This window comes from Benincasa hispida, chromosome 1 (genome assembly GCF_009727055.1).
Source record: "Benincasa hispida cultivar B227 chromosome 1, ASM972705v1, whole genome shotgun sequence".
Taxonomy (NCBI): Eukaryota; Viridiplantae; Streptophyta; class Magnoliopsida; order Cucurbitales; family Cucurbitaceae; genus Benincasa; species Benincasa hispida.
In genome coordinates, this window is record NC_052349.1 from 30,798,696 (window position 1) to 30,868,131 (window position 69,436).

General features: G+C 32.8%; 9 protein-coding genes and 1 non-coding gene across 14 annotated transcripts; 5 read left to right on the forward strand and 5 right to left on the reverse strand.

Moving 5' to 3' along the window:
- Positions 1–5,482: 5,482 nt before the first annotated feature.
- LOC120083738 (protein ABIL2-like) lies at positions 5,483–9,495 on the forward strand. Of its 4 annotated transcripts, none has more exons than XM_039039608.1 (10): positions 5,483–5,955; positions 6,728–6,861; positions 6,946–7,028; positions 7,135–7,285; positions 8,018–8,117; positions 8,218–8,310; positions 8,404–8,446; positions 8,562–8,656; positions 8,781–8,926; positions 9,066–9,495. In XM_039039608.1, exons 2-10 carry the CDS (start codon positions 6,784–6,786, stop codon positions 9,234–9,236), a joined length of 960 nt encoding a protein of 319 aa, XP_038895536.1. In that variant the 5' UTR covers positions 5,483–5,955; positions 6,728–6,783; the 3' UTR covers positions 9,237–9,495. The 4 variants fall into 4 exon arrangements, with proteins under 4 accessions (XP_038895536.1, XP_038895521.1, XP_038895542.1 ...); XM_039039593.1 differs by having other exon boundaries at positions 5,484–5,961; XM_039039614.1 differs by lacking the exon at positions 5,483–5,955 and adding an exon at positions 5,982–6,097.
- Positions 9,496–9,699: 204 nt separating this feature from the next.
- LOC120083771 lies at positions 9,700–11,401 on the reverse strand. Its single transcript, XM_039039636.1, has 4 exons — positions 11,248–11,401; positions 10,316–10,388; positions 10,180–10,235; positions 9,700–10,060 (listed from the first exon to the last, which is right to left on the reverse strand). Exons 1-4 carry the CDS (start codon positions 11,301–11,303, stop codon positions 9,946–9,948), a joined length of 300 nt encoding a protein of 99 aa, XP_038895564.1. The 5' UTR covers positions 11,304–11,401; the 3' UTR covers positions 9,700–9,945.
- A 97-nt stretch (positions 11,402–11,498) lies between these two features.
- Positions 11,499–14,662, forward strand: LOC120083761 (50S ribosomal protein L9). The gene is made up of 6 exons (XM_039039624.1): positions 11,499–11,651; positions 12,307–12,468; positions 12,579–12,713; positions 13,106–13,213; positions 13,344–13,448; positions 14,303–14,662. The coding sequence occupies exons 2-6, from the start codon at positions 12,325–12,327 to the stop codon at positions 14,465–14,467; spliced, it is 657 nt and encodes a 218-aa protein (XP_038895552.1). The 5' UTR covers positions 11,499–11,651; positions 12,307–12,324; the 3' UTR covers positions 14,468–14,662.
- Positions 14,663–25,443: 10,781 nt separating this feature from the next.
- On the forward strand, positions 25,444–30,952 carry LOC120080835 (RNA-binding KH domain-containing protein RCF3). The gene is made up of 8 exons (XM_039035490.1): positions 25,444–26,546; positions 27,583–28,053; positions 28,262–28,510; positions 28,726–28,971; positions 29,535–29,614; positions 29,801–29,909; positions 29,993–30,119; positions 30,511–30,952. Exons 1-8 carry the CDS (start codon positions 25,860–25,862, stop codon positions 30,528–30,530), a joined length of 1,989 nt encoding a protein of 662 aa, XP_038891418.1. The 5' UTR covers positions 25,444–25,859; the 3' UTR covers positions 30,531–30,952.
- Positions 30,953–32,397: 1,445 nt separating this feature from the next.
- LOC120080846 (protein PLASTID TRANSCRIPTIONALLY ACTIVE 7) lies at positions 32,398–35,185 on the forward strand. Its single transcript, XM_039035499.1, has 4 exons — positions 32,398–32,541; positions 32,704–32,772; positions 32,862–32,927; positions 34,556–35,185. The coding sequence occupies exons 1-4, from the start codon at positions 32,503–32,505 to the stop codon at positions 34,889–34,891; spliced, it is 510 nt and encodes a 169-aa protein (XP_038891427.1). The 5' UTR covers positions 32,398–32,502; the 3' UTR covers positions 34,892–35,185.
- A 1,076-nt stretch (positions 35,186–36,261) lies between these two features.
- On the forward strand, positions 36,262–40,201 carry LOC120069251 (protein phosphatase 2C 57). Of its 2 annotated transcripts, none has more exons than XM_039020977.1 (11): positions 36,262–36,722; positions 37,280–37,408; positions 37,511–37,613; positions 38,178–38,288; positions 38,692–38,771; positions 38,896–38,949; positions 39,103–39,219; positions 39,320–39,374; positions 39,498–39,526; positions 39,625–39,671; positions 39,892–40,201. In XM_039020977.1, exons 1-10 carry the CDS (start codon positions 36,415–36,417, stop codon positions 39,668–39,670), a joined length of 1,032 nt encoding a protein of 343 aa, XP_038876905.1. In that variant the 5' UTR covers positions 36,262–36,414; the 3' UTR covers position 39,671; positions 39,892–40,201. The 2 variants fall into 2 exon arrangements, with proteins under 2 accessions (XP_038876905.1, XP_038876898.1); XM_039020970.1 differs by having other exon boundaries at positions 36,269–36,722; positions 39,494–39,526; positions 39,892–40,147.
- Positions 40,202–43,051: 2,850 nt separating this feature from the next.
- Positions 43,052–48,103, reverse strand: LOC120071993 (calumenin-B). Its single transcript, XM_039024423.1, has 6 exons — positions 47,274–48,103; positions 44,970–45,072; positions 43,904–43,969; positions 43,648–43,803; positions 43,474–43,570; positions 43,052–43,374 (listed from the first exon to the last, which is right to left on the reverse strand). The coding sequence occupies exons 1-6, from the start codon at positions 47,752–47,754 to the stop codon at positions 43,249–43,251; spliced, it is 1,029 nt and encodes a 342-aa protein (XP_038880351.1). The 5' UTR covers positions 47,755–48,103; the 3' UTR covers positions 43,052–43,248.
- Positions 48,104–50,183: 2,080 nt separating this feature from the next.
- Positions 50,184–50,254, reverse strand: TRNAG-CCC. The gene has a single exon. It is a non-coding gene; the product is annotated as a tRNA-Gly (tRNA).
- A 1,352-nt stretch (positions 50,255–51,606) lies between these two features.
- LOC120075826 (thylakoid lumenal 17.4 kDa protein, chloroplastic) lies at positions 51,607–55,741 on the reverse strand. The gene is made up of 4 exons (XM_039029555.1): positions 55,585–55,741; positions 54,848–54,972; positions 53,936–54,182; positions 51,607–52,040 (listed from the first exon to the last, which is right to left on the reverse strand). Exons 1-4 carry the CDS (start codon positions 55,700–55,702, stop codon positions 51,817–51,819), a joined length of 714 nt encoding a protein of 237 aa, XP_038885483.1. The 5' UTR covers positions 55,703–55,741; the 3' UTR covers positions 51,607–51,816.
- Positions 55,742–61,656: 5,915 nt separating this feature from the next.
- Positions 61,657–62,303, reverse strand: LOC120076816 (putative nuclease HARBI1). The gene is made up of 2 exons (XM_039030746.1): positions 62,186–62,303; positions 61,657–62,063 (listed from the first exon to the last, which is right to left on the reverse strand). The coding sequence occupies exons 1-2, from the start codon at positions 62,301–62,303 to the stop codon at positions 61,657–61,659; spliced, it is 525 nt and encodes a 174-aa protein (XP_038886674.1).
- Positions 62,304–69,436: the final 7,133 nt, after the last annotated feature.

The window sequence follows — 69,436 nt, forward strand, 5'->3', positions numbered from 1 at the left end:
TCCAGATCTTAAAAACATTTTGTTTTCTTTCTTCCTCTTCTTAAAAAGAGATTTTTGAGCCGCTTGTGTATACATAGAAAAATCCTTGCTTCTCATCTTTGTACATCTTCTCTGTTTTCTGCCACTTTTGAGCTAATTTTTCAATTGATTCCAATTCATTCTCTGATTAGTACACGTCAGAGTCCAAGTGTTGTGTGAACCTTGGGGAGCAACTGGATTCTTGCGATATAGCACGAGTGTTGTGTGAACTTTGGAGAGCAATCGACTCTTGTGATATAGCATTGAGGTTGCGTCGTTCTTGCTTTCAAGACAGTGAGTTTATCCACACACAATAATCTACATCTGGCATAACATATATAATTAACTATCTCATTTTCGTGGAGTTTGGAGATGTATTTGACACATTGGATTAATATATATTATATATATATATATATATATATATATATATATATATATATATATATATATATATATATATATATTAATACTATTCCTTTTTTTTATCTTCTTGTACTAAATGAATTTCATTGTGAAAGTGTAACTTAACTAATCATTAGCATTCATAGTTTCTAAAGAAAATAAAAGAAGAAGAAGAAAGAATCTCGTAGTTGAAATGCCCTATAAACTCATTGCTTAGTGCCCCACATTTCCAAGCAAATTTAAATGACAATAACCATGACGGTAATTTTTTGTTTGACACAAGAAAAGAAACGTTCATTAAAGATGTAAAAGACAATTTGTAGAGGCTACCAACATCAAGACCTCCATCAACCATCAAGCTCCCAAGGCACGATGGAAAACAATAAGTCCACAATGTCGCATTATCACATCTACCTCTAACCGCAAGAGCATCAGGATATGATTGTACAATCTAGGGACATGACTAAACAACAAACTATGAAATTTAGAACAAGAAAACCTAATGTCTCTAACGATTGAAGCCACTTTAGAGATGACATCAATTTGGCCATTCAACATCTGAACCATCAATTAGGAGTTAAACAGAAGAAAAACATCTTAGATCTCCATTTGCTTATCAACTTAATCCCACCTAAAATAACATAAGCCTCCACCAAAAGGATCGATAGAAGCCTTTGTTTAGAGTCTTACACAGTGTCAACCGCACAACCATTAGATTTTTTTAACAATAACCCCACTATAAATAAATATATCTTTTTATATGTTTTGGTAATGAGATAGTAGTACAAACAAAGGGATAGCTAAGGAAATTTCTCAATTTATAGGCCACGATCAATTAATCTTGTAAATGTGATTGGGCCTTTAAAAAGCCCACGTTGACTATTATATCAGCTAGAGACATCAATCAATCCCGGCCCAGATCAGGTACCTACCAGTGTACGAGAATCGGAATAATCAATCTTCCACGTGGGACCCATCTTCACCGCTCATTCCCAGTTGTCGATCCTGGGCCCACCCACTACCCAACAATCACGGCGCTGATTTTAAAATTTAAACTAATTTTCTCAGTCAAACAATTTCAAGAACTTCTTTTTTCTTTTTTCTTTTTCTTTTTCTTTTTTTTGTTTTCCCTTTCAGACAGAAATTTCAAAAACTTCAATCTCCAAAGCTCATATCAAAATGAGCTTACTTTAATAATAATTGATATAATATTTTCTCTCTAAGGATCAGATTTTTCATTTCTCATCTTTGCAACGGTTGCAATTAAAAGATTATCTATTTTTTTAGAATTCAATATTGATTTTTTAGAATAATGATCGATGAACATTTTTATTATATATTTTAAAAACGTACGTTCTTATATGAAAATTATTATTATTATTTAATCAATTTTGATCAAAATTAAATTTGTGGAATAATTGAAAATACATGAATCGAAATTAGACAATCGATAGTTTTGATGGCAAAATAGCATAAAAGTTAGAGCAAACGATTTTAGGGAAGAGATGAACTTGCCTTTTGTAGGGTTGTGATGCTCTATTTATCCTTTTAGAATTTGAAATCTACTTCATTTACCTACTTGAAAACCGAACAGTCAAGGCTAAATTTAAGTTGTTCCATAATACATTCGGATCGATCACTCACGAGAGATTATTGGAGGCCGAAGTAGTCCAATTGGATCTTGTCACAATTGTCTTTTCTCCCTATTTGTTAGAAACTCTCCCGAGTCCACTTCTTGGTGATCTTGGGTTCATTTTTACTTTCTTTCTCTTTTTAATTAGATAATTCTCTTGGTTTTATCTTTATCTTCATCTTTTATGGGTCTAGCTAATACTACTGTAGTACCAGATTATTCCATTAATTATTTGACACACGTCATAGAATGGTCTATTAATTTATTATTTATTTATTTTATGGACCCCACATAATTCTTAAATACTATTATTATGGTAAACAATGAATGGAAGTAGTATGAAAATTTTCTATACTATCATAATACTATGAATTTTCTCATATGTTAACTAAAATTGAACCAAAACTAAAATGAGAAAATAAGATAATAATAACATATTGGGTGATCATTTTTATTACAAGATCTACACCGTTCATTTTTCACTAGTTTCCTAAAATCATATTTCGATAACGACTATCATAATTTATTTGATTAACAGATCCGACATTGTACTGTTGTTAGGCAGGTTTGCAAAGTTGTGGGATTCATTTTCGGTTTCTAATGAGGGGAAAGTGTGATATTCTCTTTCCAAAAAAACAAGAAAAAGAAAATGTGATATTCCAACCTACTCGACCAAATTTCTTTTCTTCAATTTCCCCTTCCATATATATGTGTGTGAGATTGAGATGAGGGATTATTGGGACCGATTTATGCATATCTGAACTAATTTTACTGAACAATTTATCTAACTTTACAATGATAAAATGTCAAGAGTTCATAGTTTATGTGTACACCATAAATTAAATTCATTTTATCTAGACTTTTTAATACGTCCATGACTCTTTAGGTGTCATTCGTTTTTTAACCTCCAAAATTTTATGTAGTGAGCATCTGAATTACCGTATTTGTTTTATAATAATGTAAAATATTCTAGCATTTTGAGATTTCCGAGCATCTTACAATATCCTTATGAAAGATATTTCAAGAGTTTTTATGTCCTCTTGAAGTACCAGTTTTTCATATTCCCATGGTGAGGACATTTTTTTTTAAACTTTTTTATTCTTTTCTCTCTCTATATTGTAACTAAAATAAATATTTATTTATTTATTATTATTATTATTTTGTTATACTTATAGTTGTTTTTGTTCTTTTACTAAGATACTAGTTTGATTTTAAAGAGCACCCGACTATTTAGATTTAAATCAAAGTTCATTTGATAAAAAAAAATCTTAAACTAATATGTATTATTTTGGTGAGAAAAATCACATACAAAATCACATAGACTATATTAAGCATAAATTCAAATTATTAAAAACAAATATGTTAAATAAATTCAAATTATATTAAATTAATTATAAGTTAATGAATATCCGTAAAATTATTCTCCAAACATTATATAAAATAAAGGCATTTTCTAATGAAAATTTTATAAAACAAACTCATTTATCCAAATATTCTCATATATCTTAAAAAATATTCATACAAAAATATGATTATCTAAATACATTGTACATCTATAATTTTGAACATCTAAATATTCATGTGATCTCATTTTCGAAAACAAAAGACCCTTTATTAACCAGTTACAAGACATGAAATTTAATAGATGAGGTATTTATGATTAATTTTAGTGATGATTCGAATATGTAACATCTTAGTCGATGATAAATGTATTTATTATTTTTTTAAAAGAAATAAATTAGCAAATATGTTTTACATAAATTGAACATTAATATTCGAAATTTAAAGAAATCAATATTGTTAAATTATACGTACTAAAATTACAATAGTTTAATACATTGACCAAAAGTGGATAAAATATATAACAAATAAAGTACAACAGGAAAAAAAAAAAAAAAACTTAAATCAAAATGATGAACCGAAAAAAATCTAGGATCTATGACTCTGGCCATTTTGAAGGAGTTAAAATACGAGAAAACAAAACTCACGCAAAGACAAATAATCAATACCAAAAATGAAATTAATCAATTGATTAATTAGATAAAGTAGTATTTTGAAAAGTTAATGTGTTAAATTACTTCTAATTAAAATAAATAAATAAAATCTGGATTAATTTCTCGCGTGGAGATTTGAGACTGACAAGGGACCCACAAAGCAGGTGCCATTATTTTATTTTTATTTATTATATTGTATTGCTAATTAATGCAATAAATCTAATACTAATATCATTCATATAAACCATGGCTATCTCTCGATTCGAGTGGAGAAAAATAAAGGCTACTTTCAATAATTATTAATAATAGCAAATTGTCTTAAATCCTCATACTTTTTAAGTACAAATTTTTAAGAGAGACATTTATAATAATTAATAACCACTCCATACCTCTTTTAAATGATTTTCATATTCATTTAACCTTCCACCCATGTCATATGGAGAAAAAACACTATAACTATGAAACGGAATTTTTTCTTTTCTCTAATCATAAATTAATTTTTTTTTTTAAAAAAACTATGTATTTATGTATATTGTTACGGGGGATATTAGCTTATAAATTCTTTTATAATACCAAAATGAACTAAGTAAATGAGATGATGTATATATTATCAACTTTCGAAATCAAATGTTTGATTTTCCACTTCACATATTAAACAAAAATTTCGGTTATATAAAAAAAAAATTGTTTAGTTATATTCCACTATTAAGTTATAGTTTTAGATAAGACCGTAGAGTATTAGAATTTTGAACCTCTCCTCTTGATAGTCATGGTTAAAAGAGACTTTTCATCTTTGAACTTTGGTAGCATTTTAGTCCATATACTTACAAATTTGTAACAATATAGTTTCTGAATTCTAATAAATAACGATTTAGTTCATGTACTTTATAATTTGTAACAATTTAGTGTTTATCGTGAAAATTTTCATCAAAAGTAAGTGTCTATTTTTATTACGTAAGAACTCCAAGGCTTTCGTACCATTTTCACTATCTAGATTATGCAATTGATTGAGCAATGTATTGACATTATATCAAGTCACTACATCTCTGGAGCTGACCCTTTAAGCAAGATTTTGTGTTGCGTCTAATTTTTTTTTATTAAATCTGACTACCATTTATTTTTCAATAAAAAATAAAAATCGTTACAAATTGTAAAATACATCAAAATAAAATTTATGGACTAATATGTTACCCATTTGAAAATATGATAACCAAAGAGGACTCATTTAATTACAAGGTGATGTTACGAAGCCCCACAATCAACCAAGTGGGATTTCATATCAAGAGAAAAAAAAAGACAATATTTAGATTCAAAGAAAGAGAAAAGGCAAAAAAGCTCAGGAGCGCCTTGCACATATTAGGATTTTAAGGAGGAAAAAAAAATGGTGGAAGGAAGGGTTTTGGGGACCCATCATTCCACACACACACACAAAAAAAAGTGGCAACCATAACAGGCAATGATGGGGAGGAAGAAGTAAATTAAAGCAATTTTCACATATAATACAAAATCCCCACTTTTGCTTCAAAAAGAGAGGAACTTCTCTGCTTCCATTTCCAATTTTCTCTCTTTAAAACCAAAAAAACCACAATGCTCCTGATTTTCTGCCTTAATAATCGACGTGCTCGCCTTGATGTTTGTCTCTCCCATTTCCCTTCAAACGCCGGCGACCCTCTTTTCCCTCTTCAAAACTTTCCCTTGTTCTTGGTTTCCTTCAAACATTTTACAGGGGTTCTCTAAATTGTCGTTTTCTCTTTTTCAGTCAAAATCTTTTACCAAACCCACTTGGTTTTCTGCCTTGTTTTGGTTCTATTCACTGTGTTTTCACATTTTGAGGCTGAAAAATCAGATGGGATTTCGCCTACTCTCCCGTTTATAGCTTCAACCTATTCAGTTTCAGAACAACAGGTACAAGTAAGTATTTTCCCTTAACTTTCTTTCTTTCAGTTTTCTAGCTTTTCCCTCTATAACCCTTTATTTGGTTGCTGAGAAGAGTGGAAAAGGGAAAACAATTAGGCTTCTGGGCATGAATTTGTCCATGCTATTTGGGGTTTTGTTCTTCTGGAACTCTTAACTTCTATATTGAAAAAATTTCTCTGCAACTACTTTGAAGGGTGCTGGATTTTTGTAGTCTTTTCGACGTTGTTAAGGAGTGTGTGGATGGCTTATAAGTTTCTAGTGGGTTGCTTTAAGTTTTAATTATTCAGTATAGGTTGAGTCCTGGTGAAGATTCAGACAGAATGAGCTTTTTCAATACATGAATTCTAACATTTGCTTATCTGTTTAGGGAGTTTTTAATTTTTATTTTTCTCTGTGCTTGGATTATGGCAAAGCACTTCCTGTTTTATGTCGTTGATTGGTTCGAATTTGTTATATGTTTAACGTATGAGACAGCAAGTCAACTATTCTTTAATTTATTAAATTGAATTGAGGACTCTCATTACTTCTAACCTGTCAAAGGGAATGCTGTCCCTCTCCTGCTAAATAAATACTTTTGTTGTCTGTTCTACTTTTCCTAACGGGCTTTTAGGATTCTAAGTTTTTTTAAGTTAGTTTTGAAATTTTTATGAATGTTTTCACCTGCAAGTGGGAAAATTACTCGATTCAATGATTTTCATCTCTTCTCAATGGCTTCCTTTGATTGCTGAAATTTTGGATTTTTGATGTTTGATGGTTGCAGGTCTAGTAGTTTGAGTTCAATTCTCATTTTCTGGGACTGGAACCTAATCTTGTACAATGCCCATATCACAAGAAACATCCAATTTTGATGAGATTTCTATGAAGCAGAGTTTGATTTTCTCTGATTGTCTCAAGGTACTCATTCGTCTTTCGCAAAGGTTTTCGAGAAATGACAAGTCTTCATCGATTCTTTACTCTCTTTCTGGATTTGATTTTCAGGATTTAAAGAACCTGAGGGCACAGTTATACTCAGCAGCAGAATATTTTGAACTCTCTTACACGAATGACGACCAAAAACAGATGTGAGTCAGTTGAAGGGCCTTTCAGAAAGAAGTAATCAGAGCTTTCCTTCTATTAGTATTAGTTTATTAGAGATTGAACTGGAAACTCTCATTTTTTTTTTTGCAGAGTGGTAGAAACGTTGAAAGATTATGCTGTTAAAGCTCTTGTGAATACTGTGGATCACTTAGGTTCTGTTACTTTTAAGGTTAATGATCTTTTGGATGAAAAGGTGGATGAAGTATCTGGAACAGAGTTTAGGGTGTCATGCATTGAACAGGTAAGATCAAGCTTCATTACTGTTGCAAGTTAGATTATTTTTTTCTTGCAAGTTATTGGCAGAAAAAGAAAAATGAACAAGCCATGAACCCACATCCACTGAATGTAGATCCTCTAAAATCTATAATTCTTAGCTGTAAAGATTGAGAGGAAGGTGATTAATTCTCATTTTCACAGAGCTAAGTACTCTATGAATTGGTACTTTTATGGCCTTTGGCCTGGTTCAACAAGTGCTCCATTGCTCTCTAGAAACTAGCTTTTGTTGTTTTGTCCATCTTGTCTTTAAACACCATAGTCCCAAAGGACACCTTTAGCTGTTTTATTATTGAGACGTGTTTCTATGAGAGTCCGAGTTAGAGATATAGTAGGATTATTAGTAGAATATTAGTATGGTTATTAGAAAATGCTTATTAGTAAATAGCTAGTAAGTTTTTAGTTATAAATAGTGGGAGTTGGTTGGGAGCAAGATGTGAAGAACTCTGTGGGATTTCCTTGGGGAAATTTGGGAAAGACTAGCCATCTTGAAAGGTTATGTTATATCATATTGTAGTTTCTTCATTGATATTTGCAATTTAAATCTATCTCTTAGTGTTCTTGAGTATTCTTGTTAGGTGGTATCCTAACAGTTTCTTGTTCGAACGTTGTTTTTTCCCTGCATCGATACATATGATTATTTGCATATAGATTTACAAATTTATTGACATTGTTGTTATTTCTTTGATGGGGCTCTTAGAGGCTAAGAACGTGCCAAGATTATATCGATCATGAAGGGCATTCCCAACAATCCCTGGTGATAAATACACCAAAGTATCACAAGCGCTACATATTACCAGGCAAGTTTACCATCTTTTCCCCAAGACTTCAGTTTGTTTCTCTTGGATTCCGAGATTAAAAAAAATTCTCGAGTTCTTATATTTCATAAAATTTGTCCAGTTGGGGAGACCATGCATGGGGGTACCCAAACTAAATCCAAGTACCAAGGATGCAACCTAGATGATGAAGATGAGTGGCACCAATTTAGAAATGGTAAGCTGCTAAATCAACTATTTATTCTGATTTCACTTTGGAAATTTTTGAAATGGAGCTTCACCATCTATTAATGCGATCGATTTCCTCTAGCTGTCCGAGCAACTATTAGGGAAACACCACCATCAATTATCAGGTAAACACATTTTCTATTGATCTGCACTGAAATTGCTTGCTTACATTTACATCTTCTACTTCTAGTGACATGGGTTTAATGAAATCTGTCTCAACTTCGAATTTATATTGTGCAGTAAAGAAAATTCTCCCGTGCCTTCTCAACGACCATCCCCATCCCCGCAACCTAGAACGTTCTCGTTCACGTCTACCATGCCCAAGAAGGAATTAGGTTCATATGCTCTTTCCCCTTCCCTTTAGATGCCAGTTTGTGTGTTTTGTGAAGTTATAATATTGGTTTTTGAAGTGCCTTATGTCTGCTACCATAAAATCCAATCATGTTTGTTTCCAAGCAGATAAGCGGTCGGTTTCACCACACCGGTTTCCACTTTTGCGTTCTGGTTCACTCTCGAGTAGGCCAAAGACACAAAGCTCAAGCCGATCAACTACTCCCCACTCAAGTAGGCCAACCACTCCAAGTAATTCCAATGGCCAACGACGGGTGTGTTCATTATACTCTCCCTTCTTTTACCATATTAAGAGAAAACAACATCACTTCCTGGAATTGCATTTATGTTTTGCAAAAAAGACAGTTTATGAGTAACTGAGACTGTGCAACATGCATTTTTCTTTCCTCCCAGTATCCTTCAGAACCTCGGAAATCAGCATCGATGCGAATACCAGCAGAAAGGGATAACAGCAAGGATGTTGAACAATATCCTAGCAAAAGCAAGCGCCTTTTAAAGGCCCTGCTTAGCCGACGCAAGTCGAAGAAAGACGATATGTTGTACACTTACTTGGATGAATACTAGTACAAGAGTTTCAGGAAAGCAATGAACAACGGAGGAATCAGCTGGTGATTGAGGGCTTCACTCAAATTCAATTCTTTAGAGATACCACTTTGTACTGAAACCATTTCTTTGTTATTATTATTATAAATTCCATATAGCAGTTTTCCTTCATCCCATGCTGAAACCACTTTGTTATTATTATTATAATTTTTTACATCAAATTATAGTTACATAAGCGATATCATCATGTGGGCATGAAACATCGCTGATTTTTAAAGTAGTCCTACATTCTCAAGGCCAAAATAGCAGAACTCGACATAAATTTTGTACTGTCCAACTTCTATAGAGTAGAATTAATTCTTCCACTCCACACACACATATAGAGATTTTCCAGTATTAAGGTAGAGGAACAAAACAATTCATACTAATTTCTTATACATTTAATCATATTGGTAATGCTTATAACTAAATTTGGAATTCGACATAAAAATAACACATCAAGTAGTCAATAAGCTGAATATGAGAATTATAGGACAATGTGTATTGAAAATGCTATCTTGTTAGATCTCAATGGTCAAATGATGGGTGCAAAAAGACCATCACACTCGATCAAACAACAACAAAACATTGTGATAAAATTACAGGTCAGATGCAAATTAAAATCACAGCTACTGGAAGCAAAAAATGACACTTGATACTTGAGAGGCATGTAAATAGATCAGCAAGGCTATCAGAAATCCACTTCTTGTCCAAAATCTTCGACTGTTTTTGTGGCAAGAGTAAGCACATCTACAAATGCACTGAATGATGCACGCAAAAACCTTGCTTCCACTGCCTCAAAGTGTCTACAAAAATATGATCGCAGAGAATTAAGAATGCAACAACATTACTAATGCTCTAAAGAATCCTGTATTCAGCTAAAGTACATTAAAAACTAGGAATGCAAGGAGCAAAAGAGGCTCACATTGAAAGTTTTCCATCAGAAACTGACATCACCCTTTTGACCTTGTCTGGTTGCAACTGTACTTAGCACAGAAATCAAATGAGAAACAGGTTAACTTTGGAGGCACAATGTGAAGATTGATATCATTGAGAAGCACCTCTTTATCGACGATTAAAGCATTATAGACAATTGAAGCTTTCTTCTCAGACTCATAATCGACTTCAAAGTCACTGCAGAGAGCAAACGAGATTCAACACTTGGAAAACGAAGCAAATTACTTGTCCTGTCTCTACGAAGGTAATCTAGAAGAGATGAAAGATCGCTAACAATGAGTTGAACTGCATGTTTCCGATGTATGATTCAACACAGCTGTTGCTCATTTAAAGAAAGAAGCAACTACAATGACCATTTTAGAAACATATAGCAATTGTTAAACGCTGACAATACTCAAAAAAATAACTTTGGCTTCCAAAAACCACAGCAAAAGAACAAAGCTTTGGCTAATTAAAAAAGTCCATTCCATTCCAACAGTTAAGAATTCAACGACATAAGTGAGTGTTATGAAATTCACAATCAAAGAAAACAGAAAACATAAACCGTAGAGAAATCGGAGATTCACTTGGTTGACTAACCATTTGTTAACTATGTTTGTAGACAAAGAGAGAACAATTTTAATATTTTATTAAATTCCAAAGGCACCTTTAGGAGAGTTTATGTATAGCACACTGATCTAAGTGGAGGCCAATCGTAAATAACATAACTCACGACCTGTTTTTGATCATTCAAAGCATTAAATAATAGATTCAAGGCATTTCAACGATAAGCTTTTGTGACACTAGTCTAGTCACAAACTCTGGATGATTCAGCAACAAAAAATTGAACTTTCAGGGTAAAAGAAAGGATTGTTGTGGAAATTGCAGTGAACCAGAGAAAGAACAAAACGGATTAATCACAAAGAGAATTGCGATAAAGTTGAAGAGGCAAAGCTCACCCAAGTGCTACGAATAAATCGATTTAAATTATATGCCATTAAAATCAAAGAAAAACTTGTAATTATACATTTATGGACTTAGAGATAGAGAGAACAACCAGCTGAATTCCCATTTGGCCTCACCATCAGAAGCGACGGAAGCTGTTGGAGCCATCGCTTCAATTCAACTGAAAAACCTAATAGGAAAGCCACGGCTTTTTCGTAATCGTAAATAATATAAAGAAGAAAAAAACTATCTTATACAACATATATGTATATATATAAGGCCGGTTCTAATAGCCCATCAGACATCAGCCCTTAGCCCAATTCTAAAAAGTAAAAAAAGCCCTAAAACTAAGGAGTAAAGAAGACCCACGGCCGCCGATTCTTCTTCCTCACATTCTCGGCTTCTCCTCTCCAGTCGCACGTCTGGCCTGCCATCTCCACTCTCCGACCAGACCTCCACGATTTACTCAGCGGCTCAGCCGTCCGAAGCTCGACCGCCAGTCCCCACCAGAAAAAGGTATTTTAAGACTGATTTGGTGTTTAAAGTATACTTCACTTCGTTTCGTTTATACTCTTGCTTTAAAATCCTGATTTCGTGTTTAAAGTTCAAGATTGATTTGGATTCCTTTATTTATTTATTCATTTTTGTTTATACTCACTGCATTTCTGTTCAGGTGAATTGAAACGATGGCTTCGACAGCTATTTTCTTACTCACTGGATTACTTTTATACTCCACGATTTCTTTTTAGTTCAAGACTGCTGAAGTTACTCTATTTTCTTGCTCTTTTTAATATGCATTCGTTTGGCATTTGCACAAATATGCATAAAAAGATGTTAAGAATTTTCTAGTAGTTTGGTTCAAGAGAAATTATGTGATTAGGAGCTCGAACAAATGTGACACGAATTTGTACATTCATATGGGAGAAAGAAACAAAAAAGTTTTGATATATATGACCAAACATCCAAAACTTGGAGGGGACATCAGGAAGCTAGACCATATGGGCAAGGTCATATTGCTCATATGGTCTATAGGACATATTTGAAGTATAATGGAAAATTCTTGTTTGAAATGAAGTTGGAGTCAATCAAGGATGAAAAGAAAAGAAAAAGATTCTAGAATTGGGAACTTGTAAAAGATCTGTGGCTCTAAATTTTCCATTTCCTTTTACAGACTCGTTGTAAGATTCGAATGGCTTGTATACAGTATGGTAGAAATGCACTCCGGCAAATTATTAAAGATACTAGACTTCATCCTTCTGATCGAATGATGCAGCCACTGTTATTCTCGAGTCAGGGAGTTAGACATAGGAAGTTGGAAGTTATTCTGACAACAGTGAGTATGTGACTTCACTTTTTTTTTTTTTTTTTTTTTTAAGCTTTTATGCCTGACTGTATGTTTTTATGGACAATGAATTGAATATTTCTTCTTTGATGTTTAAAAAGAGCATTGAAAAGCTTGGTAAAGCCGGAGAGACAGTTAAGGTTGCCCCTGGATTCTTTCGGAACCATCTCATGCCCAAGTTGCTGGCTGTTCCAAATATTGACAAGTATGCTTATCTGATCAAGGAGCAACGCAGGGTACGCCTCTGCAATATAGAGCTTACCAGTTACTTTTGATTGTTTTTACCTACGTGTTCATTGATAAGTTTTAGTTTGTAGTTCTTTCCCAATTGCAAAGAGAGGGGCTGGGGAGAAGACAAATGAATTTACATTATAGTAAATCGTGCTTCTTTACTTGTATCAAATGCATGATATACTTTTTTTTGTATGATTTTAAATATGACAACACATTTGAGAGGTACGAAAATGCATAATCTTTTATCCATTGTTTGGGGACTTAGTGGAGGATAGGCTGATTAGTTTTTCTCTGGAATAGCTTGGTTTTCCCACGTTGGGTGTATCTCCATAGTAGATTTAGGATTCAAATGTTTATCTTTGGTTTTTGATAATTTGGATTTGTTTGAATGTAGATTTACCAACCAGTTGATGAAGAGGTCGTGAAAGTTGTGACAGTGACGAAGGAGGATAAGATGAAAGAATATGAAAAGGCAGCAAAACGTCTGGATAGTACTCAGCTGGTTTGTAACTCTATTTTTTCATCCTTGCGTCTGAAGTTGTCTTCTTAGGATTGGAAAATTTTGGATACTTTGATGTTCCTCCAAATTGGTACACTTAATTAGTTATATTTGATGTGTGGTACTTTTTTAGGTGTTGAGGAGATTAATTGACAAGGAAAAGTTTCGTACTCGTGCTACAAAAGATGAGCCCTTAGCTTTGCAATCTTCTGTGACAGTAGACGACATTGTTGCTGAGGTAGGCATTGATCGATACTTGTATACTTATTGAAATGAGAATTTCTATGGTTGGTTACTTATTATTCCTCGAGAATGAGACTAGAGTTGATATTGTTGGTGACGTGAGGTAGGCTTTTACATTAATTGAATTGATGCTTCTCTCCTCTCCCCTTTATTTATTTATTTATTTTTGGATAAGTCCCTCCCCTCCCCTCTATAGAATAGCCTAATGTGAAAGTGAGGGTGGGCTTGAGAGTATCATAATGTGAGTTCGTGAATAGAATGGAGATGATTTGCAAGGTACAACTCTTGTTTGCGAATTGTTTGCTAGAAAATAAGGTTGAAGGACTTCGAATAAACATTTCTTTCTCTCTCTCCTTTTCAGTCTGTTCGCCAACCTAATTGAATAGGAGTCTTGACTCGTTATGAGACACTCATACAAAGGGTGTTTGGTCCTAGGAGTTGGAGTTGGAGTTGGGATTTTAGGGTTGGGGTTGGCACAAGGGTTTGTGGGTCCCACAATTAAAAAATTAATTTTATACCTAGGAAATTTTCTAGTACTACTGGAGTATGAGTATCATACTCTCTTCATTCACATTTAAATTTGACTTCATAAATATTAGTGAAACCCTAAAGTAATGTTAGTGAGTCTCATTCAATTTTAAAAAGTATGTTGATGTGACACACAATAATGGGAGTATGGAAAATTTTTTCCTTGAAAATTTCCCTTAACTCCTTACATTGTAGATCTCATGACTAAACAACTCCAACCCTTTTTGCCTCAAACACTCCTTTATTGTCTTTTAGTGATAGAGACCTCTTTTTTCTTTCCTAATGTGGATCTAAGCATTTCTTTTTTCTTTTCTGGTTCAGGTGGCACGACAATTTTCTGTTCAAATTGCGCCCGAGAATCTGAATTTACCATCCCCCCTGTCCACATGTGGTGAATATGAAATACCACTCCGATTTCCAAAGTCGATCCCCTTGCCTGAAGGAAAGATCTACTGGACCCTCAAAGTGAAAGTCCGTAGTAAATAAAAGTGGGAAACACTTGCTCTCGCTTTATATGGTGCCTCTGGTATGGGTTTCTTTAGATCGCTAGGCCTTTAGTTATCAAGTTGACTGTTTGTTGATTCTTCAATGATTGAATTTAAGCTCTATGCTTAACTTTATAATGAATTCACACTCTGAGACAGATGAATCAACGTGAGATTTTGTGCGTTCTTGAATTAATTTTCTCTCCTCTGTGTGCATAAATGTTTAAGAAGTTTTTTGCTCTCATGCATACCTCATACTTGTGTTTAAACTGCACTATTTTTACTCTTCATACTTGTGTTGAATCCCTAATACTCGTACTTGGTAAGCTGACACTTTTTCTTTTTTTTTTTTAAAGATTTCGCCCATTCCAAGGCCAACAAAGTATATTAATTATTAACTTCTGTCACCTGAAAGCTTGAACTTGGGATCTTGGAGGGTTTTAAACTATTGATCAAGTGATTTTACTTCGTGGTTAGATTAAAAAATGTGCATTCTTTGTTGGGCATTTGATTATTAATTCTAGTTGGAGTTTATAATCCTATGAACTAAGTTACTATAACTTGACTTTATTCTCTTTCCCCTCCTTTTTTATTTATTTATTACATTTGTCCTAATTAAGTTTTAACTACGTGGCTAATAGTTACTAGAAATTTTATAATCAATTTAAAAATCCTTTAATTGTGTTTTTAGAGAGAATGGATTTAAAAAACCCTTTGAATTGTTTTTTTTAGAGAGAATGGATTTAAAAAACATTTTGAATTGTTTTTTTAGTAATATCTATTTTACCTTCATATTTGCTTACATGCTATTGTGTAGGTGTGATCTACCGAAAAAAATTAATAAATTGATAATATCATTCTAAATTAATATCAAACTGACTTGTAATTGGTTCAAAGTTTTATAGCAAATTTTACTTGAAATGATGAACAAAATTTGAGAGCAAAATCGATTTGACTTGGTGATGATTTTAAAATTCAATCGTGTTTATATGTTTATTTTGTTTTGTTGGAATATGTTCTCAAATGGCTTAATCTTTTTAAATTTGAATTTCATTCTTAATTTGAAAATTACAAAATTACAACCAGCTATTATTTCCCCCTTTTTTTTTTCATAATCTCATTTTATTATAATCTTTTGATAAATGTATAATTTATTTAATACTTTTATAAAAATGTCAACCTCTATAATTCTTATATATACTTATCACGAATGTAAAATATCTTATTATATTACTTTTATTTTTACAAGTTAATATATAACTTTTAGTTTAATTAAATCATATATAAATATTTTCATTCAATTCATCTGTCATTTTATTTTTACTTTCATTTCCATCTCTTCTCTTCAAAATTTAAGGTTAAACATTTACGATTTAAATTTAGAGAAATATATATTCATTCAAAATTTATATTTTTCAACTACGTCCAAGATATTTCATATTCGTTTTTTAACCACTTGTTATCTTTTTATTTGGTTTTATATTTTATTTTTTTTAATTGTCTCATGAGTCATGTGTTCCTTCCCGACCATTATTTTTCCTATTCCCACTTTAATTAACACTATTAAGATAAATAAATAATGACACAGAGAAGGATAACATAATTATAAATACTTAAGAGAAAGAGAATTAATCAATCGGCCTGTGATTGGTGCAAATTTTTGTGATAAATTTTATTTGAAATGATAATTGAAAATTGAGAGCAACATCGATTTTGACTTTATAGTTCAATTGCATTTTTATGTTTTGTTTTGTTGGAAGATGTTTATGTAAAAGATTTTTTTTTAGAGGTTAGGGAGATATTGAGAGAGGAGTTGAAGATTTTAGGGAAATCTTGTTAAAAAATAGTTTAATCTTTTTCTTTTCTTTTCTTTTTTTCTTTTTAATTTTAATCTCATTCTAAATTTAAAAATCCCAATAAACTATCATTTTTCCTCTTTTTTCATTATTTTATTTTATTATATTTATTCTTCTTTTATTCTTTTTTTTTTTTTTATAAATGTTTGATTTATTTAATACTTCATTAATTCCTTAAAAAATGTCAACATCTATAATTCTTATATAAAATACTTATTGTTTTTTTTTCCTTTTTCTCCCTCATAATCCAATTCATTGGAAGAAGCACGACAATTACTCATGAGATAAATATCTTATTAGGTTACTTTTATTTATACAAGTTGATATGTAATATTTAGTTTAATCATCCCACATATATGTATTTTCATTTAATTCTTCTTATCTTTTTATTTTTATTTTCATTTCGATCTCTCTTTCCTTTAAAATTTAATATCAAATATTTACGATTTAAATTTAATAAAACTTGTACTCGTTCAAATCTATATTTAACTATACAATTTGTGTTATAGAGATTTTCAACTACGTCCAAAGCATTTCATATTCAATTTTTAACCATTTGTGATTTTTTTTAACCATTTGTCAGGTGTGAGAATGGATCCTCTAACCTTGAGATGGATAATAAAAAGTTTAAGACGGTTGAATGATGCTCATTTTTTGTCGCTTTTCATATAAGTGGTAAATTAATTTATAAAAAAAATATACAATCCCATCTATTATTTGTTTCATTATTTTGTAAAATAATGTTAAATATCTACGATTTAAAATAAATGAAAAATATTTTATTTAGTATTCAAATTTCACCTTCAAAATTCATGTTCTAAAAAAGTTTAGCCACGTGCTTTTTAACTAGTATCTATCTATCTATATATTGCTATGTTTGGCTTGTAGAATCTTATTCAAGTCAATTAATGGAGACGAGATGTTTTTCAACTAGATAATTTAATTCACACCATTTATTTCTCCATGATAATAATTTTTTTTTAGAATAGATGATATTATTATACAACAACAAGGGGATCCCACAGCCCGGGATCAAGGCATCAAAACATTAAGCACAACCAAAGACAGGGTAACAAAACCTAAAACAAAGCCTACAAGATAAGATCGGAACAAAACCAACACAAAAAACAAACTCGCAGACCACTAGAGAGAAAGCCAGAGAAAAAAAACAAAAATCCCACAAATAAGGGACAACAGCAAAACAAAGAACAACGGGAAGTACAACAAGAAAAACATCCGTAAACACACTATATAAGTCCAAGAAGATCAACCCGCCAGGAAGAAGCACGAGCACGAACCGTAGAGACCATAAGGTGAACCATAGCTGACACCGACCTCGGTTTACTTCCATGCAATTGCCGATTACGTTCTTGCCAGATATAATATATGAAAATACACCAAAAAACACAGAATAACTTACTATGCACCCCTTTACCCGACCTCATTCGACATAACCAACTCAACTCCACATCCCAACTCGCCGCTCAATACGACGAGCCCAAATGATGCAACACACCAGACCACACCTCTCTCCTAAACCCACACTCAAAAAATAAATGATCTCGCGACTTCATACCTCCCCACACAAAAGGCACCCCCCTCTGACAATACACCCCAACTCTTCAACCAATCACGCGTACCCAACCTGTCCCTTACAGCTAACCACGCACAGAATGAGTGATACGGAATACCACCCCCTGCCCATAAAATACCAGCCCAAGATACCCTAGGACGACGAGGACGCAAACTCTCGCAACGCACTAGCGATAGAAAACCGACCACTCGCATCCGCACCTAACACAATAATATTCCCCCTCACCCTAGGCCCCCACTGCCTGAATAAGACCCAAAATTCTCAATAAGCTCCCAAGACACTATAGGTCAACTCAACCTCCCTCACCATCCATGAAATTGACAACCGCGCCTCCAAACTACTCCCTGCATCATAAACCACTGTAGACCCATATGAATCCAAAATTGCACCCCCCGACAACCGAGGATCCCACCAAATAAAAACAAGACAACCATCACCAACCATCAAACGAACCAAATGCTTGGATCTATCTCTATTTCGCAAGATAGCCCTCAAGCACCAAAGACTTCCCAACATCACACTCGAATAACCCACAAAGACCACCCACGCAAAACATAAGCCTCCACCCACGCGCCACCATAATAAACATGATTTAATTAAGAGAGCCAGAGCAGCTTCATAATAGCAGCCTGGTTCCAAGATGCCACATGCTTCACACACCCAATCCCTCTCTGCCTAACGGTAAGCACACCCATCCCACGTCACCCGTCGCACCACCACCGACCTCACCGCACTACTCTTCCATAAATAATTACGTAATAAACGATTTAAAGATATATAAATGAAAGAAAAATGAAAAAACATTGAGATCGATAGTATCCATGACAATAATTTCCTTCTTTCTAGTTTAACTGATATTAACTTGTTATATATTTATATAATATATATATATATATATATATATATATATATATATATATATATAAATATAAATATAAAAGTACGAATGTGGAAAGAAACTTTTTAAAACCATTTTACCTTTGTATATTTTTATAATACCTAAATTGACCTTAAAAAGTAATTCTTCTCTCTTTTCCAATGCCTTTCCCCCTCTCTCTTTATCTTGAAATGCCCACCCATCTACCCTTCCTAAGTCCAACTCTCTAAATTAATTTTCAAATTGCTTCTCTCACTCAACCTTCCTTCTTCATAATTAATTCTTTCCATTACTTTTCTTTCTTTCTCTCACCCATCCATTCACATTTCTCTCTCTTAATCTTCCATCTTCTATCTATTATCTCTCTCAACCATTCAAATTTCTCTCCTATCTTTTGATTCGTACATCATTCACCCCTTTCATTCATGTTCACAAGGTCCCAACAAAAGGTTGGAAGATGATAAAACACATCACTTTCTTCTAATATTTCATTTATTGCATCTAACTTTTTTTTTTATAGGGTATATGTTTTGCATATTTTTTTTTCTCTTCTTTTTTTTTCATTTAGTAGAGACGTAGGAAAGAGAAATGCAATATTCAAACCCCTCAAGCATTTATAGTAATTTCGTTATTTTCCTTTCTCTTTGTCGTTCTACCTATATATGTTTGTCTTATAGATAATGTTTGTGTATGTTTTTTCTTATTTCATTTTTAAATAGGGATACGAAAATTGGAACCACCAACAATGTGCCTCAATACTTCTTCAACCACAACAATAACAAATGTTCAAGGGATTCATTGTATTTTTTAAAAATAATTATTGGTTTGTAATTTTTCATATAATTTATTTTATATATTTAATTAAAATATACTTTGTATCCATATATATATATATATATTTATGATATGCATTCTTATATTTGTTGTTTAAGAAATTAGTAATTGCATAAATGTAATACAACTGTAATAATAAAATAATATTAAAAAAAGAACGATATCATTGGAATAAGAAATAATACAAAGAAGTTATAACTTTTCAAATTGAATAATTTTATTCAGTGTCCTCCATAAATCTTACATTAATATAGGAGAAGACTATGTTTTATAAGTAAGAAGATGAATATATAAAACGTTGGATTAAGAAGTTGAATATAATTATAATAAATTTTTAATATATGAATAACTATAATGTTTAATACCTACTCAACTTTTTTAAATGATTTTTTTTTTCATTTAATTATTTATCTCTATTGTTCTAATATTTCTTATTCTCCACCCATTCAACGTAATTCCACAATTTTCTCTCTCCCAACCTATCTCTACAATTTTACCCTCTCTCACCACATTTTTCTCTCCCGCTCTTCCACCCATCCATATATTCTTCATCTTACATGTTAACTTTTAATTTTTTCTTAACTTAACCAAATAGGGTTTTTTTTCCCCTTTTAAACATTGGTGGGGAATGTTGGTGGTGGAGGTTGAGGGAGGGGATCGAGGAGAGAGAGAGGCGAGAGAAAGACTTTTATTTTTTTTTCAATTTTTTTCTAACTTCTAAATGTTTTAACAATAATATTATACTTAATTATTATAATAATGACCTTTTAAACCTATTTTTCAAAATTGAATGACTAAATTGGCTAAATTCAAATTCTAGAGACTAATCATACAAATTTTTAAAAACTTAAGGACTAAAAAGATATTTTTCCTAACTTATATTATGAAATGTTAACAATTACAAGAGTTTTGGTAACATTTCTCCACTCATAAAACTATATAATAAAAAGTTCATCTAATTGTTTTTTTAGAAAAGAAAATTTTGTATTTGTCAATATATCTCATTTGGTGCTCATTTCTAAAAATGTTTTTGAATTGAGTGTATCATTGCTTATTAAGCTTTTTACTTGGGTACATTTTTTTTTTTCTTATTCTTATTCCTTCCTTTTTCTTTGTTTAGATAAATGCAAAATATAAATGCTTGAGTACTTTGCCAACCATATTAACATTAAATTTATGATTGGAATGTATACATGTCAAATGAGAAATTTCAACGACTCACGAGTTGCCACATCATCGACAAAAGTCTGAGCCTATTGGAAAATTTATAAGTTGGATCGGACCGAGTAATTAAAGTCCCTCAGGCCCAACCCAATACAAGCCCATGGTGAAATTTTAGGTCAAATTAAAGATTAAACCCAAGCCCATGAGAAACCTCTATAAATGGAGACCTTATCTCTTCATTTGTGGGAGGTTAGAAGAATTGAAATCTGAAGCTCCAAGGATTTGAAGAACATAACTCCTCCTAAAGCTCTGAAGATCAGAAGACATATTAAAACTTTGAAGATTTAAGCTCTCAAGATCCAAAACTCAAGCTCTCAAGTGCTGAAAACCGAAGCTTCTCAAGCTTCGAAGACTGAAGTTCTCAAAATTTGAAGAACTGGAGATATGAACTATTTGAAGCTTTGAAGATTAGAAGATTTCAACAAACTAACCGTATCTTCATAACCTACAAGCTGAAGATTCAATCTCCACAAACCCAAAGGCCAAGTCCAAACCCACATGTTTACTCTATAAATAGAGAAGCTCTGACCACACTTGAAGACTGAAGTCCTTCGGAGATACAAACATTCTTCCAAGACTTCAATTCCAAGATCATCACGTGTTTCACTTCCTCAAATTAAGCGTACGCATTCGACTGAGAGATAATCAGAGGATCAAGTACTAAAGATCGAACCACATAGCATCAAATCAACATCAACATTAATACCAACTCAAGTTCAATTCCATGAAACAAGTTTCTCCGAAAGTCTTGTGCGAACACTAATCCTCCAAAAAGATCAACAAGCCCAAAGACCAATCGTCCAAGAAGATCATCAAGCCCAAATGTCGATCATCTAAGAAGATCAACAAGCCCAAAGGCCGATCATCTAAGAAGATCAACAAACCCAAAGGTCGATTGTCCAAGAAGATCAAGAAGCCCAAAGGCCAATCGTCTAAGAAGATCATCAAGCTCAAAGACTGATCATCCAAGAAGATCAACAAGTCCAAAGGCCGATCATCCAAGAAGATCAATGAGCCCAAAGGCCAACCATTCAAGAAGATCAACCAGCTTAAAGACTAGCTTATTTTGAAAGCATCAAAATATTATGTATTTGAGATTGTACTCACTTTTCACAAAAGTAATACAAATACAAATTTCAAGTTCTACGAAATAAATTTATCTTGAAATCTCGTGAACACTTGCACCTCGATGCTTATTGAATTATAGAAGTCAAATACTATTTTGTAATAATTTATATTATTGCAAATGTAAAATTAAATAGTATTGACTTGATAAAATAAAATGAAACGGAACACACATGTTAAAATTAATATATGTATATATAGCTTGGCCTAGAAGATGAGGTGTTATATATAGCTTGGCCTAAAAGATTAGGTGTTAAATGGATTTATCCAATACTTTAGTTGTTGTTTTATTAAAGAATTGTTTCATTTGTCTTTTTTTAATTACTTTTTAAGAGTTAATCAAATTTTGAATGGTCGAAAAGTATGACTAACATCGTCACGAAAATAGTACTAAATTTAATCTTTATCGTCAATTCATGATTGTGTTAGATGAGAGATCCTTAATTTTATGTTGTAGTTAATTACACTTAATAATCATAAAACATGTTTATTGCCATTAATAATATACAAAAATATGCTTATTTATAAGATAGCTCTAAATCATGATGGGTTCATCATCCTACTTTATTACCCCGCAATTTATTATTCGACATGTTTAGAAGTAATTTTAAAATGATTAAAATAAAGTTGACATTTTCAAAATCATTCAAAAATACTTTTAATCATTCAAAATCAATTTTTTTGTTATGAAACCCGCATTCAAACGTGTAAAATTAAACATTAGAATAATTTTAAAATTAATTTTAAGTGATTAAAAATATATTATATATTTTTTTAACAGTTACTCCCATACATGCCAAGTAATAGACTCATTTACTCTCATACATGCCAAGTAATAGAGTCAGACTTGTGTGAGATTATTTCTTTACTTTTTTTTTTTTTAGAAAAAAAACTATTTATAGAAGATTATTTATAATGGGCAATTGTAAGGGACGACAAAATTGGTTGTCATTTTTGTAAATATATCGTGTAAATAAAAAAATTACAAATATGTTTTTTTTTTTTTAAAAAAATAAGTCTATTGGGATGTACTATTTAATAATCTATCACGAAAGATTCCCATTACTAATAGACTTTTTTAACAACATATCATTAATAAACCATTTTAAAGTTTATCACTAATAGATCACTATTATTGACAAACTATTTTTATGTCTTTCATTGGTAGAACATTTCTACTAGGTTTGCAAGAAAAAAATCAAAAAACCGCTTAAATCAAATGAAACAGGTCATCGATTTGACAATTTCGAGTTGAAAATATATAAAATAAAAAATATTTGGTCGGATTTGAGTTAAGCAAAAAAAAAAAAAAAATGAAAATGAAAATCCTAATTGACCGATAGAATATATATAATAAGTATTGACATTTATGTCGAAAAGGTCATTTGGTTATATCGGTTAGGAGGTGCACCTAAAACCTTAAGGTTGTGGGTTTGGGATTAAGGGTGGTGCAGTTTCTCGTTAGACCGTTTAATTCACAATTTTCTATATTTCCTTAGTTGAACAATTGATTTGGTTTTGATTTTCTATAAAAACTGAGCCGAATTGAACCGCTTATGGTCTATCACTAGTATAACTTTATGTTTATCATTGATAGATTTCAGTTATATATAAGTCTGTCGAATATCAACAGATATATCAATAGGTATGATAAAAGTTAAAATTTTATCATATTTAAAAATATTTTTAGGTTGGACTATATTCTGTGTGAGATTATCATATATATATATATATATATATATACACATTTGCCCCTTTATAAATGTAAAAAAAAAAAATAATAAATAAAAAAAATTACTATTGAGTTGAAATGGCTAATAACTTCAATTATTATAAACCTAGTCAATACATAAAAACTAATAACAACGTACAAGAAACGATAGATGAATTATTCTTTTCTTAGATATATTTTTTCAATAAAGAAATGTATAAATTGGAAGCATAAATTGATGACACATTTGAAAATGGCTAAAGTGAGCTAGGGAAGGAGAAAATACATAATATCCTTAATACTTTTTTTTTAGAAAACAATAATCTTATACTTTCTTGTTCGAAATACAACGTACGAATGATTTCCTTTTGGAATGAAAATTCAAAGTTATTCCGAATTTTAATTCATATTAAATGATTAAAGGAATATTATGATTTAGTAACAAAAGTTAGTTTAATAAGCAATAATTATGGTCCTTCGAAAATTGCAACCAAACAAAAGTAAAAATTAGGGACAACCCCTTTTTAAGCCCTCTAGTTTTGAAGGATAGGTAGTTTGATCGCTTAATTTTTAAAATGTACATTTTCCATCTTTGAATTTTTTAATTAATTATTTGGTCTATAAATTTTAGAAATATAACTATTTAGTTCCTAAAATTTTTAAGAATGAGTTTAAAAGATCACTTAAATATTTTTTTAAAAAATAATTTTAGAGAATAGGTAAAATTTTCTAATACTTATTTTCTGATTTAAAATAATAAAAATTTAACGTAGTGATCTTTTTAAACCTATTTTTAGAAACTCATGGACTAAAAAATAGAAAGTTATTTTAAATGAAAAAACTGTTAAAAATATTTATAAATAATAACAAAATATCACATTGTAATAAATCGCGATAAACTACTATCTGTGTTTATGCATGATAGACACAGATAGTAGTCTATTGCTATCTATCGCGGTCTATCACAGATATAGTGTGATATTTTGCTATTATTTCTAAATATTTTGGTTTATTTTTCAATATTTGAAAACTACATACTAAAAAAAATATTTTGAAAACTTAGAAATCAAATGCACCTATTCTAAAAAACGTGGAACTAAAAGTACATATTCTTTTTTCAAATTAAAAATTCATAGATCAAACGCATATATTATTTAAAATTCATGGATTGAAACAAAAAAGAAAAGTAAATTGAGTTTTTTATACAGATGATCCTTTCATAAGAGCCTCTATAATTGATAATTTGCTTTCACAAATTTATGAAATTTAACTTTCAACTTACGTCAATATGCACTACTACATATATAATGTATCACATTAGGAATTACCATTTTTATCGTAGCCATGAATATTAAGTAAGAAAAAGTGAAGAATATGATAAAGATAATTATTATATTAGACTATGATTGAAATGACCATCTGTGACTCATTATGTTATAAAATGTATTATACTATGATATAAATGGAAAGTTAATTTTTATATGTTTGTGAGGTGGGTCATTAATCATAAAAATATTTATGAAAGGATTATCCGAAAAGAATGAAAAAACTCGTAAATTTTACTAAAAACCAAAAAGTAGTTTGATTTAACGGAACGGTAAGATTAAGTTTGATTTAATGGAACGGTAAAATTAAGTTTGATTTAACGGAACGGTAAGATTAAAAGAAAAAGGACGAGGGGGAAAAAAAAGGTTGACACAAACGGCGCCGTTTAGGAGCAGTGGAGTATTACATCACAGACAAAAGAGAAGTAAAGCAAGTAAACTGTGGAAGGAAGTGGTGAAGCCGATGGATTCCTATTTGCATCATAACTTCCCTTCTTCTTCTTCTTCTTCTTCTTCCTTCTCTTCCTTGTCTTCCTCTTCTTCTTCTTCTAGGGTTTGTAATTTCAACAGTCTTATCGGACTTTCATTTGGAAACAAGCAGAAACACGGAATTGAAGGAACGGAGTGAGTTCTGAGGTCATTTTAATTTTATTTTTTTGGTTAGAACACAGGAACCTAACCTACTTACGACTTAGAGATATTGAAACCCTTTTACTCCACCAAATTGAATACAAACTGGACAAATCAAAGCCACTGACATCGAATTTGTTCTATGGCCGGAATTGCTTGGCATTGAAAAGAACTAAGCATTTTTTTTTGTCAATCCAAAACCCTAACATTTTGTGATATGGAGAAGTCTAGATCTAAGAGAAACTATTACTATGATCACCAAGACTATGATTCGGAGTCGATGGGTAGAACCAGACCTCGTTACAACAACAATCACTACCCCAATAATAACTATCGTCACCGGGGGAATGCTGTTCGACCATCTAAACCTCAAGACCAATCTCTTATGGTCACCACCACTTACAGGATACTCTGTCATGATGCTAAGGCCGGGGGAGTTATCGGCAAATCTGGTAGTATCATTAAGTCTATAAGGCAGCATACCGGCGCGTGGATCAATGTGCATGAGCTTGTTCCCGGTGATGAGGAGAGAATAATTGAGATATCGGACACTCGGCGGCGGGACCCGGAAGGTCGGATGCCGTCGTTCTCTCCGGCTCAAGAAGCACTTTTCTTGATTCATGAAAGGATTCTCGAGAGTGAAATGAGTCCTGGGTTTAATGGAATGGGGTATGGTCCTGAGGATGAGGAGGATGATTACGGTGGCGTTAGAGGAGGAGCTGGTGGTGGCGTTGGCCGTGTGGCGACAAGGCTTGTTGTGTCTAAAATGCATGTTGGTTGTTTACTTGGGAAGGGAGGAAAGATAATCGAGCAAATGAGGATGGAAACTAAGACCCAGATAAGGATTCTACCTAGAGATCACAATTTGCCTCGTTGCATTTCAATGTCGGAGGAGATTGTTCAGGTTTAGTTTCTGAACACTTCAGTATCTTGAAAGAGTACCCGCTTTCTTGTTGCTATGATAATTTTAAAATTATTGAGCTTGGAATTCCTTTTGATTCAAGCTGACTCCTCTACCTCTTCCTCAGTCCCGGTGATTCTACTCATTCCGGGTCAGGTTCAAAGGACGCTAATTTACTTTTTGCATGCTTAACCGAAGTTGCTAATTGTGGGTGCTTAGAAGTTAGAACATGTTAGAACGTTTAATATGACTACTCAAAATGGTATCTATGAGCAGTTTAATAATGAAGTGATGGGCTCTTTGAATCTGCTACTGCTCTGTATTTGCTTCACTAGCTATTTAAGAACCTAATAGAGTTCGAGCTGAAATCATGTGTGTTTTCAAATTTGTTTAGATAAGCTAGTCAAATTGCCAGACACTTTTTCTTTGGGCGTCTCATCTTCTTGCATATTTAATTGTTTGGTCTTTTCATCTGCTGATTCCTATTGTTGAATTAACTTATTGAGTTCCAATGCTATATACAATGTCCAGGAAGTCTGTTCTTTTCATTTCTAGTTTCTGTTTATTTGCCAGGGCACCGGTCTACAGTTTTACCTTGCCCTTAATATCATTTGGACTTGTTAAATATTCAATGAAGATACAAGAGATGGTAGTCTTTCGTTTTTTGTATCTTTGCTTATAATGTGGTCTTTTTTAGCAGGTTGCTTTAAATTCTAGTATTTCACAGATTGAAGGTTTAAAAGCTGTATTGAAATAACTTATGTAAGGTTTGTGTTCTATTAGATTTGAATCGGAATTCCAGTTCTTGGTGCCAAGTTTGACCCCTCATCCATCTATGATAGCTAACTAACCAGGGTATAGATAACTTAAACACGATCACTGACTTGATGCAAAATGAATTAAGGAAAACGATATGGGGACAGGAAAAATTTATGTTTCCTTTTGTTCTAAGTTCTCATGACTTCATTATTCCTTTCGTTGAATTATGAACATCATATATATTAATTACTTTCCCTTTGGGGTTTATAACCCTCTGTAGATTGTTGGAGATACAAATGCTGTAAAGAAAGCTATAGCTATTGTTTCATCACGCTTGAGAGAGAGTCAGCATCGTGACCGTAGTCATTTCCATGGGCGTCTACATTCACCGGAACGTATTTTCCCTCCTGATGACGATTATGTTCCACATAATGCACGGCGATTACCAATGGATGGACGGCCATTTAGACCACGCATGTCTGCTTCTAATACAAGAGGCAATGACTATTCCAACCGTCAATCTAATTTTTTGGTGGAGCCTGGGGCTGTTCCTGTAAATGACAATATGATGCCCTTTTATGGTGAGGACCTTGTATTTAGAATATTATGCCCAATTGATAAGGTAGATAGTGTAATCGGAGAGTCTAATGGAATCATAGAATTACTTCGGAATGATGTTGGTGTGGATATCAAGGTTTCTGACCCTGTGACTGGTTCGAACGAACGGATTCTTATCATTTCCTCAGATGAGGTACTTCAACTTTCTTTTTCCTTATTAGTATTATACATCATGATTTACTGTTCCCAAGGGTCAAATCACTTGAGTATGGCTCCCCTAGCAGAAGATATATTAGGAGTTATATAAACAACCATTGAACTGACTTTAAAAGTTATGATTTCCATTTATATATTCATCTTTTCCTTGTTTAACTTTCTGTTTTGAAAATTTGAGTTCTTAGGGTCCAGATGATGAGCTTTTTCCAGCACAGGAAGCTTTGTTACACATCCAAACTCGCATTGTTGATCTTGTTCCTGATAAGGATAACATTGTAACTACTAGGTTACTTGTACCATCAAGTGATATTGGATGTTTAGAGGGAAGAGATGGATCATTGTTAGAGATGAAGAGACTAACTGGTGCAAATGTACATATTGTGCCAAGAGAAGACCTTCCCATGTTCGTATCAGGGGCAGATGAGCTTGTACAGGTTTGTCATTGAACAAATTGATAATTTATTAAAGATGCTTAATGTAACTTATTTTATTTTCTTTTACTTTTTATATTAAATTCTTCCTAAATTAGCTACAGAACATGGCCCTGAACGTTAAAAGTTAGCTGTCTCTGAACCATCATATATCTGGCTGGTTCGAGCTGATGATTTTGCATTCTGAATTCCTAATTCCCTAACTGCAATTTTTGTAGATCATAGGGGACATAAAAGCAGCTCGAGATGCACTTGTTGAGTTAACATCAAGATTACGGAATTACCTTTATAAGGAGCCGTTCCAAAAAGATGCAAGCCCTCCAGTCTCAGTTCAGGCCAGTTTAGGACTCGAGGAATCATCTTCAAATAATAATGCTGTAGCTCGTGAAGTTCATAGTGGAAATGATTCTTCAAGCACAGCCTACCAAAACGTGCAACCTTTTGGAACAGCACACCTTCTAAAGGTTACTTGTTTTCTTATCTTTTTTCTTATTCTCTCTTGACAAGGGGATTCTTTCTTTTCAAAACAGTCTCTTCTCAGCCTTTGTGAGTGGAGGCACTTTCTTTCTTTGAATACAAAACTATTTCAGAGTAAGGTTCTTCTGGAAACTGCCTCCTTATAAAATTGCTCTCTTACGGTCATGTAGTAAAAAACTTAAAGGAGGTCCTAAGCATTCATGTTAAATCCCTTGAGGCATAGGTCACCAACAAATTTATAAAATCCAATCTGCCAATTGTTGTTTTTAGTAGTCCTATGGTGGTTCAAGTTCCAATCTTGTGAGAATGAAAAAGTCAGGTTACTTTCTTTGCACGTGTTTACCAGAAAAAAAAAAGTGTTCTGGCCAACCTAGGTGAACATGGTTTTGTTTATGGATCTTCTTATATGTTCCTTTTGCATTATCATTTAGGAGTATATATTTCTTTTTTAACATTCCTGGAGCACTTCCGTAAATTATCTTGCGTTTTAGTGCACACCTCTCCTGAGACTTTGGTTATGGACCAAAATGATTCAAAATATCATTTGCAGGAAACTGGAGGATCAAGCAATGAAACTGGTACGCAGAATGAAAATGATCGACGTGAAGATTTGCCTAGTGGGTTAAATAGGTAGAACTTCATCTTTCTGCCATGCTGATCCCTCTCCTCCCCTATTTCTTTTGGATCAATGGCACGATATATTAGCTACATGATTCTGTGGTCTAACCCTTCCTGTCTTTTACACTCTTCTCTCAAGTCTTAGTTTGTTCGGCTTCTTTTATAAGTTAGATCAATGACTGTTCATTCACCTCTTAGGATCCCTGTGCCGCTTGTCACTCGGAGTACACTCGAAGTCGTGATACCAGAGCCAGCAGTCCCCAAGCTTATAACAAAATCAAAAAACAAGCTCGCTCAGATCAGTGAGGTGGTATTGGTGAAATTTTGACAAACCCTTTGCGTAATATATTAAGAAAATGCCTCATTGGCTGATGGTTTTGGCTTTCACAGTTGTCCGGAGCCAATGTTACGTTGGTAGAAGATAGACCAGATGTATCCCAGAAGATAATTCAAATATCAGGCACACCAGAGCAGGCTGAGAGAGCCCAGAGCTTGTTGCAAGGCTTTATTTTGAGCTGTAAGTCTCTCACTAACCCATTTTGTGTTACATTTATAATTGTATCTAACCTTTGGGAAATTGTCAAAAATAACCCTAAAATATTTTTCATCTTTCACAACTAGTCTCTTTTGGAAAATTTGTTGAAATAGTTGTTTTCGGTCCTTCCGAACCGAGATCAACCCCGAGATTTGAATAAAATTTTGACTTCTTTTTATCGTACAATCCAAACTATCGATACTTTTGGGTTTTCTCAGGATCAATCTTGGTTGGAAGGATGGAGAAAAACTATTTTAATGAATTGCCAAAAAAAAAGGTTCTAGTTGTGAAATATGAAAACTTTTGGAGGTTATTTATAACCATTTCCCTGACTTTTTCCTCTACATTCATTTATTTGTTTAACATATTTCAGTGCAAGAAGATGGTCCATAACCATAAGTTGTGGCCATTTGGTTCTACACTAAACTTTAGTTGGCCATAAAAGGTTATTGCCCCCACCAGGATCAACTGTAGTATTCAGGGGGCTCTTGCTCTCTTTTCAGCTGTTTTTCTTGAAGAGCCATGGAGGAAGACGGAGCAAGATTATAGCCACTGCCATGTAAATTTGAAATGTATAAGAATTTTCATTCTTCACTTCTTCTTTTCTTCCTTTTGCCGTTCCACAAATATTCATGTTTGTATTGTAGGAAGCAATATCGGTATCATTCATCTCAATAGTTATTGAAATCTAATTTTAAGCAGCTGTTAGTTTTTGTTAAGCTTAATTATGTCAATCATAGGTAAAGTGCAAATTTAGACCATTTCATGGTTGTTGTCTATTGTATTTCAATTTAAAATTTTGAATTCGGATTTTATGCAATGTCTTGACTTTTTGTTTTCTTTTTTAAATGATAACTTGATTGATGGTTATGTACCCTTTCTGAAGAAATAAAACTTGGTTTAGAACATACTAATAATTAGTAAAATATACCTTGATTTGATAAGTAGATTGATTAATAAAATTATTGTTTTTTCCCTGAGCAACTACAAAAAAGAGAAGACCAAATTTAACGTAGAATTGAAACTCCAAACCTTCCTTTTCTGCATTTTTGCGATAGCACTCTGTTTCTCGGATTGGTTGAACCAATTTGTTGCAAAATTATACTAGAATTAAGGATTTTCTTTCTAACTTCCAGTCCTTTTTTATTACTAAAATTATAAGTCTCATCCATGAAATTTTGCTAATATTGAGCTTAATTTTGTTACACAAAGGACTAAATATAGAATTATCATATCCCTCAAAAGGTTAGACCTCAAACTGAGTTCTTTTTGTATGGATGACTCCTTTTTAGGGTTCGAATGAAAAATGACCACTTTGTTTGAAATTGAATTAAAATTGGTCTTCTGTTCGAGTCAACATCTAGTAAATTTACTGATCGACCTTGAGAACTATCCATGCGTTGCGAATCTCTAATCCTCGATGATCGTTGCTCTACGTTCTATGCTATATACTCGCTACTTGATGTTCTATGTTCTACATTCTATGTTTGATTTAGAAGTTTATACTCGCTACTTGATGTTCTATGCTTGATTTAGAAGTTTACTCGATGCTCTACATTCTATGTTATATGCTTGTTATTCGATGTTGGATGCTCAAAGAAATGTATAAAAAATAAAAAAGAAAGAAGAAATACATAATAATAAAAAAAGAAATAGATGAAGAAACGAAAAAAAAAAAAAGAAACAGAAGAAGGAACGGAAAAAAAAGAGAAAGAAAAGGGAAGAAGAAAAAAAAAGGGGGGGGGGGAAGGTTACAAAACGAAGAAGAAGAAAGATTTAAAACGTCTTAATTTTCATTTGAGGGCCCTATGTACAATTATTTGCCCAATCCATTACAAGAAATAATAAACAAATCTGTTGAAATACATTTTGGTTCCTACACCAAGTTTGTTTAATTTTAATTCAAAATACTTTTAATTGTCTAATTTTAACGTGATACTTTTAATAAATCTTAAATTTAATTTCTAATATTATTTAGTTGTTTTAATTTTTTTATTATCTATTAGTATTTTTATTATAAATTTGGATAACATATTTATTTATTATATTTCTTTGTATAAAAAATTATTTAACCAATTTAGATTAGAATTATCTTTGAAAACTAAATTTAAAATTTATTAAAAGCACACGAACTAAAATTGTATAATGTAAAATATACAGACTAAAATTGAACAAATATTGACCAAAATGTGGTAGTTTAACTAGATGATGATGATGAAAAAATATCTGATAATTTAGAAGATGTCATTTTTCAGAACTTTTCCGAGAAGGTGGGTTATTTATCAAACAAATGGAAGTTTTGGGAGAGCTTGGGTTTATCGTCTGGAAGTAAAAGTATCATTTCGAAAATGAAGATAGGACAGCGATGAGTACTCCAATCTCAACACTCTCCTTTGCTTCGCCTGTAATCACTCTCTTTTTCGTTTGATTCTTCTCCCAATGATGTCGGAAACTTCAATATGGATATTCTGTTTGATCCTTCTTTTGATCTTTACCTTCTCTTCCAAAATTCATCCTTTTTTTTTTTTTTTTTTTTTTTTTTGCTTATGTTGGGGTTTTCTTTCAGTTGTTGCCGCACAGGATTGAAGTGAAGCCTCGAATTTCTCCTGCCTTTAACTTTCGTTCCCCGTTTCAGGTTAACATTTCACAGATTTTCTCCACAATTAACTTACTTATATTCTCTTCGCCTCTCAATCTTCGTGTTTTTCTTGTTTACGTTTTCAGGTGGTCGCTAGAAAACAGAGAAATGGTGAAGGTAGTGGCCGGCGAGTGTGGCGACGAAGAAAATTGGTATGGTGAACGTGTTCTGTTCTTTCTCTTAATTTCTCCCTTACCCTTTATCTTTTGTTTCATTCGTCCTCCATTTCACGTCTCTCTGAAACTGAACGAGTCTTGCAATGTGTTACTTCGACCTAAATTTCCTTTAATGAAACAAAGAAAGTGAAACTGTGGAGGGAGTATAGTTTGTGTAGGGATATGTCGTTTATTGCAACTGCCCGAAGCACTGGGAGCTGGAATTTCTCTCTTTTGTAGACTCTTTTACTCATCATCTCGGTGGCTTTTGATAGTAAATGCATTTTTTTTTTTTTAAAAAAAGTATAATAGCGGTAGGTAGATTCTAACCATGAACTTGTTGCTAACATTTTCGTATGCTAGTTGAAATATGCTTGCTTTGGCGAGTAAATGCATGTTACTGCCTCTTGTTGCTTTTGATGAAAACGTACCATTTCTTTGATTAACCGACATTGGGTGTGTAACACTTGCCAACATTCCTCTAGCAGGGCCTCTAGGTTCTCTTTTTATGTTTATTTTTCCTTAATATGTGGTTTCTTCTATTAAGAGAGAGAGAGAGAGAGAGAGAGATTTTGTTCATGCCTCCTTGTGGTTAGTGTTTCTTTGCTATTAGCATTGTATCTGAACTAACAGTTTACAACAGAGATGTGTGTTGGAAAAAGTTAATTTGGGTTATTTGGTGATTTCTGTGGCAACTTTTTGAAGATGTTATGCTTGTTATAGCTTCTATTATGATTAATACAGCCCAATGCATGGTGTTTTATTGATAACTATCTAAATGTGGAAGTGTCATAGATGATTCCTCTTTCCAGTCCATCAAACTTTGGTGATTAATGATGATTAGGACACAAGCACCATGGGTAGTTAAAAACACTATAGTATGTGGGGTTCTGGCTTCATGGCGGTATTCAAATCCTACAAGTTTTTTTGTAACATGGTAGATCAGGCAGTTGTCTAGATGAAATTTGGTGAGACAGGTAAATTGGCTCTGATACTTCTAAGAAAAGTAATGGTGATTTTTAAAAATAGAAAAATAAGGGAAACTATTTATCCAAAATAACAAAATTTAATCTTTTTTGATAGAGGCGGATAGAAGTTTAACAATATCTATCAGTGATAGAAAATGATAGAAGTCTATCATTGATACTATAATAATAGAAATTGATACAAGTCTATCACTAATAGATGTCGATAGATGTTTATCAGTGTCTATTAGTGTTTTTTTTGCTATTTCTGTAAATAGTTTGACATTTTTTTTACATGTGAAAATTTCCCGAAAAATAATGACATGGACTGTACACAGTGTAAGATTAGGTGGAATGAAGGATACATTGAATGATTGATCTCCTTCGACCAGACTTTTGCAATTTTACTGCTTGCTATTATTGGGATGCAAACTATGTGATATTCCTTGGATGGAAAGGTGTAAATATTGGGAGTTTCTTAAAACAAATAGAATTCTGAGATCGTTTTGGATTATAGACAATAAAATTGAAGCCTGAAATCTTTTTTTGTTATGGGATGACTTTGGCGAGAATTGATGAAAATCATGTATCATTATTTTGAAAGAGTCTGTTATTTCGTGGTTGTCGACATTAAAACTTCGAATTTTGTTCCTTATTCAGACGAAGAAGGATGACATGTCGATCTATAAAATGGATCGAATCCCATTCCTTGAAGAACAGGTAAGGAAGGTAAAGGAACAGGGGAAGCTCATAACAATGGACATTGAAAGACTATTATTATCAGAGGACAATCGCTTCGATTTTGTAAATGAGGTTGCAGCTGAGGCTAAGGAATATGTTGAGAGCAATCGTGATGAATATGGAGGTTCCAAGAAAGCCATTCTTCACGTTCTTAGCAACCGAGTGAACGATGCAGGGTTTTATCGGCCAGATGCTTATGCAGAAGATGACCCATTTAAACCCGGACCTCATTTTCTGAAACAAGAATATACTTGAAGAAGCTGATTACAAAATCAAGTTTCTTATACAATGACTGTCAATGTATTAATCTGGTTTTTCCAGTTTTTTCGCCAATGCCTGTTTCTCTTTAGATTAAGAATCCGGGTTCGTCGTATAGATAGCCCTATTTTGAAGGTTGGAATGAAATTTTAGATGTAAAAATGCATGTAAGGTCAACTTTTTCTTACAATTCATACCTCTTAAGACTGCTACTTTTCTTTTTGTTCTGTTCATCAAACATCCCCAGAAAAGGGAGGGAAGATTCTTATCAACGAACTTATGAAGCCATCAGAAAATTTCGTTTACCTACTCCATTTGTTTTCCATCATATAAAGCAATTAAAAGGGCCTATGAAGATAAATATAATATCATGTAAAGGAAATTTTAAATGGGGAATGGAAGAAGAATGTATTGTTGAAGTGAGTTTATTGGTCTCAATCTATTAGACATTTTAAAAATAAGTTTAAGAGTTAAATTTGTAATTTAATCCTAAGTTATTTTAAAACGTTAACCAAATTTATAAGGAAAAAAACAATGGTCAAACTAAAAAATCAGAACTTGGAGATGTGGATGAGGTAGATGTTTGAAAATTTTGTTAAAAATAATTCTAAAATGTTATTATCTTATACCGCTAGCACCTTTTAGAGAACTTATTAGAATAGTTTTTTTCGATCTTTTTAGGTCGAGATCGACCTTGATATTCGAATAAAAATTTAACTTTTTTTCATTGTACATCCAAACTTATTTTTTTTTCTTTATTAGTGGAATCTTGGCCAAGACGAAGACCGAGATTGAATATAATCTCTCGATGCAATTTTTTCAATTCTTACGTAATCTTTTCAAATCTTCTTCAAATTCTCAAATCATATAACCAATTTTTGTTTCTCCAGTTGTGTGAATTGAAATTTCCAAATAGATTTACAAATTTCTCGTTGTTTCCCTTCTCGAACGATTGTGAGGCGGTCTACAAAAGATAATGACTCTCAAGGAGATAGATGTGCAGATTTTGCTTGGAAAAATATGTTAAATTTTAGGAAAAATTACATACGATCCCAATTTTCTTCCTAGACTAGATTCTAGAAGTAAAAAAAAAAAAAAAAATTGATGATTTGGATGCCCGATAGAATTTGATCTTCTTTCGTTGAGATTTCATCGAGAAAATTAAAAAAGTCGATGTAAAGAAGTTATATTTTTATTCGAATCTCGAGATCGATTTTGTCTATGAAGGATCAAAAGAAATTATTAAAACGATTTTTGAAAAAAGAGTGTTACTCGGGCAATTTTCTAAAAGGTTTTGATGTCGGACCCCAGTTGGTGATGGTATGGTGTACGTTCATCCCCTTGTCCATGCTGTGGGCACTGGCAACATTCAAACTACCTTAAAATATAGTATCTGATCCGTTAACCCAATTAGAGGCCTTCCTTCATTCTCTTATCTTTCTCTTCTTTAACATAATTTCCTTTACTGTATCTCAGTCTCCGAGTTTCTTCAAGAGTTTTTGATTTCCCGATTCAGCAAAATGGCTTTGCTGAGTCCTCGATTGCATAGATTCCGCCTAACCAAGCTCCACCATGCCTCCGCCTCCAAACCCACCAAAACAACTCAGCTCACTCTCACGAGAAAAACCAGATGCTGCTCTGCCATAGCTATTGATGCTCCATCTTCTTTAACAGATGCTGCAGGAATCAGATGGGGTTCCACTACTCTGCAAGGCTTGCGGGAAGAAATGGAAGACGATGCTGTTGTGCGGTCTGATGGTTTTAATGGCTTCTTGTTTGCTGCAGTGTTCGATGGCCATGGTGGCTATTCCTCTGTCAAGTTCCTCAGGTGGGGACAATAACAGGGCAACTTCTGGTGAAATCTTTAGGGTTCTTTTTTAGTTCAATTTGACCTGTTAATGTATCAATAGTAGAATTGAGACGATATACTTTGATTTAACCATAATTTTGATGTTCAGCAATAGTAAGTCATAATCGTTAATCATCATCATGACACAAAACCGATTTCTGAAAAAATGTGTTAAGATGGGTTTATGTATATGTGTTATGAAATTGACCATCAAAGAAAAAAGACAACATAAACAGTAAAGAAATTGACACAGAGATTTTCGTGATTCGCTAATGGTATTAACTATGTCTGTGGTAGAGGGAAAGAATAATTGTATTATTGGACAGAAATATTTGATTACATATTAAGAGACACTTTTAGGGTTAGAGAGTTTATATATAGCGCACCCCTCTAAACCCCATGCTTGATCATTCGAAACGCCAAATAGCTAGTTCAAGGCATTCCGACAATATGGATGTTACCAGTGTTCTCATTTTGGGATTTTCTCATAAATAATGGCTTTGACAATTGTATTGGTGTAAATAATGTGCCAACAGGGAGGAGCTGTACAAGGACTGCGTAGCAGCTTTACAAGGTGGCCTGCTATTGAATGAAGGGGATTTTGAAGTGATAAGAGCGGCTTTGGAGAAAGCTTTTGATGATACTGATAAGAGATTACTCCTTTTGTAAGTTAAAAATCCAGTTTTAGTTTCAGTATTGGCTTGGTTATATGCTCTCAATGCAAATCTAATTCTTTATTTGACGTAATTTTGCTCTACTTTTTAAAGGCTTGAGGCAGCTGGGGAGGAAGATGAATCTGGTTCCACTGCAACTGTTGCATTCATTCGAAATGATGTGCTGTTCGTTTCACATCTTGGTGACTCTTGTATTGTAAGCATTGACCCGTGAATCTTCATGCCATTTATAAAACCTGTCTATATTTCAAGCATTGTCATTTGTCGTGAATCTTCATCGACCGCTGAATCTTTAAATTTTCTAGTTCGGAAAGCATGAAGAAATAAAATGAAAGCTTGAAGGATAGCAACTTGCTTAAGACATTCACTTAAGTTTCTTCTCTATAAGTAAATATGTTTTTGAATAATAAATTCTTTGGAGGGGGATAGTGTCCTTCCTACGGTATTTGGTATTTGGTCCCTTGTTAGATTCTCTGTTTCCCTTTGGGCCTCCATTTCCAAGGGATTTTTTTTCCCAATTATTCGCTAGGTCTCAATTTACTTGACCAAAGCGCCTTCGTTTAGTTGCTCCCTTCTTGTGGGCTTGCAGTTTTACTATGTCTGTGATATTCTTTTATTTTTTCTCATGAAAGCCCTGTTTTTCATTTTAAAAAAAAATGTAAATATGTTTTTGAAGAAAAGTATCTTGTAAAATAGAACAAGAAACACATCCACGGACATCAAAGATCTTCTTAGTTCATAGTTGGTTTGTCGATGGCAGGTATTATCTCGTTCTGGAGGAGCACAGGTGTTGACTAGTTCTCATCGGCCTTATGGAAATAACAGCACTTCGCTACAAGAAATTAGAAGAATTAGAGAAGCAGGTGGATGGGTGTGTGTTTCTCTTGAAATTGGCTGCATGTTTCGTTTTACTCTCATAGTCTCTAGTTCCATTAGAAACTTTGCCTGAATAATATTTAAGAGAAAAAGAATTAGAAAAAGAAAGCAATTAATATTATTAAACAAGTTTCTCTTCATGCTTTCTTTTTTGGAATTTAAGCAATTAATATTATTAAACAAGTTTCTCTTCATGCTTTCTTTTTTGGAATTTAGTTTTATCTGAGTTTTCATATATTAGATGTTTAAGCTCATTGTTGCTCACTGTCCTGTTTGAAATACAAAATGCTGCATATGCTTACATTACTCAGTCATTCTGACATGTTGAAATGATGACTGTCAATTTCTCTTTGGAGCATTGAAATTTAGATGCTCATTACAGCTTTTGGTGTCTTTAGATTGTTAATGGGAGAATCTGTGGGGACATCTCTGTATCGCGTGCATTTGGTGACATACGATTCAAGACGAAGAAAAGCGAGTTTGGTCCTTTTACTCTTTTCTAATATTCTCCAGCTCTAGGATATTTCTTTCTGTTAAGCCAGTAATAATATACTTGTACTGAGTATCATATGCCTCTCCTGATGGCTCATTCTGTGTGAAAGGATGCTACACAAAGGAGTTGAAGAAGGGAGATGGTCAGAAAAATTTATTTCTCGGTAGGTATGCTTTATGATTCCTCACTTCTATCATCTTTATTTAATTTTTCGATGCTTATTGTGTAGTGTTTGGCTTGTTTTATTTGTTACAGATTGCTAATTACAGATTACTAATTGACTTTACAAGGCAATTTGACCGTAAATACTTTTCAGTGTGCAGTTCAATGGAGATTTGGTTACTGCATCACCAGAAATTTTCCAAGTTACGCTCGGATCAAACGTCGAGTTTATACTGATGGCATCGGATGGCCTATGGGATTACATGAATAGGTCTGCTGGGGTTCAATCATTATGTTCAGAAGTTAATTTATGATTGTCATCAACTTCACTCTAGACAGACTAATAACTGCCATTTTGGGTATTGTTTCAGCTCTGATGCGGTTATGTTTGTTCGGAATGAACTTAGACAGCATGGCGATGTTCAGGTGTACATCGTGTTACCTGTATTCTTTTGCACACTATTTTTTTAGTGTACCATCTATCAATTACCGCGTCTGTTTGCTTGTGGTTCATCTTCTAACTTCTCGTTAACATTGATTTTCAGCTAGCTTGTGAAGCCCTCGCCCAAGCAGCCTTGGTACTTAACTCATACAACTTGATTTGTTTTAAAGCTTTCAATTAGAAGGATTTATTTTGAAATTATATTAAAGAAAATATTGTTTTTGTATTGCGCAGGATAAAGGGTCACAAGACAATATCAGCATTATCATGGCTGATTTAGGGTGAGTATCTGCTTAAATATACATAATATTTTCCATAAGAGGACAGAGGAGTGTTGAGTTATATTGGTAGGGACTAGGCATTAAAAATATAAAGTTAAAATAGCTTTGCTTGTTTCCAAATGCATGTAATGAATAAACATTCTTCTGAGAAGCTAACTGATATTTAGGGTGGGTATTTGCTTAAATATACAAATATGATTTAAACTAACTGGCAATGCAGGCGGACAGATTGGCAAAATTTGCCCCTTAAGCAAGACAATGTCATATTTGAACTGGCTCAAGCTTTCGCTACGATCGGACTCGTTTCTTTAGGTATTTGGTGGGCGTCCTCTAGTTTCTCTCTTTAAAGTTGCTGTCTCCCACTGTTGTATAATCAAGTTCTTCCATACTTTTCACCTGTAAAGTGTAATTGAATAGTCATAAAATGTATCACATCCTAGCTAGTTTAGTCAAACTTTAACATACCTTCACAAGAATTGCAAAATTCTTCTTTCCCTTTCGGTATAAATCGTAAACCGTCGTTCTTTGGTTTTCATCTTCCATCAGAAGTAACAGATGTCTTCAGACTATCCAACCACTTCCCATACAAGATCAAAAGCTTGAACGTTTAACTTCTTTGTCTTGTTGTCTTGATGGGAAGGCTAGGTCAGAATGGCTTAAATTATGACCAGCTCGGTCTTAATGGCAACATGTGGATCATCAGTGGTTGTTTTGTTTTCAATATAACAATTGAAAAATGAAATAGCCATTCTATAGTAACAGGAAAATGAAACAGCACACGATTATCTGGTTTGAATCTCTTATACACAGCTGGTATACTGCCTACATATTAGTTGCTATTTCACTTCATATAGTCATGATCTGGGTTGGATTTCAAATAAATGGAAGTTCAGAAGCTCTTTTCTTTCTAGTTTCTTCACATGGAGTATCATGTATTGTTTGAAATGAGGACCATATTAGGTTAAAAAGTCTAGTGCAGAAGACAGACATTTGATTCCTTTCTCATATGATTGCATTTATTCCTCTGATATTAGTATTTCTACCACAAACTTATCAGTTTCATCCCACAAAACTCACTTGGATTACTACGGCCTTAATACAAGCGCACCCATTTGACCATTTCCTCCTCGTTATTTGGTTAAGGGAAACACAGGAATCTCAAAGTCCGATGGCTTTCAAGTGCCAGGTTTCAAAGGCTCATGCTTACGGTTCGCTTCAGGATCATCATAATCGCCTCTGTCAATCATCAAATGCTTCCTCGTCTCCATTTTGAATCCATCCTTCATGAAAGAAAATATTACTGCTAGATAACCATTACAGATAGTGAAAATTACTCAGAGTGGACAAAACAAGGTCCAGGTAAGAACAATTCATAATGAGTGAAGGAGGAAAAATATTATCTAGACGGGTAAACAGATTGATCTTAAAACAGCAATGCTTAATTACTAATGCAATAAAACAAGCTCGTATTTGCTACAATGGAAGGAAGGTAAAGAGAGAGGTTATGTTTCTCTTAAGCTATGGCAAGGAGAAATTTCTGTGAAGTTGCAAAAATGATGTTACCTGAAGAGAAAGAACAGAGGAAAGAAGAGGATAAGAAAAAGAGGCAGAGGTTTTGGAAGCCATGAATGATCTTTCTGTTTCTTCATTTAAGAAAGAAAGGTAATGATATTTAAAGTTGCAGTGAGTGGAAAGGGAAGAACTGGAGAAGACAGTGAAATGGATGATTATGTGTTGCATCCATGAGTTAAGTGCTGCCTGTCTGCTTTTCATCAGACTCAAACATGATTTTTTTTAAAAAGAAAAGAAAAGAAAAGAAAAGCATCAATCTTAGCAGATACATATGAAGTCAACTACAAGCTTTTATATTAATGGCTGAAAATGACAAACCAAGTACCTGCATGTGGACTCCATAAATACAAGGACTATTTGGAAGTGGAACAGAAGAAAATTATCTCAAGGAATTTTAAAATAATAATAATAATAATAACAATAAAACCCTACAGTTACACCCTTTTTTTTTTTTCGAACCTTATTTGCAAACATGGTTAAAAAGTTGAACAATACTTGATTATTTGAGTGTTCATAGCACATCTGATAGTCGAGATTCAAAGTAGGTGATTACTAAAGACAATCGAGTTTATTTATGTACTTTCAACCAGTAGCCCTACCAATAGGGAAGTTTCTTTTGCAACATATCAAGTTGAATGCTATAACTCTATAAATCTAGTTAGCATAATGTACAAATCAAATTTTTTGAAATAATTTGATTATATTCAAATTAGTATAATAAATTTTGATGTTTCTTGGATTCTCAAAACTGGAGTTTGACTATACATAATTCCACATTGATTTGATAGGTAGAGTTGAGTTGGTCTAATGCTAAAAAAGCCATCTCGTTCGAGTAAAATAGTTTTATCGAATTGATTCGGAGGAGTACTCACATTTTTTTTTTTAATAAAATATATTAAGAAAGAAAGAACAAATCAGAAAGAATGTCTTCGGACAAAGTAAAAGACACATGGTCCAAAAACAAAAATCCCAGTAAAACTCTCCACTCTACAAATCACATTTTGCTCAAAAGTAAATGGGATTTCCAAATTATACTAGCAACTAATCTTTGATATGAAGCATATTGTTTTAGGTTAAACTGGTCATTTTCTTAATAAAATAAAAAAAAAATAAAACAATACAATCAACACTATGGAGTACAAATATATTTCAGGGCTGGTTGCAATATAGGAAAATGACCAAAATAATGATAAATATAGCCAGAACAATGTATAAAAATAGCAACATTTAATTTCAATTCATACAAAAAAGTCTAAAAAGTTTACGTTCCCACGATTTCCCAAAAAAATAAAGCACACACGCACAAGCAACTTGAAAACTAGTGCAATCTAATCCGACATCCCAAGATCCACGTTCTCACGATCCATGCATTTTTTCCAAATATCACACGACCTTCTTCCCTGCGCGGTTCTTCCTCCCGCTAATTTTGGAATTGTGGAAAATGGGGTTTTTGGATTTTTTATATGGGTTGGACTAAAATTTTACTATTTTTATAAATTGTTTTAGATTCGACTGCACATTTTGCTATATTTGCAACCAATCCTCAGGCCAAAAGTTTCATTAGATAGCAAAAGTTAGAGATTAAAAAAAAAATCCATTGTTAAAGAATATATGGGTTGGACTAAAATTTTGCTATTAAAATAATACGAACAAGAAGATGTTTTGATTTCAGAGGAAAAAAAAAGATAAAAAGATAAAATAGGAATTATAAACAAAATAAAGGATTCGAAAAAAAAAATCAATAAAGAACAAAGAATTACAATAAATGAAATTGAAAAAAAAAATGTAAAATGGGGGCAGGAACTCTCTATCACAATTCCTGGTTGAAAATGAATCAAAATCCAGAGGACTGGGTTAGTAAAGTTGTAATCCAATCCAAAATTAATCTTTTTTTTAATATATTCTTCAAGTAAAATGTAAATGCCTAACAGCCTAACACAATTCCTCCCCTGCAACCCACCAAATGGAATCTAAAACCTAAGCTTCAAAAAAGGGAGAAATAAAATCAAAGTTCATCATGATAATCGTCTTCACTTTCGCCATTGTTATTTTCATATACTGTGCTGTAGAAAACATTGTCATGATTAAGCATCTCATCAAGTGTCAAGTAGCCATCTTTATTGTCATCAGCCTGCAGTGTTCATTTTAATTACCACATCAATTCACTTCTTTTCTTCAATCATCTTTAAGTTTGATTTTTCTTAATCCCTTCAAATCAACTACTAATTACCTTATTAATCAAATGACTTGTGTAATGTTGAGCATAAGACACTTCTCCAGGATGAAGATACTGGAACAATGGCCTTAATTCTTCCACTGACAATACCCTGCACAAAAATGAAAAATATTAACAAGAAAAATGACTCACTGCCATTAATCAAACCAAACAAATGCATTGCCATACTCGTCCTCGTCGAGATCAAGCTCATCAAACTTCTCTTCAGCGCTTGGTATGTCTTCGCCTTGCATTTCGAATTCGATATAGCTCTTGTATATACCATATGCTTGGCGAAGAAATTCATCAAAACTGAGCTTTCCATCACTGTCATGGTCCATGCGACTGCATATTAATTAAACAGAAGATGATGGTTTGGTTTTTCCATTTCTATGAAGATCGAGAAAAGTTTATGGCTACAATAACTATGGAGAAAAAAAGTTACTTCATTTTCTGTCTCAACAGCCAGTTTTGTATTCGGTAATTGCTGCTATCTTCTGGGTGCAGGAAACTGCAGGATACAAATATCTCATATCATATTTTTTTTTGTCAGGAAACACAAGTTTCAAATTAAAATAACATTTCTCCTTTGCGTACTTTATCACTCTTTAACATTTTCATCCATTGTATTTTCATCCTTTCATTTTGACTCAAGCTACTTTTATAAACATATCCAGCTTTAGTCTTTACAGTTAATTATCCAGTTAAACAATATATGCTAAATTTTTTGAAAAATAAATGTTCTTTGTTTCAAAAATTGCAACACTATACTTGAAATAGTATAAACCGAAACTTGAAAGTTGACCTAAAATATGGACTAAGAAACATAGATACATACAAGACAAGGATAGGACATGATCGCCATATTTTAAAAATCTAGGACACAATACAATAAGGGTACGTTTAGTAAAATATACATTTTAAAAAATATATATCATTTTTATACCAAAAGAAAATTTATGCTTAATGTATTTCACACTCGAAAGTTGTTATTATTGTCACATATGTGTTTTTTTAATCTACTCAACAAATGTTCTATGCATATCTAACACATTTGTTGCACTAACAAGAGTCTGATAAGTGTCCAACAAGTGTCAGAGTGTCTAAGTGTCCAGCGTAGATACGCTAACCAAACTAAAGTGTCCGTGCTTCTTAAAATGCAGTAAAAAAGAAGACATAGTCTCATTTAGAGGTCAAGGGTTCAATCTATAGAGACCCCCTTATTAGGTATAGTAAAGTACACCTTTGTTTAAGTATAAAATAAGAGTCAGTATAGTAGTACTAGTAACTAGTAACGTCGGTAGTACTAGTAACCAGTAACATCATGTCAGTTTTCTACATCAATTTATTTTATATTATTTAATTGTTAATTGGATAATTAACGTAAAAAACTGAGTCTGAGACACATTTACAGGGGTACAGGGCAAAAATGATTGCAAATGAAAATACAAGAAATAAAAGGTTAAAAATAGTAAAGTACACCTTTGTTTTTGGAAGAGGAAGATCATTACTCTTTCAGTTCATCAAAATTTAGTAAGTTATTTTGGTCAACATCGGCATTCGTGAATTGCTTTCTCCACCATCCAGCTTCTCCATACCCCGTTTCATTTCTTGCTGTTTCATATAATTTACATACGGTATTTTATTTCAGTCCCACAATGTGTGTGGTTACCAAGAAAATAATAGCATAAATAACCAAAAATACCTTCAACTTTCTTTTCGCTTACTTTAAAAAAATATCCCTATCCTTTTTAAAATTATAATGTTACCCTGATGTTTCAAAACTCCCATTTGACAAACCGTTAGAATATTGGATGAAAGGACATGTCTAAATATGTCCTTTATCTAAGATAGTGTTTTTGTTACTATCACACATGCTAATTTTCCAAACAAAATTGTTTTTACACAAGAGTGGTTGCCTAAAATGAAAAGTCAACTGTATTCTTTCCATTTTTTAAAGAATATAAATATTTTTGATAAAGGGGCAAAGTTGAATGGTATTTTTCTTTATTTATTAATCTAGCTTCTCTGTTATGATCTAAGGAAATAATTACCTTTTTGGTTCCGACAGATTTTAGGTTCAGTTTCAAGGAAAATTTAACAAAAATGGCCCATTTGAGTTTTCAATTTTGAAAGTGGACCTATTTTTAAGAAAATTGTTTTGGGAACTCTATAGTAGAGGAAATGTCACAAATGCCACTGTTAGGGTCCAATCTTTAAATTTCTACTATTTCCATCTTTACCTCTACTCAAAATTTTCTTCGTCCATTGAATTTGAGTTTTTGGTTAAGTTTTTTTAACTATTCAATTAATTTTAGTAAAAATTGAGTTTTTAAATCTAAATGTTGAGAGTTGAAAAAAAGGTTTTAACTTTTAATCAATTGAACGTCTTTTTTAGAAAGATTAGAAAGAGAAAGAAACCTAGATTAAAAAAATAATCTGGCCGAGATTCATGAATTCCGATCGAGATTTCGGTCCACATTGATGAATTTCGATTGAGATTTTGGTCCGGATGCATATTTCGATAGGAATTCATGATTTCTGCTTTTATTTCCTGACTTTCTTTTCCTTTACTATATTGTTTCTACAATATTTTTATTTTTTTTTTATTAAACCAAATAGTTCTTATTGAAATAATTATTTTTAAAAAATCTTACCAAATTTTCTTTTATTTCATCGATATCAATTTTTTATATCACAACCAGAAATTTGTTTTAAAAATTTCCGTTTTATTGTGATAGAGTCCAAAGGCCGGTCCAAATCCATTTTAAGAATCGATCTGGCCTATGGGCCGTCCTATTTGAGAGATCGGTCCGTCAGGCCGTCATTAGACCAACTCAAATATGTGTGCATATGTATAATTCTCCATCTATTACATTTTATATATTAAAAAATTAAATTTTTAATTTTTTTTTAAATGTACTTAGATATATCATACTTTTTAGTTAACAGTAAAATTTTAAAATCTTAAAAACTAATAAAACTTTTTAAGACAATTAAACCCTAAACAAAACAATATAATATTAATAATTTTATTAAAAAAGTAATAAATAAAATAAAATACGAAATTAATAAATTTTAATATTACTTCCTTAAGAAAATCTAAAATATATCTATATATATCTTTAAATAATTAATATTCAAATGACTAATCCAACAGATAGATCCAAATTTTCGACTAAAACTTTGATCCAAAAATCCAAGACTACGGGTCGAGTCATGGACTTGACAATTGAAAGTTGCGTCGGTCCGATTCAAGCCTAAATAATACCTTAAACCCTTGAACGTGGGTCAAGCTTGGATCGGCCCGGCCCAATGATGAAGGCAAGATAGAAGTAGATAAAATAAAGTTGGGTGAAACAATTTAATTTTTTATTTAAAATATTGGCGAAAATTTGGAAGAATGTTGATAAAAATTGAGGAAGATAAAAGGTATAAAAGAAACTTTACCTATACGCTGACATCATCTTCATAATAAGGGATCCAAGAAAAAATAAAAGATTGGTCCATTTTCAGAAATTAAAACTGAAAGAGCGCATTTTGTCAATTTTCCCTGGTTTCTATTTGATCCCAAATTTCAAAATATTACACTTGTTAGTTGATAGGTTCTGAGTTTAATTTTAATTTATTTCCCTAAGTTTTAAAATTTTAATATTTTGAATTCTTAAGTTATACTTTTTACCTATTTTGAAACAGACTAATCTAAACTTAAAAGGACCGAAAAACAGTATTATTTTTGGCTTTAATCTATCATTCTAAATCAGTAAATGGGAAGTTCTTGAACAATCAATATCATTCTAAACGAAAAGGCATACCAATATCTTCCTCTGTGAACTGCGGCAGATATTCATGGAATGAAATAGCGCCATCTCCATTCTTGTCATTGAACGCCAATTGTTTGCCCGTTCTGTAATTCAATCTTTCAATGGCTTGCCCAGTAATCCAATCGCTCAACTCCTCGTAACTGATAGCCCCATCTTTTGGCGAATGATCCAGCAAAGGAAACAACACGAGCAGCCTCAAGGAAATGTTCAAACTCCCTTCATCGTAATAATGTTTGCAATCATCACGAACCTGATTTCGCTTCGCAGAATTTTGATTTTCCACTCCAATCGCATTTTCTTCTGCTAATCTTTCCATTTCTGCGAAAAGAGGATCAAAAGTAGGGGTTCGGAATTTGAAACCTAGGCGACGACTTAGTTCTTGATGCTTCCAATCTTGTAAATTGGACGGAGAAAATAGGAAGAAGGCGGCGAAGGCGGTGGATATAAGGACATAAGCCACCGCCCTCCCCATTTACCGGTGCCGGAAAAGACGATTACCGGAAAAGATTGAAACCCTAGGTGGGGTTCCAATGCATCGGGAAGTTTCTTTTCGATATCGAGGGATTTGCAATAATATTGATGGGTAAAATGATTGTCCAGAGAAGCCATTGAGAAAACAGTAGTGAAAATGAGGGGAGGCTAGGGTTGGGGAAGACGGTGAACGGAGTACCGTTCACTACGCTTGCAATATTAGGCAATGGCGGAATCAATTCTGAGGCTGAGAGCAACGGCCATCTTCCCATTCATAATACCAAATCAATTGGTAAACAGTTTTTTAAAGAAAAAAAATTAATTCTATTTCCTTTCCGTTTCTAATTTTATATAAAATAATTTCATTCATAGCCTAATTAAAAAAAATAGTAGATAACAAAATAGAAATAAAGTACTTGTACCATCAACTTTGAGGTTAACGATTTGATTCATCTATCCTATTATTAATTTTTTTGATTTGTTATCTATTTTTTATCAATATTTTCAAAAAATCAAACCAAATTTTCGAAACTTAAAAATATGATTTTGTGTTTGAAATTTGAGTAACAATTCAAGTCAACTTAAAAAGATGTAAATTATTATAATAAATTGAAAAAAACAGAGTTAACTTTAAGAAATTAAGAACGAAATATTTGTAAAACAAGCCTAAAGTTTCCACAATCAAATTTAATCTCTTTATTCTCCATCTTGTTTAGTTTTAATGCTAAAACATGCCAAGAGAATATTACCTAGATCAATTCTCAATTTTGAAAGCTCAAAACTCATCCAAAATTCGATTAAGTGCAGTTTATCTCCATACTTCTCCTTTCTTTTACTCACAAAAATAATAATAATTAAACAATAGTGCCACTTTTTTCCACATCTTTCTTGTACTTTTTTTTTTCTAGACATAGAAAAACACAACCTTAAAAAAGATGCAGAATATTATAATAAATTGAAACAAAAAACTTAATTTAAAAAAATGAAGAACGAAATATTTATAAAATAGACCTAAATTTTCAACAATCAAATTTAGTCTCTTCTATGCTAAAACATGCAAAGAGAAGATTATCCCGATCAGTTCTCTAAATTTTGAAGTTCGAAATCCATCCAAAATCCAATATCTTTCTAGGAATGATTAGAGGCATCCTATCCCATATTTTTCCTTTCTATACAAATAAATAAAAAACAATAAAATAAAAAATTGTGCCACTTTTTTCCCTATCTTTCTTATATATATATATATATATATATATATATATATATATATAAATATCTAAACACGACCCATAGAAAAAAAAAAAAAAAACAAATAAAACATTTCTATCTCCTAATTAATTACATTAAATAAAAAAGGAAAATGAGGAGAATGAAGACTAAAAAGTTTGGAAATAAAAAGTGAAAAAGTCTTCAAGCCTGGAGCAAGCCTCCATTTCTTGCAAAATTTCTTGCCCAAATGAGCATCGCAGAAGCAAGCAGCAAGGTGTTGCATTAATTTCCATTTTGCATTTGCTGCTGTGTTTGGAATACTCATTTGAGCAAGAAACATTGCAAGAATGATAACAAAAATTTTACATCTCTCTCAAATCAATATCCAGCAATTTCATGTAGTTTGGTTTCATATATATAAAATAGAAATCAGAGAGGTTGAAATTACCAAAAGACACATGAATTAAGCTAGAAAATGGTGACAAAAGTGGTTCTGAATGCCAGGCCAATAATTTTCTCACATGATCCAATTATTTTGGCATAGGATTCCTTTGAACAACAATTGGCAGTTGAATGTTGGGTAAGAAAGGACCGAATTTATCTGTCAAGGGAATTTCATATGCTATTGTGGAATGGCAGCTGAAAAATGGTTCAAAACCCAACAAACTTTCTCTACTCTTTTTATTATTCATTTCATTTTCTTCATGTGCAAATGAGTTTTCTTTCCGATCTAACCTGGAATAAAGAGAGCAATGATTAGGTCAAACTTAAGCGGTATATCCTCTCTTTTTACCATTATTTTTAAAAAGAAAAATAAAAAGTATCACATGACACATTTTTATCGGGTGTTAGTTGAATTACATAAAAGATGCCAATTGCATCTAATTTTTTTTTCATAAACGTTCTCTCATCTCTGTTTATAATTTTTAGTTAAATATACACTTGTATCATGTTCATTAATCTAAACATAGATAAATGAATAAACATTTTAACGATAGTTCATCTTTCATTTTATAATGATTTAACTAAAAAAGTCAAATAAGTAAATGACTTATAAGACTCAAAATTAACAAATGAAAGAGTTATTAGACGTTTTTAAAAGTTCAAATACTCATTTGATACAAACCACGTACAGTTGCCAAAAAGAATAGTGAGTGAGCTTTATAAGATATTATTTATGCAATGAATTTGCCCTCTAAAACAAAAAAAGAACACAAATAATGCGCATCCGGGGAATCGAACCCCGGTCAGTACCGTGGGAGGGTACTATGATACCACTACACTAGATGCGCCTCTTTAGTATCAAAGGTAGAAAAACTTATATATTATTTTTTGTTTTTTTAGAAATCATGCTCTCAACCTTCCTTAAAACTTAAAATGCATATTGTATTTGAGAGTAAACTTAAAAAACCTCTAAAAACAATTAAACAAAAAACATTAGGGGGCATTTGGATCGGTGGAATACAATTATGATCTTTGAAATTCTAATTACAATAGAATTGAAATATTGAAACTCGTGAGGTTGAGTTTGTTGTATTTGGATTTCAGGTTTAGTTTTGGTTGTTGTGTTTATTATTATTATTTTAGACTATTTAAAAAAAATCCCTTCATGTTATTTGAGTTTGCATTAGAAAACTTTCTATTTCATTGCTCATACTAACTTTTTATATCAGAGAGTCTTGATATCTAATTTTGACTTTCACTCTACTAACTTGCAATATAAAATATATAATCTAGGAACTACCTTGTATTGGTTTAAAAACATTTATCATATTAAATAATGTTGATTTCAATGAGTTAGAGTATAAAATTAGACTAATCAAATTGTGTGACTAACGATTTGATGAATCAAATTTATTGTTTGATGAGTCAAATTGTGTCTCATCAAACAATAAATTTACATAAGGAGAGAATATATGGGCTTGAAAGTAGGGATGTCAACGGGGTCGGGATAGGCAGGGATGCACTCCCCATCCTCGTCCTGTCTCTTATACACATCTAGATGTGTATAAGAGACAGCCTATATAACTCCCCCACGTTGGGGAGTTTGTTATAACTATTTTTTTAAATTTTTTTTTATTATAAATTAAAAAAAGAAAAAAGAAAAATTGAAACCACTACTGTCTCAATAGGTTTTTTTTATATATATATACACACTCAATAATTCAAATTAAAAAAAGCACATCAGCTACTGTTTAGTATATATATATATCAACAATTAAAAAAAATCGGGACGGGGGTAGGAATCAAGGTCGGGGTCGGGGACGGGGTAGGGATCCCCTCCCCATCCCCGATCGGGGACCCGATTTAAATCTCCGATTTGACTCCCATACTCGATTAAACGGTTAAACCGGGGATTCCCTGTCCCAATCAGGTCGGGGACCCGACCCCACGAGGAATTTTGCCATCCCCACTTGAAAAGGGAGGAGAGAGAAATATGAATTATGATAAATGGGAATTGTAGTAAAATAAGTCAAATTGTAATGAATGTGGATTATAATCGATTGGAGATTAGACTAACTCTAAACTCAACAAATCAAACATGAGCCAAAGTGAGCTTAGCTCATTGCTAATTGGTGTGACTTTCTATCTTAGAGGTGGAATGTTCAATCCCCTATCCTCACAATTGTTATACTAAAAAAAATAAATCAAACATCGGATTTGAATCCAAATTCATTCTAACTCATTTCAACTCATTCCAATCAAATTCAGTACCATCCAAAAACCGCACAGCATATAGTGCTTCAACGGGAGTTGGAGGGAGTTCTCTCTTGATTTTTGAATATGTATTACTTACCAAAACAATCGAGTTGTTTATAGAATACATATAGTGAAAGTATTGAAACTATATCAATCATCGACAGCCCAGTTCAGCTCTTCCTTCAGGACTAATAGTTGGATTTACACAAAGTTTCTGAAGATCAATGTAGCCTATGATTGTGTCCTCAAAAACTGCATCTTGCAGTTGAGCATTATCAAATGTCGACCCTGAAAGTACAGTGTTCTTGAACAAAGCTCCTTGTAGATTGGCTTTCTCAAAATTTACCCTGTCTAGAACTGCATTTGAGAAATCAACACCTGCAATATGCAACTTTGTCATGATATTTGAATCCATATTGTGAGTTTTTTTTTCCTCCAGGATTCTTGGAGTCTCTCATAAAATAAGAAATGTAATTGTAATGGGTAACACTTTTAAGGCTAATAATTAAGTAGATAGCAACATTTTAAAAGAATTGCAAATATAACAAAATTTATTAATGATAAACTCTATCGCTGATAAACTCCTATCGATGATAGATTCCTATCAACGATATAGTCTATTATTGATAGACTCCGAGAGCTGAATCTAAATTTTGCTATACTGTAAATTCATTTGCATTGTGTTATATCTACTAATACTTTAAGTCTAATTACTATATTTGCAACTGTCCCAAATAAAAAACATGTACTTCATAAAGTTTTAGCAAACCTATGGCATTCACAACTGACCAGCTTAGGATCAATTATGGCATTCACAAACAACTTAATAGGTCAACAAATATGACACTTCTTAATATCAGCGTAGACAAATGTATGAATACATGATACAGATTTGATACGATACGATGATACGTTATAATACTTATTTTAAGTTAGATTAAAATAGATTCAAGAAGAGGGTGAAAACTTGAAAAAAAAAATCCAGTAATGTCGAGTGATTGTTGAGCAACTAGAGTAAATGATAGGAAAAAAGTAGAAGATGAAGATTGAATAATGAATGGGTGTGAATCATGATTTAAATAGTGAGATAAAAAAGAAGAATGAAGATTTAATTACATTTCGTTTTTTTAAAATTTTTTTTATGTTTTATCATTTTTAATTTATTTTGTTTTGGATTGCTCAATTAAGTGGACTTTTATGTTTGGAAGTGATTTTAAAATGGTAAAAATCACTTTTGCCATTTTCAAAATTACCGTGAAATATGTTTGATTCTTCAAAACTAAGTTTGATGATATGAAAATTGCATTTAAAAGTGTAAAATTGAAAACTAAATTCATTTTGAGTAATTAAAAGTGTGTTTTCGAGTGATTTTAAAAATGAAAAAAATGATTTTTGATGATTTTAAAATCACTCCTAAATATGCACTAAAATAAAATGGATTGTGGGTTGGACTTAAATTTGAAAAAAAAAAAATTGACCCACGTATCTCCTTCACGTATCTGGAAGCAGATATGCGTATCTAAAAAATAAAAATAAAAAATAAAAAATAAAACATCAGATATTTCAAATAACGTATCAGACACATATCTATCATGTATCTGGACGTATCCATATCGTATTCGTATTTGATACCGATTCTTTGCACAATTAGAAGTATTTGTGCTTCCTAGCTTATTATTCAATTTGAATGATTTTTGGCTTCCCATCAATTTACTTGAAGCACATGAAGAGAACATAGTATGAAACATCTTTCTATGTTCCATTCGATTAACAATTAAAATGAGACCATCCACATTCCAAAAATAGTTTTGGAGCCTGGGATTTTTACTCTATAAACTAGCATGTGTTGAACATGTGGATTTTGTCTATGTACCATACCAAGTATTGAAAAGAGAATTTAGAAACTAATAATATTTTTTGGAAGTGATTTCAAAATTTAAAATCACTTTTTTCATTTTCAAAATCATTTGTAAAATATTTTTAAATCATTCCAAATCAATTCTAATAGTATAAAAAATGTGTCTAAAATTGTAGAATTAAACATGGAATTGATTTTGAGTGAGTTTCAAAGTGATTTCAAACATGACAAAAAATCACTTCCAAACATATCCTAAGCCAATATATAAAATGAAAGTCCTCCGTTGCTTAATGAGTAGTTCGTGCTAGAATATGACAGATTTGTTAGCAACCCACCTCCCTATTGGAGTGGGGATCAGATTTGTTAGCAACCCACCTCCCTATTGGAGTGGGGATCAAGAAAGAGAGAGTTTTACCCTTGAAGCTGGCTCCAACAGCATAAGCTTTTGACATTACCACTTCAGAGAGGTCTGCACCATCAAACTTTGCTTCTGACATCAATGCAGCAGCAAGAGATTTCCCTTTTAACTGGTTTTTTTCATTTGTGTAGTCACAGAAACGAAGATCAATTGGCTTATCATAGACACCATTTGCTTGACCTATTGTGTTGCCCACAAAAGCACGCTCGCATCTGTTGGGTTCGGTTGACAGTGGAGGCAGCCTCTGCAAGTCCCAGGTATTATGAGATCAACAGATTCCTTTTTTGAAGTAAAATGTTATGAGTTGTTTGACATTTGACACAGAGTGAATAGCATTTGTCAATCATGATAATAAAAGGAAAAACATAACAAGAAAAAAAAGAAAATAGAGTATCTGAAGGACGATGAACTGTATGTCAACTGGTGAAATAAATAACTGAATTCTAGTTAGAATCAGGAAAATGTTACAAGTTATCCTATCAGAAAGAGCCTTATAATCATGGTATTGTAGAACAGATAGAAAGGGATGTGGGCTCAGAATGATGGAGAAACTAGTTCTTACATCTTAAGCCTAAATTTAAATGCAAATTTGTGAGTTCAGAATGGCACTTGCGAATTTTCCGCTCATGTACCCAAACATCACGATAAATTTGGATAGCAATTCATTATTCTAAAAAGTCTTGTCAATTGTTAAATCAATACAAACTACAAATCAACAGAAAATGATACATAACTTAAATTTAATCAATATAATACAGTAAAATGTCATGGACTTAAAGTTGATGGATTAATGTAGTAAATTTGATTATATCAATATATTCCAAATAGTTGAAAATTTATCTATGATACAAACTATTACAATACCAACCTTAAAGTATAAACTATAAATCAACAGAAAATGCTATTAACCTGACTAGCTGCAATCACAGGAGAGGTATTTGCCAAAGTCCAAACAGCAAGAAGTCCACAAGCTACAGTACTGATATGCTTGCAGGGCGGCAAATTCTCTCTCGGTTCTGCCCCATTCCTAGTAGCTGTAAGTCCAGCACACAATGGCATGGCAAATAAAACTCCATTAAAATATAACTCATAATGCTTAGTTGCAGGTTCAGTTAATATCCAATCCACATGATATTTATTTCCCTCTACGTCGTGAAGATTTCTAAGAGACCGTTTATCGACATATAAAGTCAGTATTAAATAACTCAACTCTACCACCTTCAACAGTGTTTACTGTTGTATTTTGCATATTTATCGAGAAATTTCATTTTTTTTGCTTCCTCTCTCATGTTTCATAACTCAAGATTAAACAACTCTCCCTGACTGAGACTTAATAACTTAACTCATCTTACCAAACACCCCCTAATTTATATTCCACTAAGAACATTTCAGGGTATGGAAAAGCAAGAATTCTTTTTTACAAATTTTGAACCAAATGAAAGAATTAGCCAATTTGGCGAACCAACATCTTGATCCTAAGCCTAACAAGATGTAACAGGCAATCAAAGGGCAGGAACAGAGAAGAAATGAAAACGGCTCCCTCTAAATTCTAACGAAATTAACCCACAAAAGGGTACTGAGTGGAGCAATTATTGGAGTAAATCAATGCAGAAAACTAGAGTTGAAGAGAACGAAGAAAGACTTACCAGAGCAGGTGATACGGGGGAGAGAATGGGGGAAAGGGTATATGATTTGTGGGCGTTTTGCAGAGAAGAACCTGCGAGAGAAACCATTTTGAGAGAGTGGAATTGATAAAGTGGCCATTTGGAAAAGTGAATTCCCTTCTACTCCCTCGCTCTGCCTGACTTATCCGTTTGGAGATGTTGGGGGATCTGATCTTGATCACGTGGCAGTCCACGTAGATTATGACTTGGAATATCCGTTTGCATTTACCGGAAATTTTTTCAATACTATGGGAGCTTCATTTATTGATTAAAGTAGACTAAAATAAAGATTATTATAAATATTGTAAATAAGGGTTAGATGCGTCCAATGACAAATGTCATTTTTTCCATTACCACAATGTTATGCATGTGTCATTCAACCACATATGCATAGATTTTAATTATGTCATTTCCTACTTGTCAAAACTCCCTATAAATTAGTAGTCATTTGTGGATTTTGTGGATACACATACATTGGGATTAAACCAAAAGGAGTGAAAAAATTGGAGAAATTCTTCTTTTGTTATTTATTTATTTTATATTTTATTAGTATATTTACTTATTATTATATTGTATTTTCTCCATATCCGTGTTTTAGTTGTGCGTCGTTGTGCTCCTGAGTTTTGCAACACGTTATCAGCACGAGCTCATGTCGCTTCCCCTACTGAAGGTAGGTCCTAAAGGTAGGTCGACTCTTTTTCCTCTTTATTATAATTAATAAATTAAATGTTATTTTACATATTTAATATATATTAAATTTCTAATATAAATACAATGTTTTATGATAGTGTTTTCATGACAAATCTTATGAAAATAGAATTTGCAGTCCTTGACATTAATGACAATAATTATTTGTCATGGGTGCTTGATGCGAAATCCACCTGGATGCTATGAACTTGAGAGAAACAATTAAACAAGGAAATACGACATCCAGTTAGGATAAAACAAAAACTATGATTTTCCTTCATCATCATCTCTACGAGGGATTGAAAATGAAGTGTCTTACAATAAAAGATCCTCGTATCGTGTAGAAAATTCTGAAAGAAAGGTATGATCATAAAAAAAATAGTTATTCATTATCAAGCTTATTATGAGTGGATGCATTTAAAACTACAATATTTTAAACTATTAAGTGATTATAATTTCACATTATTTAAAATCAGTTCAAAATTGTTGATATGTGGAGAGAAAATTACTGATGTTGATATGTTAGAGAAGAAATTTCCTACATTTCATGTCTTAAATATGCTCTTGCAGCAGTAATATCGAGAGAAAAGTTTTAAACAATATTCTAAACTAATTTCATGACTTCTCGTGGCCAAATAAAATAATGAGTTATTAACGTAGAATCATGAATCTTGACCAACTAGAACAACATCATTCCTTGAAGTGAATGTTGTGAATGTTAAGAATCGTGGTCGAGGTTGTGACCGTGGCAGAGGAAGAAATAATTACTATTTTTGTGGTGGTCGTTCTAATCATTCCAATTTCAAAAGTACCATGCAAAATGATTATCACAAAGGAAAAGCTCCACAAAATAAGAGTTAAAAAAAAGAAAAGTGTTGAAAATAAATGCTTCTGATGTGGAATGACTGGGCACTAGTCACATACCTGTCGTGCGTCAAAACATTTAATTGATCTATATCAAGCATCTCTGAAAGAGAAAGAGAAAAATGTGGAAACAAATTTTGCATACTAGGATAATGACATATTTAACCCATCTCATACGACAAATTTAGATGTGACAGACTTCTTTGAATCTTCTAAAGAGAAAATTGGCAAAATTGATAGAACATCAAGTGTTTCCTTTGACTTTGAAAATATTTAGACTTAATATTGTTTTTTTTATTCATCTCCATGTTTTTTCTTCTTCTTAGTAGATGTTAACCTTTGTATATTCTAAATATTGTTTTTCTTATTGTAATTATTTTCTTTTAATGAAGAAACATGAGTCATTTTCATATGTTGACTGACTTAAAAACGAGTAAAGAAGATCTACGTCTGGCAGACAGTGCAACTACAATACAATACTTACAAGTAGAAAATATTTTTCCAAACTAAGAATGCTGGAAGCAAAACTTAATACAATATCAAACTCTGCAAACCTAGTTTAAGGGTTTGGAAAAGCAAATATTATTTTGCTTAGAGGAACAAAATTTATAATTGACAATGCATTATTATCTAATCAATCAAAGAAAAATCTATTTAATTTTAAAGATATACGTTGCAATGGTTATCATATTGAGACTGATCGAAAGAATAATATGGAGTATTTTTATATCACATCTACTATCTCATATGAAAAACGTATATTGGAAGAGTTGTCTGCTTTATGTTTTTTTATTATATTATACTCATATATGCGTAATTGAAATATATTCAACAATAAACCCGAAGTTTATGAATCCAGACATATTTATAATTCGACATGACAGATTAGGTTAGCTAGGGTCTATAATGATGAGAAGAATTATTGAGAATTCAAATGGGTATCCATTAAAGAGTCAGAAGATTCTTCAATCTAATGAATTGTCATTGATGCTTGCTCTCAAGGCAAATTAATCATTCGACCATTACTAGTCAAAATGAGGACTGAATCACTTGCATTTTTAGAACGAATTCATGGTGATATATGTGGACCTATTGACCCACCAAGTGGACCATTTAGATATTTTTTGGTATTAATAGACACATCTAGCAAATGGTCACACATGTGCTTATTATCAAGTCGAAATCTTGCATTTGCAAGATTACTTGCTCAAATAATTAAGTTAATAGCACAATTTCCTGATTATAAAATTAAGACCATTTGTCTTGATGATGCTGGTGAATTTACATCCCAAACTTTTGATAATTATTGTATGTCAACTGGGATAAGTGTTGAGTACCATGTAGCTCATGTTTATACACAAAATGGTTTAACATAACCATTTATAAAACATTTGCAGTTAATTGCTAGACCATTACTTATGAGAGCTAAGCTTCCTACATCTGTATGGGGACATGTTATTTTGTATGCAGCATCACTTGTATGCATTAGGCTAGTATTTTATCATAAGTACTCACCATTATAATTAGCTATGGCCATGAGCCAAATATTTTCCATCGGAGAATTTTTGGATGTGCAGTATATGTTCCAATTGCTCCACCACAACGTACTAAGATGGGTCTTCAAATGAGGTTAAGATTATATATTGGATATGATTCCTCATCAATTACCAAATATCTTGAACCCTTGACGGGTGATGTATTTACTGCACAATTTGCTAATTTTTATTTTAATGAGACAAAATTTCCAACATTAGGGGGAGAAATTAAGAAGTTGGAACAAAAAATTTGAAAGACTCGATTAAAAAATGCTCCATACCTTCACGGTACTACTCATTCTCGTAATTACATGGAACGTATCGTTATTGTCTCATTTAGATCCCCGTACAGATCAATGTGAACTTGAAGTTCAAAAGTTAATTCATTTGCAAAATATAGAAAATCAATTACTAGATGCATTTATAGATGCAAAGAAAGTAAATAAGTCACATATACTAGCTGCAAATGTTCCATCGAAAATTGATATCCTAACACAGTAAATTGTCACTAATGAGTCTGGAACACGCCGAAAGCGTGGTGGACCAGTAGGTTCCAAAGATAAAAATTCTTGAAAAAGAAAAATAATAAATAGTCAAGAAGACTTGATTGAGGATGTAAATAGTCATGAAGAAATTTATGACACAACTAATGAGGAAGGTAATAAGATTTCAATAAACTATGTCATGACAGGAAAAAAATGGAACCGAACTCATGTAGTTATTAACAAAATTTTTGCGTATAATGTTGCTCTTGATATTATATTTGAAAATAAGGATTCTGAACCAAAATCTGCTGAAGAATAGTGACATAGAAAATATTGGCTTCGTGGAAAGAAGCAATTGAGGCAGAATTAAACTCACTTTCAAAAAGTCAAGTTTTTTGGCCAATAATTCGAACACCAGAAGGTGTCCAACCTGTGGGATACAAATGGGTATTATGAGGAAAACAAATGAAAATAATGAGGTTACAAGATATAAAGCAAGACTAGTTGCAAAAGTTTTTTCACAAAGACCTGATATTGATTATGAAGAGATGTATTCTCTGATGGTGGATGCAATTACACTAAGGGTGTGTTTGGTATGTGATAAAAGTAGAGAGTTGAGTTGGTAATTATTATCTGGAGAGTTAAATTATCTGGGGAGTTAAATTGTCTGTGTTTGTTGTGCAGAGTTGAGTTGAGTTAATAACTATTGTCTGTGTTTGTTGTGCAGAGTTGAGTTGGAGGATCTGATGCAGTTTTTTTGTGAATGAGATTAGTTCTATTTTTTTTCTGTTTGTTTTTTATTTCATTATTTTATTTTTTTAGTTTTATGCTTTGCTATTGTCGATTAATTTTCAAATCTACACGTATTTTCTCAAATCATTTATGACATAAACTGGACAATCTCAATTTTTTTTCTCAATTTGTAGAACATAATAGATTATTTTTCATATATTCTTTTCAAAAACTGTAATAATTCTAATTCTCTTTAATCGGTAAAACATACCAACAAAATATATTTCATATTGCTGCTCAATTAGTTGGTATATTGTATATTGTATGTATATATATTGAAGGTATATATATTTCATATTGAATGTTTGTATCTATATATATCCAAAAAAAAAATCACAAAATATATGTTCTTTTCGATACTTATAATATTAGTTATATTTACAAACACAAAAAGTACATATTTTCAAGTATGCAAAAGTTATCATTCTTTTCGACATGACAGTCCATTTTCCATTTGCTGTTATCCAAAAGAACTATAAACAAAATATAGGGGTGTGGTCAATCTACATGTTTCTTCCTAGTGGACGGAGGCAGTACCTCTTCCGTGCGTGTTCTGGTACTACAAGGAAGCAATCTGTTTGTGACAACGAGGTCAATAAGGGTGACCTGATCATCCTCATCCAGGCCATCAATGTTGTATATGACATTTACTACTTCCTTTCGACGCTTGGACTCCAACTTATACTTCTTCTTTTGCCACGATGCAAGTCTACCCATGTGTGTGCTCTGCATTTCAACAGTTGATCTCATGATGTCGATAATTTCAGCTTGGAATGTTAACCTCTTCCTCTTACTGCCTCGAGATGACTCGGCAGGTACACTCGCTCTACTTGTAGATTGCTCTGCTGGCTCTTCATCTATTTCATCTTGATTTAATGGTGATTCTGTCTAGCGAACCTCAGGGGTGACAGTCTTGTGATCCAAGTCGAATCTCATCTTCAAACTCTCTGATGCATTCGTCGCCATCACGTATGGGTCCTCACTTGATTGCCCTACTGCTCTGTCTTTCCCAAATACGGTGGAGAGGTCATCGTAATGTGGGAATGGCTTGTTCCACATCCCCTTCGCATTGGGATGACTCTGCATTGATACACATACATATTATTAATATTTATATTATAACACGTATCCGTACATTTTTTTTTCTAGAATCTTACCCGAACCCAAAGATCGAAAATCTCCCTCTCAACCTGGACACATTTGAACTCCTCGTTCCAGCCGAACCCTGACTGACTTAACATCTCTGATACTGCGTTGTATTGTTTCTTCAGACTGTTCACCTTGCACTCAATGGTGTTCTGATTCGTGCGCACCCGGGCACTTTCTCATACAGAATTCGCTCCAAGTGTTGTAGGTATCCTGGTCGAAACGTCCCATTATCGGACCTCCAACCTGTCTCCACCGAATATAATAGAGCTTCCACCAACTTAGCGTCTTCCACCTTCGACCATACGTGTTTAGACCTCTTACCATTACCTGCCATTATACTGCATGCATATGTTTGTTGAATGAAAAGATGCTATAAATTAAACACATGCACAAACAAAGGATAAACTGCTGAAATTATATGTTCAAATTTAACTTGTTCACACAGAATCTTGGCACAAAACATTTTCATGACATACTTGGAATGTTCCATAATTAAATTCCATTCAGTAATAAAAGAAAAGTAAGCAATGAACATTGAATAATCAGGCTCTTTGCCATCGAGTAAACATTTCGACCGCTAAGTCATCCCTGAACTTGGTCCATTCCTTTGATGATTCAACAAATTCAATATGATCCCCATCAAGACCAACTGATGCAGAATTCTCCTCATCAGGCACGTCAAGCATTGCACCGATTCCCATCTCCCTTGTGATCAAGTTGTGAATAAGGAAACATTCAGTTATTGTTCGACATTGGACTTGTATTGGGTAGAATGATTTTCCCCTAAGAATAGCCCACCGCCCATTTAGCAACCTAAACGCTCGCTCGATAACGTTCCTTGCTGAAGAATGTTTCATGTTGAAAAATTCTCTTGCAGTTGTCGATGCATTTCCTACTCCACGCCAATCGGAGAGATGGTATCGTTCCTCTCTGTACGATGCCAAGAATCCTTCAGCGTTGGGGTATCCAGCATCACATAGGTAATAGTATCATGTACACGTTTCGAAATGTCATGCACATGTGTTGTGCCATGTACGCATGTTTAAATAACGTATACGGTTATTATGATACCCTTTGGAACCCTCAATCCATATGGTCGCGAAACCACATTCCTAAGAACCCTTGAATCAGTTGCAGACCCTTCCCACCCTGGCAAAACGAAGACGAACTCCCCATTTTGATCACACATCGCAAGAATGTTTGTGGCAATCTCTCCCTTTCTCGTCCTATATCGAGGTCGATCGACGACACTAAATTCACTTTAATGTATGTTCCGTCTAGTGCACTTAGACGATTCTGTTTCTCTCAAGTGATCAGAATGAATTAAAAAAAAAATCTATCGTTGCATGCATATTTATGACGTATTCATATAAAAATCTGAGTACTTTTTGTACCTGAAACCACTTCCATCTTCCATCGGTGCATGTATTTATGATCAGTTCTAGTTTTCTTAACAAAACAGTGTGAAGTTGTAGGACTGCCCTAAGAACTGCGTTGAAATATCTCGAAATTGTCTCACCAAACTTTGAAAAGTTTCTGTGTACCACTCGATTCTTGACATCGCGTGCAAGAATGTGTAGGAATATCAAAACCATCTCTTCGACGTCCATACATCTTGTTGGTTCCAAACAACAAGTCGACCGTAGCATATTACATATTATCGTAAAGGTACGTCTATCCATTCGGGTGCTTTCACGACATGCCAAGTCACTCTTGTAAATTAGGCGAAAGAAGGTCAATTGCCTAATGCAGTGCCTAACATATGTCGGTTGTCTCTCTATCTTTCGGTAGTTGTTCAATAACATGAACAACTGTATTTGAGAGTGCGAAATAATTTTCATGATCGAAAAGAGGTCTTCAACAGTATCCATCTTTATAGGGAAAGGGATATACAAGTTGTTCCTAAAAGGGTAAGGTATTTGGCGGATTATGTTTCATGATTAAGAAAGAATAACAAACGATGTCAAGCGTCAGTATTGGACATATTGGGTTATAGTTTAGATTTATGGTGTTATTTCCCAATGTACTTATAATAATCTAAAAATACATGTTTTTAAGGGCTTCGTGGGTTTAAGGTAGGGTTGAAAGTATTTTAGTTCCTAGTTCCTAGGACAACAAATTTTTTTTAAGGGCCCAATGTACCTATAATAATCTAAACTTGTCATACTCCTAGTTCCTAGGACAACAAATTTTCACTGAAAGATGTGTTAAAACGATGTATATAGAAAAAAATATGCATTTTTCCATATTTTCAAAACTTGGTGAACCGATTGTATGAATATTAGTGTGCAATATTTTTTTAATTCTTATGTCACCGATTAGAAACTATATTTTTCAGAAATTAAACGTTGGTTATAATATTAATACCATCATTTCATTACAATTACATAATTTTTTTAAAAAATTCAATTTTGATTGTGAAACGATAGTAAGACATACTAAAATTAATCCTGAAACTAGCTTGATAATAACACACCAAAATGTATAGAATATGATCTTATTGAAGCTAAAAAAAAAGAATTGAAATGAACGTATTATTAGATAAAAAAAATTACATAACAATAATATTTCACCCATAATTCATAAAAAATTTGAGAAGTATCAGAGGAGGTGAAAAACAATGAGGATCTCGCTGATGAACGAGATCCTCCTCATGAGTGAGATCCTCCTCATGAGCGAGATCCTCATTATTTTTCACTCATTGAAATGAATGTATTATTAGATAAAAAAAATTACATAGTACTATTTCACCCATAATTCATCAAAAATTTGAGAAGTACCAGAGGAGGTGAAAAAAAATGAGGATCTCGTTCATGAGGAGGATCTCGCTCATGAGGGGGATCCCGCTCATGAAGAGCGAGATCTTCCTCATGAGCGAGATCCTCATTGTTTTTCACCCATTGAAATGAACGTATTATTAGATAAAAAAATTACATAATAGTACTATTTCACCTATAATTCATAAAAAAATTGAGAAATATCAGAGGAGGAGAAAAACAATGAGGATCTCACTCATGAGGGGGATCTTGCTCATGAAGAGCGAGATCCTCCTCATGAGTGAGATCCTCATTATTTTTCAAAATAAATCGAACTAAAGAGTAACCAACAAAAGAATACCTTTTTAGTGGAAAAAGATAGTGGAAATATAGTGGGGAAAGACAGTGAAAATATAAAACGTATGAGTGGGAAGTCATCTATAAATAGAAGAGGGAGAAAGAAGTGGTTGTTGGAGAGAGTTGGGTGCATTTATTAAAGAGTGAAATTAATTTAACTTCATTAATTAAATAGTGAAATTAATTTGAGTGTTAGTTGAAAGTAAGTAATAGCCACGTTGGAGTAAAGTCAAGTAAATACAAATAGTAAAGTCAAGTAAATAGAAATAACATATTTTCATAAAAAAAAAATTAAAAAACAATGAGGATCTCGCTCATGAGATGAGAAGATCCTCCTCATGAGCGAGATCCTTATTTCTAGCGAGATTTCCTTCTAGAGTGAGATCCTCATCACAAAATTAGCGAGATTCAGCCCACATTTCTAGTGAGATTTTCTCCAGAGCGAGATCCCCATCACAAAATTAGCGAGATTCAACCCACATTTCTAGCGAGATTTCCTTCCAGAGCGAGATCCTCATCACAAAATTAGCGAGATTTAGCCCATATTTCTAGCGAAATTTCCTTCTAGAGCGAGATCCTCATCATAAAATTAGCGAGATTTCACTTGTCTAGGGTTGAAGTTTCGACTTATGTACAACCCTTTATACATATTGTTTCCAAGTTTTTCTTTGTTTGTCGAGTTATGTATGTCGAAACTTCAACCNCCTACGACAACCCTATATACATATTGTTTCCAAGTTTTTCTTTGTTTGTCGAGTTTTCAACATTCAATCTCTAAATTAATCCAATCCTCAACCCTCGACTTCTAGCAAAACAACAATATTTCTCTAATATAAAAGGTCTAATATTTCTCTAATATAATAAGTTTTGAAAACAACCATATTAATATAAAAGGTTCTGGTTTTGAGGGGATAAAAAAGGAGAGTTTTGAGTGGGTAAAAAAGGGGGTTTTAATAACCCATCGGTTTTCTTTATGGGCTTAACAAACATGGGTAATAAATACGCATCCAACTCAACTCAACTCATACCCATTTATCAAACATGCCCTAAGATATTTAATTAGTCTGACTATGTATGAAAGTTGGATATGCATCTTTTGGAGTAGTCACAACATATTTATATGGATCTCTTGATAATGACATTTATATGAGAATCCCAGAAGGATTTAAGGTACCTGAAGCATATAAATCAAATTCTAGAGAATTGTATTCAATAAAGTTATAGAGATCGTTATATGGATTGAAGCAATCAGAACCAATGTCATACAATCGCCTGAGTAGATATTTGTCGAAAGAAGGATATTAAAACAAATCAATATGTCTATGCGCTTTTATAAAGAAATTACAATCAGGATTTGCTATTATAACTGTATATGATGATGACTTAAATATAATTGATACTCCTGAAGAGTTTTCAAAGGCAATAGAATATCTTAAGAAATAATTGAGATGAAAAATCTCAAAAAAATAAAATTTTGCCTTGGCTTCAATATGTATTTAGCAGATGTTTGTTTATCAGTCAATTTATGTAGGAAAACTTTTGAAAAAAAAGTTATATGGACAAAGCACATCTATTGAACATTCCAATGGAAGTTCATTCACTAAATGTGAAGAAAGATATATTTCGACCTCGAGATGATAATGAAGAACTTCTTGGTTTTGAAGTACCATATCTTAGTGCAGTTTTTGTACTTATGTATCTTGCTAATAATACAAGCATTTTCAGTAAATTTATTAGCAAGATATAGTTATTCTCCAACAAAAAAAAAATATTGAAACGAAATTAAGCATATACTCCATTATCTCCGAGGAACGATTGACATGAGTTCGTTTTATTCAAATAAATCAAATTTGGATCTAGTTGGTTATGCAGATTCTTAATATTTATTTGATCCACACAATGCTAAATCTCAAACAGATTATCTGTTAACATGTGGAAGAACTTCTATATCATAGTGATGGGTGAAACAGACTATAACGGTCACTTCCTCAAATCATGCTGAAATTCTTGCAATTCATGAGGCTAGTTGAGAATGTGTATCACTAAGATCAATGACTCAGCACATTTGTGAAACATGTGGCTTGACTTCTAATAAGAATATTCCAACAATATTATACGAAGATAACACAGCATGCATATCCCAAATCAAAGGAGGATATATTAAAGAATATAGAACAAAACATATTTCACCAAAGCTTTTCTACACTCATGATCTTGAAGAAAATGGTGGCATCACGATACAAATTTGTTCGAAGGGTAACCTAGCAGACTTATTTACAAAGTTATCACCCACCGCAACCTTTGAGAAATTGGTGCACAACATTAGAATGCGGTGATTCAGGGATCTCAAGTGATGTTTCCATAAGGGGGAGCAAATATATCATATTCTTTTAAGATTATTAAATTATATGATACATGTATTTTTTTTCTTTCACTAGGATTTTTTTCCCATTTGATTCTTTCCTAGTAAGGTTTTAACGAGACATATTTCATATATATATAATGGACATCTAAGGGAGAGTATTATAAATATTATAAATAGGTGTTAGATGTCCATGCTTAGTGTCCAATGCCAAATGTCATTTTTCCATTACCACATATGTTATCCATGTGCCATTCAACCACCTTTGCATAGTGTCCAAGTGTGTCACTTCCTATTTGCCAAAAATTCCAATAAATTAGTAGTCATTTATGGATTTTGTGGATATACATACATTGGTGATTAATCCAAAAAGAGTGGAGAAATTAAAGAAATTCTTCTTTTGTTATTTTATTTACTTTATATATTATTATTATATTTATTTATTATTAATTATATTTTTTTCCTTATCCTTGTTCTAGTTGTGCACCATTGTGTTACTTAATTTTACAACAAAAAATAATTTTTGGTTGAAAATGTTGATGAAAAACATTGAAAAGTTGGTGAATTTTGGGGAAGGTAGGGTTATAAAGGGAAAGATTTCTCCACCCAAAAAACAAGTTTCTAAATAAAAAAGAGGGGAATATTTTCAAAAATGAAAACTCAAAGACCCTTTTTTTTTTTTTTTCGATTTTCCTTAAATCTGTATGATGCGTTGTGAATGTGATGAAATAATGGTGTATTTTGCGATGGTGGTGTATGCGTTGTACATGCAAGTTTTCCTAGCAAAATCCAAGTATAAATCCTACTAGATTGCCAGGTAAGCCCAAGGTTGAACACAGGGACTATTGAGACAATATGCGACGGTAAATTCTGATTCCTTTGCGGTGACAAACAAAACAATAAGTTGGTTGGTATGTTTGTTTAAAGTATAAATTCTATGCGGCGGAAATGAGAAAAGAGTAAATAACAGCAAAAGTTACAATGAGTATGCGGGGAACGTGTTGAGAAGAGATTTAGCTGACACTTCCTAAGATTGCGTTCAAGTTATGCGATCATGCTACACACATACAACAACATGTCATCTCTCAATAAAAATTCTATAGTTCCTAATTTTAGGACGCATGTGATGTATACGATAATGTCTATAGGACTTATGTCTAAGCCTTTATCCTTATCTATGCGATGATGCATGACACACACATACATAAGGCGACCGCATACTATCACATTCTATTTCTAGGGTGCATGCGATGCATGATAGCAAACAAAACTTATCTCTAAGTTTCTATCTCTTGCTTATGCAGCTCTAATCTGACTTTCTCAAGCCTAGATTCTAACCTAACTCTCTCAAGTCTAGGTTCTTTCTTTAGATTACTCTCTCAAGTATATCTAAAGGGTGATGGACGCATACATAAGACAAGATGATCGCATAAAATGAAGATCTTAGGTCATGCTAGCTAAGTGCTTCTCAACCCATTTGGAAGTTTAGTTACTCATGCGTAATGTAAAGAGAGTGAACAGATGTAGAGATGCAAATTCCATTTTATAAATGAAATCAGAATACAAAATGACAATGGTAAGTAAGGATAAGGAGCCTGGTAACAATGTCTTGCTTCCTGAGGCTTTTACATTGTGTTTTACTCTACTCTGCCCAAAAGAATGTTCTTGCTTTCGCAAGAGTCAACCCTCTCTCCGTTCTCAGCGCTTCCCAGCAATCTCTCGAGCTGACTAGGAACGATCTTTTTGCATTTTCTCTCTTCACTCGCCTCCGCCTTCTAAGTATAAAAATTACAGACTATGGCTATCTATTATCTCTATGTATATGGCGAAAGAGAACTCCAAGATTCTGAACTGCTGAACTCCTTTAACGAAGGTGGCCTTCGATATTTATAGAGCTTCAGGGTGAAGAGCTTTTCTCTCAAATGATTGCACTAATGGGATGTCATTAAATCTCTGTCTGATGTGCCGATTAATTGTCACCGAAAAGTTGAGTGTACTTGCTACAATGTATCGTTAATGGCTTGTCAACTAAATTCGGATTCGACCGTCATCAGCTTTTTGTACCATCATGATTTATTAAGCTTTCACCTTGATGCGTTATCTCTATGTGGCCACCTTCTTGAGCAGATCTTCGTGAACGCATACGATCGCATAGCTTTGCGGTCACAATCTTCTAATGCACTTGGACGCTGAATTCCTTGGATCGCAACCTTGCGCCAACGTATTTTCCTGCACAAATATGTAAATTAGCTGTGATGGCTACATGCGATCGCAATATTCTCATATTTTTACCGTTACAATCCTACATTGTTTTATATCTTTGCGTTGTAATAATGTGCATTTCTGCTCGTTATCACACTCCCAAATTTAAAAGAATGCTTGTCCTCAAGAATAAACTAAAGATTTTCTTTAGAGAGTTAGCAGCCCTTTCCTTTCCTAGATTTCTCAAGGTGCCTTATTCAAATCCTATGAACCAAAATATCCTTAATTTCTATCCTGGTCTTTTCTTAAAATATTTCTAAAATTTAGGGACCGTAAGTTTAACCTTAAAAAAAATTATACTTGTTTTCCAGGACATCGCATGATTTATTTCAAATTTTTTTTTTTCAACTCGAGTGTTTTCAATTGATTTTTATCCTTGTGTAGTTTAGATATTTTTTCTATGACCTTGCACTGATCCAAGTACCTAGCCTTCGTTTTGGCTTGCTCCTACAGATGTCATGTGAGCATCCAACTATGAACAAGGCGCTCTTTCTCAGTCTAAACTCATGCCCATTTGGCAGCGGAGTTGCGATCATTTTATTTATGCATTGACCACGATTCCTATCTTTGTTTTGGCTTGCCCCC

What these genes read in the sequence shown, in the direction of transcription:
- LOC120083738 (XM_039039608.1), top strand. Translation starts at nt 6,784, where the DNA reads ATGCCCATATCACAAGAAACATCCAATTTTGATGAGATTTCTATGAAG. An exon ending in TTTTCTCTGATTGTCTCAAG is followed by an intron (nt 6,862 to 6,945) that starts GTACTCATTCGT and finishes TTTGATTTTCAG; the next exon opens with GATTTAAAGAACCTGAGGGC. An exon ending in CAAGCGCTACATATTACCAG is followed by an intron (nt 8,118 to 8,217) that starts GCAAGTTTACCA and finishes AAATTTGTCCAG; the next exon opens with TTGGGGAGACCATGCATGGG.
- LOC120083771 (XM_039039636.1), bottom strand. Translation starts at nt 11,303, where the DNA reads ATGGCTCCAACAGCTTCCGTCGCTTCTGATGGTGAGGCCAAATGGGAA. An exon ending in GCCAAATGGGAATTCAGCTG is followed by an intron (nt 10,389 to 11,247) that starts GTTGTTCTCTCT and finishes TGCTCTCTGCAG; the next exon opens with TGACTTTGAAGTCGATTATG. An exon ending in TCTGATGGAAAACTTTCAAT is followed by an intron (nt 10,061 to 10,179) that starts GTGAGCCTCTTT and finishes ATATTTTTGTAG; the next exon opens with ACACTTTGAGGCAGTGGAAG.
- LOC120083761 (XM_039039624.1), top strand. Translation starts at nt 12,325, where the DNA reads ATGGCTTGTATACAGTATGGTAGAAATGCACTCCGGCAAATTATTAAA. An exon ending in TGGAAGTTATTCTGACAACA is followed by an intron (nt 12,469 to 12,578) that starts GTGAGTATGTGA and finishes ATGTTTAAAAAG; the next exon opens with AGCATTGAAAAGCTTGGTAA. An exon ending in TAGACGACATTGTTGCTGAG is followed by an intron (nt 13,449 to 14,302) that starts GTAGGCATTGAT and finishes TTTCTGGTTCAG; the next exon opens with GTGGCACGACAATTTTCTGT.
- LOC120080835 (XM_039035490.1), top strand. Translation starts at nt 25,860, where the DNA reads ATGGAGAAGTCTAGATCTAAGAGAAACTATTACTATGATCACCAAGAC. An exon ending in GGGCAGATGAGCTTGTACAG is followed by an intron (nt 28,511 to 28,725) that starts GTTTGTCATTGA and finishes CAATTTTTGTAG; the next exon opens with ATCATAGGGGACATAAAAGC. An exon ending in GAACAGCACACCTTCTAAAG is followed by an intron (nt 28,972 to 29,534) that starts GTTACTTGTTTT and finishes TATCATTTGCAG; the next exon opens with GAAACTGGAGGATCAAGCAA.
- LOC120080846 (XM_039035499.1), top strand. Translation starts at nt 32,503, where the DNA reads ATGAGTACTCCAATCTCAACACTCTCCTTTGCTTCGCCT. An exon ending in CACTCTCCTTTGCTTCGCCT is followed by an intron (nt 32,542 to 32,703) that starts GTAATCACTCTC and finishes GTTTTCTTTCAG; the next exon opens with TTGTTGCCGCACAGGATTGA. An exon ending in ACTTTCGTTCCCCGTTTCAG is followed by an intron (nt 32,773 to 32,861) that starts GTTAACATTTCA and finishes TTACGTTTTCAG; the next exon opens with GTGGTCGCTAGAAAACAGAG.
- LOC120069251 (XM_039020970.1), top strand. Translation starts at nt 36,415, where the DNA reads ATGGCTTTGCTGAGTCCTCGATTGCATAGATTCCGCCTAACCAAGCTC. An exon ending in GATAAGAGATTACTCCTTTT is followed by an intron (nt 37,409 to 37,510) that starts GTAAGTTAAAAA and finishes TACTTTTTAAAG; the next exon opens with GCTTGAGGCAGCTGGGGAGG. An exon ending in ATCTTGGTGACTCTTGTATT is followed by an intron (nt 37,614 to 38,177) that starts GTAAGCATTGAC and finishes TGTCGATGGCAG; the next exon opens with GTATTATCTCGTTCTGGAGG.
- LOC120071993 (XM_039024423.1), bottom strand. Translation starts at nt 47,754, where the DNA reads ATGGGGAGGGCGGTGGCTTATGTCCTTATATCCACCGCCTTCGCCGCC. An exon ending in CTGTTGAGACAGAAAATGAA is followed by an intron (nt 43,804 to 43,903) that starts GTAACTTTTTTT and finishes ATTAATATGCAG; the next exon opens with TCGCATGGACCATGACAGTG. An exon ending in CAAGTCATTTGATTAATAAG is followed by an intron (nt 43,375 to 43,473) that starts GTAATTAGTAGT and finishes TGAACACTGCAG; the next exon opens with GCTGATGACAATAAAGATGG.
- LOC120075826 (XM_039029555.1), bottom strand. Translation starts at nt 55,702, where the DNA reads ATGGCCACTTTATCAATTCCACTCTCTCAAAATGGTTTCTCTCGCAGG. An exon ending in CCCCCGTATCACCTGCTCTG is followed by an intron (nt 54,973 to 55,584) that starts GTAAGTCTTTCT and finishes CTGGACTTACAG; the next exon opens with CTACTAGGAATGGGGCAGAA. An exon ending in TGTTGGAGCCAGCTTCAAGG is followed by an intron (nt 52,041 to 53,935) that starts GTAAAACTCTCT and finishes TGCATATTGCAG; the next exon opens with GTGTTGATTTCTCAAATGCA.
- LOC120076816 (XM_039030746.1), bottom strand. Translation starts at nt 62,303, where the DNA reads ATGTGTGATCAAAATGGGGAGTTCGTCTTCGTTTTGCCAGGGTGGGAA. An exon ending in TGGATTGAGGGTTCCAAAGG is followed by an intron (nt 62,064 to 62,185) that starts GTATCATAATAA and finishes CCAACGCTGAAG; the next exon opens with GATTCTTGGCATCGTACAGA.